At 32.8% G+C, this 72,089-nt stretch overlaps 3 protein-coding genes across 3 annotated transcripts; 1 reads left to right on the top strand and 2 right to left on the bottom strand.

The window, feature by feature from the left end:
* Nucleotides 1-8,797: 8,797 nt before the first annotated feature.
* LOC131862555 (putative germin-like protein 2-3) lies at nucleotides 8,798-9,648 on the bottom strand. The gene is made up of 2 exons (XM_059215031.1): nucleotides 9,438-9,648; nucleotides 8,798-9,330 (listed from the first exon to the last, which is right to left on the bottom strand). Exons 1-2 carry the CDS (start codon nucleotides 9,646-9,648, stop codon nucleotides 8,798-8,800), a joined length of 744 nt encoding a protein of 247 aa, XP_059071014.1.
* Nucleotides 9,649-28,832: 19,184 nt separating this feature from the next.
* LOC131862556 (putative germin-like protein 2-3) lies at nucleotides 28,833-29,890 on the top strand. The gene is made up of 2 exons (XM_059215032.1): nucleotides 28,833-29,043; nucleotides 29,151-29,890. Exons 1-2 carry the CDS (start codon nucleotides 28,833-28,835, stop codon nucleotides 29,681-29,683), a joined length of 744 nt encoding a protein of 247 aa, XP_059071015.1. The 3' UTR covers nucleotides 29,684-29,890.
* Nucleotides 29,891-55,513: 25,623 nt separating this feature from the next.
* Nucleotides 55,514-56,364, bottom strand: LOC131862557 (putative germin-like protein 2-3). Its single transcript, XM_059215033.1, has 2 exons — nucleotides 56,154-56,364; nucleotides 55,514-56,046 (listed from the first exon to the last, which is right to left on the bottom strand). Exons 1-2 carry the CDS (start codon nucleotides 56,362-56,364, stop codon nucleotides 55,514-55,516), a joined length of 744 nt encoding a protein of 247 aa, XP_059071016.1.
* Nucleotides 56,365-72,089: the final 15,725 nt, after the last annotated feature.

Here is a 72,089-nt window from a genome sequence, read left to right on the forward strand (position 1 = left end):
CATGCTTATAGTTTTATTTCATCTCGACTTGGGATACCATTGGGTGATGTTAGAGAGGAGATTCTCAGAGATGGTCAGGCTAGAGTGGCATCGACACATACCCTGAGGCAATCACAACATTCTCATCACTCTACGCATGCTCCAGGCACTGACCCACCTACAGATCACTCTATTGCTGCAAAGGAGGAGCTACGAGCTGATCAGCTCCATATCACATATGAGGGCCAATTGGATTCATTTGAGGAGGAGATACGAGCTGATCAGGTGAATATCACAGATGAGGGTTTGGACTCATTTGAGGATCAGCTGAGAGATTTGAGCCATACTGGATTTATGGACATGCTACTACAGTCAGAAACTTCATCTATGATGCCCACTCATCTAGTTAGCCCCTTGCACTCCTCAGTGATACGTACAACTAGAGAGAGATATGCAGGCACGAGTGATGTTGTTGATATGATCACAGGACAGGATCAGACTATACAGCCTACTCCAGGTGATACACAGGTATGTACATGTACATCTGCATTTAAATTTTTAGAAGATATGTATACATGTTGCAAATTTGTACCTGATAAATCTATATATATAGATCATGTTTAATAAATAATCTAGAGTTCTAAGTTTTAATTTGTAGATCATTTAAATTGATTGTGGACTAATCCTTAAATTGATAGTTAGCTCATGTCACTCCTTCCTTGAGCTCTGAGCATGTGCGTAGGAGAGATTCTTTAGATGATGTTAGTGTACAGGTTAGTTATGGTTTTTGGTACATATATGTACATGTATGTATGTACATGCACGTTACAATTTATATTTAAATTTTTATTTAAATCTACTTGGATTTGATGTACATGCACGTCTAGAGAGATAGATATATTATATTTAATATTTAAATAAATTCTACTTTTGTAGGACTCCCCCTCAGATGGTCGCTCAGTTCGTAGCCGACATGATCCCTGTTGATTTGCTCCAAACTTTATAGCTCATTTACATTTATCTTTTTATATACTTTCATATTATATATATTCATGCACGTACATGGAGTTTAGACTCTAGATTATACTTTATACTTTATACATGGAGTTTAGACTCTAGATTATACTTTATTCTTGGTTTGTGTTTGACTCTAGATTATACTTTATACTTTATACATGGAGTTTAGACTCTAGATTATACTTCATAAGTTTTATACATGTTTGATTATATTAGATTTATACATGTTTGATTATATTCTAGATTTATACATGATGTTTGATTAAATTAGATTTAAATACATGTTTGATTAGATTGTATATTTCATGCATGTACAACGAAGTTTTTCTCTAGATTATACTTTATACCTGGTTTGTGTTTGATCAGATTATACATGTTTGATTATATTAGATTTATACATGTTTGATTAGATTAGATTTAAATACATGTTTGATTAGATTAGATTTAAACACTCTATATGGAATGGGCCTGTATGTTCTCAATGATGACTCCCTAAGATAATTAGGTTGCTCAAAGTGTTTCTTACACCATTCAACAACATCATGTGCATTTTCTATACGTTCTCCTCTGTACTTTATTTGATGCTTTCTTAGAGCACGTTTGATACAAGCTCCTGCACCATCATGTTCACCCTTTCCATGACCACTCTCAAAAAAACTCCAAACATGTGGTATTTTGTCATTTCGATGATATCTACATAGTGCATAAAATGGCCTCGAAGATTTGAATTGTGTCGCACATCCATCAGACCAAACAAAATGTTTAACTATTGTTATTCCTCTATCTTTCAAATATTCAAAAAACTTCTTAAAGCAATGTTGTACAAAAAGTGTGTCATGCTCCTTATCATCACTGATATAGAAGTGGTACTCTTTCTTAATGACATGATTTTCAAATGTACTATCAACACCATCCAAATTCATCTGTGCATGTCGATAACACACATGCACGAAAATAGTGATTTGCTTTGAAAAGTAATACTCTGATTGAATCTCTTTTTGATGTGCAAAAGAGTAATTCTCTACGAAGTCAACTACAGATAGAATGGTTCCAAGTGGGAAAGTGTCTCTTAATCTTTTAAATTGTTCTACTTGCCACTTGGCAAAAAAACCATGGCATATGTATGGTTTTATCAACTTACGAAAATTTTCCATAAATGTTCCAATAGGTATTTCCTCTTCTACATAATCTAGCCTTGTAGATTCCTTTCCAAATTTTGTTTCAAATTTTTTGTACTTGTAACTCTTGCAATTTACCATCTTCCTCATGTTAGTATCTTCATCTCTCAAAGGCAATTTAGCCAAGTCCCCGCATGTTCCACAAATTCCTCTTATGCAATTTATTTGACCGGTTGCATTATCATCTGATTTATCACATAAGATGGATGCTATGAATTGACTTGTTCGTTTAGGAGGAGCAATTTTTTAACCATCATTATCTTCTCTAATCTTTCGAAACACCTGATAGTACAAGTCAAATTCGATGTGATAACGACAACAACAAGTTTCAAAAACTTTGTTTAACTTCACATAATATGGCCTTAACCGTTCAAACATGGTTTGTCCAATCTTTATATGAGGGTTTGTTTTAGTAAACAATACATACAATTCATGTTTTGTTGTGTCTATCCAATGTTTTACGTGGAGATCATAACGATCAGGACCAATCCTTTGCTTGATAACATCTCTACTATTTGATGAAGGGTGAGTATTATCATTCCAAAAACTTGTCACAAAGTTCCTATCAACATCTTCAATTCTATCAGAACGAGGAGCTCTACACATAATTTCCCAATTCCCTTCTAAGGTAGTATCATCCAAAATCTTTCTCCTTTTAACATATTTAGATATTGTCCTTCTACTAAAACCAAACTCAGATGACAGTGAAGAGATTTGTCTTTTTTGAGGCAATCTTTCATTTACTAAAGATGTCAACATCACTCTTCTTTAAATGGTCTTATATAGTTTTCGATATTTTTTACCAATGTTCACCAAACCTTTCTTAACATTATCAACAGTAGATTTTTGTAGCTGAGAAGATTTCCTCTTTTGACTTGTTGTATCTATACCCAACAATTTCATTGGATCTATTAAGTCTTTATGAGTAAGTACAATTGATAACAATTGAGCTTTTTCTAGTGTAGTATCAAGATTGTTGAAATGAGACATTATTTATTTTCCACTTTTATTCATTGACTTCCTTTTAGTATGTCTAGGTTCTTCACTGAGACGTTTCATCTCATCCATATCCATTTCAAGTAAATGATCTAAATTTTTATAAGAAATATTTCTCTTCACCTGTTTAGCTAGATCCACAATATGCTCATCCATATCAGTGGTAGGAGGTAAGGAACCTGACCCCTCTCCTTCAAAGGTCTCCATTGGTTCAACTTGGACAATCTCCTCCCTATGTTCATCAACTATATTGTGTTCTTCAACAGGTTCGTTTGCCCGTTCTGCACATAATTTAAGCTCGTTTGTGTAAGGTTCTTGAATTAATCATAGATTATTCAATTAGGATTAAGAATAGGGGTGAATTTGGCTTAAAGCTTTACATGTTAAAATTAGCCCATTCAATTTGGTTTATTAAATTTAATTACTTTGAGGACCTTATTGTTATAACTCTAATTAAATTACTTGTTTAGGTTTAAAGTTCAATTTGTTCTTAGGTTAGGATTAAAGTTCAATCTCTAATTTTGAGCACTAATTTAACACATAAAATAAAATTTTGATAAATTAGAAATTCCAATTTTGAAAATTAAAAGTACAAATATTTTGATGCATGCATACGATAACTTAGGTGACCTCATATTAAAATCAATATGACCACATTTGAAAAAATATTTCACAATTATTATACTTAACTACCCTTAAGACAGATATATTATGTGATATTAAAGGACCTATCACATGAAATTACTTGTACATGTAGATTAAATATTCAATATATATAATTTAGAACCTAGAAATTATGACATAATAGGTCTTATTAATTTTATGACTTAACAGGTCTTATCTATTATAAATGAACTTAATTATATAGGAGAAAAATGCAATTACACTACAAGCAAGTTGATGGAATTTGAAATTTGGAGACACACATGTATTATCTCCAATTAATTATGCTTTCCAATTAAAAAAAATTATTTAATCCTATTATTTTCAATTAATTTAATTAAGATTTTTTAAATTAATTTTCATTAAAAATATTAGATAAAAAATATTGAGTTCTAATTAATTGATATGTAACACATATTAAATTAAATAGAAATAAAATAAAAAATACATACTTGCATCATGATATCTTTGTCTTCTTTGTTCTCGATATCTTTCTTCCGTTTCGGGAGAATAATTCCTTGAAGTCTTATTTTGCCTTCTCTTCTTGTTCCCCATGCTTTTACAAAAAACCTTCAAATTATTGCCTTCAAAATAATTTTCAAATGTCTTCTCTCATCCAAAAATGCGAATTATTTTAATCATTTGTGTGATAAAAAATGAAAAAAATTATGGACATTTATATGACTCCACAAATGAAAAAAAAAACAAAAAATGCGTAGGCCAGAGTTCGAATGAAAGCCGACATTTAAAAATTCTTGGGTTCCCTCGAACATGGCCGTTACAAAAATGTGCATGCCAAAATCGAGCTCATTGGTTCGAGCGAATGTGGGTTCGCTTGAACTGGTGTTCATTCGAACCTTCAAATTAAAGGTTTCTCCCAAAAAAATTCAGAGTTCTGAAGAATTAATGACTTCAGAGCTCTGGTTGAAAGCACGAATGAAATAATCTTGATAACCCAAAAATAGTAGATGGTAGTACTCGAAGCAAGCTTTCCAACGAGTATAATTTTGTTATATTTTGAATTTATTATGTTCTTGTTTTTTTAATTTTATGGAAAAGTGGTTTTTCACCGAACATGAACTTCTCTGTTCAACGCATTGGGAAAAATAAGAAACTAATTCAAAAAAATTCTGAAAAATATCTGTGCCTCTGGTATTGATGTCTTCTTTCTAACAAAAAAAATAAAATTGAATTTCGATTTATATAGGACAAGTTATGTGTTCAAACATAAACCTATGTTTGAATTATGACTAGTCGGAGTTCAAAACTTTATAAAATGAAAAATATTGAACATATCACTATAAAACCAAATGCAAGCCCTGGATATTGATGTTACAAACCAAAATTTGAAATAATTGAGTTTTTATCATTTATAGAAAAATAGTTATGCGTTTCGGGAGGCACATCACTCTTAAAAAATTTGAAAAAAATGTATATAGAATCTACAAACAAAATGCTAGAAATCACTAATTTACATCATCTTCAAATTTTTAATAGTTTAAAAGTTATAGTTCTTGGAAGTTGAAGATTATTTTAAAAATGTACATCTCAGTGTCAAAAGTGGCAAAAAAGTGGGAACCATTATTGTGAGTTCACCCTGAGGCGGTATTAATATTTATGAAATTCGTAAAAAAATATAATGTACGTGTTTTATTGTTGCTTCTACATTCTTCTTACATTTGCTTAAAGATTTGATGAAGGTTTTCAAGTATACCCCTTGATTTTTCTTCCAGCTGCTTGCTATTATGTCCGAGGTCCTATGATGTTGGAGGAGACATGAAATATTGTTTAGTCAAAGGCAATAAGGTGCTTTAGTGTCGGTAAAAGCATAAGTTTTTATTAGACAAGTGAAAAATATCAGATGATTGTATTTTCCGTTTGTATGTTGAAACCCTAATACTCTACCCTATTTTGTGGCTTGCATTCATTTTGAACAATTCTTATATTACTTTCAAGATATATTAGCAAAGTTTAAGAAATCATGAGTCTAGCCTATCTGTTAATTAAAAAATTAACATTTTTCTTTTGGGTTGCCATTGTCTCTTTGATTGTTAAGAAGAGTCTCATCTATTATGTTTAATGATATCCTTTGTGTTGTCAAAACAACCACAAAATTATTTCATATATAGATTGTCATAAACTTTCTATATGTTGTTCTACATTTGAATATTTCAGAAGTTCTTAATAGACTTTGTTATTATGTTTTTGAAAATTCATCATTTTTTTCTTATTTTTTCCCTGTTTTTCAAGTGATAAAAAGTTCCATGACAAAGAAAGAGAATCCATGTTCTAAGTAATTCTAAAGCTAGAGTTGCATTGTGTTGCAGATGTATCTTGTTAAATTCAATATACCTTTATACACCTACAAAACCTTAGTAATAATGTTTTTTTTTTTTCAGATATTTTGCTGAGTTTTTTTATTCAGTTTACAAATAAATACCCCACCACACCACTTCCTGCTCTCCCACCTTCTTGAATTTCTTTATTTTTCTACAGGTCTATATCCTCGAGTATTGCAAAATAAAAGCTAAACCAATAATGAAATAATACAAAGTGATAAATGTGGATTAAAATGAAAAAATGTTCTTTAGTCTCTTTTCCCAGTTCACTCGAAACCATAATATCCCGATCTAGTTCATTCCCGATCTAGTTTGCAATCCAATCCATTGTGGGTGTGAGCATGGCACATGATTTTGGGGCTAGATTAATGAAATTAAATGCATGTTTAGTATCTAAGCTAAAAACTTGTTGGTGGTGTCAATGAAACCCACAAGAAGCTGGCCTTCCAGTAAAACAAGAACTTCAGTGGCTCTTGGGTGCGTGTGAGGAGGATTTATTCCACCCACTGCGTAATCGATACGGACCAACGATATTCCGAAGGCATTGGATCCTAACATCAACTCAGAGGACGATTGAAGCGTAAAGCTTTCCCAACCTCGGGAAGGGTTTGGGTGTTAGAGATGATATACTCAAATGACTTGGGCTATCCAAGGAACATAAATTATATGTCATGTATGTTTGTAATATAATGCCAATGCAAACAGGAGACCATGGTTGAAAATATTTCCAAACCTTTTAGAAAAAAAAGGCAAGGCCATGACTGTGTGTGTGTTCACAAAGATAATTGGAGAAGCATTTTGGAATGTTGGGCACCTTGATGATGGATTTGTATACAAGCGCTTCTTTACCAATTACATCTAGGTCATGAGGACCATAACTTAGGGCTCCTCATATGGGAATAGATTGATTACAGATCCAAACAGGATAGTGGTACTAGCCATGCCTGATGCTATACCCATAGAGCCTACAAATAGATTTATTGGAGGCATATTTCATGTTGAAGCTCTTAATAGGAAGCAAAGAATATTTTGATCTCTCCAATTTTATAGGAAAGTGAAGTAAAGGGTTTCATTGTTGGCCTGTGGCTAGTTCATTGGAAAATATGGGGATTTTTTTCTCCTTTGCAAATTGAAAGACTATATGAATGTGTAGAGGGTCTGATGTAATGTAGGAATTGTAATTGGGAGCTACCTCTTTGGTAGTATTTCTCTACGAGAGAACTATTAATTAATATCGAAATAGATACTTACAAAATCTTAATGGAATTATAAATTGTATTACGAGCAAAATCTTGGTATTTGATAAAATAAAAAGATTTAAAAGAGAATAATTAACTATTATTTACAAATTTAAAATGAAAATCATCTAATAGGATTAATCATAACATTGTCATAGTTAAGGGACAAGAATACTAAAGTACCTCTAGTCAATTAATTCCAATACATATACAATTCTATACAAGAAAAAGGCCATGGTTGAACCATGTTAAAGGGGCAAAATTGATAAGACTAAGCATGTGGTAAGGATATTATATGTAGCCCAATCATTCTGCTACTGTTTATACTAGAAAATCTAGGTTTTGACATTAGGTGTGATGGAAATCATATTATGTCAGTTGAATATACACTATATTATATGTTTCTCATTTCTAGGAGCATTTTTCGACATTTTTTAAAGACTTCTTTGATAAAAAATTAGGACGAAAAGATTATTATGAGGTTTTCAAGAGACATTAGCATAATTTTTTTGAATATTATTAATTAAATATTTCACATTAAACATAAGCTTTTAAATTGTGTATAACTATTATAGTAAACATTTATTAAATCACGTTATCTAAGATTTTTTTGAATAATTTATAAAATTCATTGTCGATTAGTTGGACCTGTGTATATTTTAGTATACAAAGATTGAAAGTGCATTGAATAATAATGAATTTTAGTATTATATTCTCTTCTGCATTCTAAAAAATCAAAGATAATTACTCTTACGAAAATATTATTACTAAAATGACGTAAAATGTGATATCTAATTTCAAATGAGTGTATGGGGACCATGAGATAACGAGGAGAGCCATTCAAGCAAAAATTCGTTCAGTTTGATTTTTGAATTTTATTCAATAAGATTATTGTAATACACATAATACAAAATCTTATCATTAAAGAATCATAGTGTAGTAATGCAATGCCTTTACCATTCCAAATGTTTACCTAAGGATACTTGTAAAATGTATAAATAATGTACGATGGTGATGAATGGGAGACATAGCTTTGAAAGGTGAGCACGGATAAAAAGATGAATTGTGATGCATACCTTGAATCCCATCTATTTCATTTGATTTATTCTTTAACATGTTATCAATAAATTATTAATTAGAAATATTAGCATAATTATTAAAGTTTGAAATTTACTCTTGAGTTATATATGTTGAAAATCGATGCTATAAATAATACATCAGCAGAGAAATAACGAGATTAAACAGATTTATTTTATTCAGGAAAAGAAAAAAATGACAAAGATGGTCTTCCCACGTTTTATTTAATAGACCACAGCGAATTCAGGTTGAGAATCTTAGAGGAATTTGGCCCGAATGTAATCGACAAGCTCTTGGGTGATGCAAATTCTTATGCAAATTTCTTCTGAATGAAATCGACAAGCTCTTGGGTGATGCGGAAGGCCTTGGCCAATACGGAATCTGGGAGAGGAGGATCCGCTGCAAACAGAGAGTTGGCGATTGTCTGAGCTCCCGGAAGCTGGCTGCTCAATGCAGCTATGGCCACCGCATTTTCATGCCCCACATTCTGCTGGAAATGCACAAGTGCCTTTGGAAACACAAACACATCTCCCTTCTCCAACGTTTTGCTGAAAAACTTGTTGGTGGTGTCAATGAAACCCACAAGAAGCTGGCCTTCCAGTAAAACAAGAACTTCAGTGGCTCTTGGGTGCGTGTGAGGAGGATTTATTCCACCCACCGCGTAATCGATACGGACCAACGATATTCCGAAGGTGTTGAGGCCTGGTATCTGCATAACATTGGCCATCGTTACATTTGAGCCCACTGCATTGTCGGTGTTCCCTGCCTGCCCAAGTCCCCCGAAGAAGAAGTCCTCTGCCGAAACATCCTTGGGATCTTTGCAAACGAACCCGTTCACCTTAACTGTTTTAATCAATTTGTTAGCAACAAATCATATCACGCCACTCTATCTTAATCAATTTGTTAGCAACTCGCCTAATAAGAAAATCATATAAAAGTTATGTACTCACCCATGCTTTCCTTGTCTGCGACGCAGAAATCTTGCAAGGGATCGGAATCCGCTGCCATGACATTATCACTGTAACAACATATCAATAGGAAAAGTCCCAACGTGAAGTAGATCATGCGGTTACCCATTATAAATAGAGCCACAGAAGAATCAGACAGAAAAGCTCGGGATATGAATGTGTAGTCGAATTGTGTATTACAAGCCCATAACATGTCTATTATATAGCGGGAAAATTAACTACTCTGCGAGGACTAATTCTTGTCGATGTGATCAGTTAATTATCGTATATTTGCAGAGTGAGTACGTAAGTCCTACGACATACAGTTACCCAAACTACCGTAGACGTAGTCTCCTTATACTTTTGATATTGTTGATATTGTCGCAAACTCTTTCGGTAGTGTGGAATCGTTATCACTATATCGGAAAGATCAGCAAATTCTAAGAAAATAATATTAGATTATTCTTAACCGCCAGCGAATTCGCAAAAAAGGATATTATCAATGATGTGAGGGTGAGTGTTACATGTGCAAGAAATGAGATGGAGAGAGTCATGCTAGGTAGTTATTGAATTGAAAAATTAGTAAAATATATTCGAGAGGAAAATAATCTATAAACAACTCTTGCATTAGTATTATTGAAGAAAAGGTCTAGTTTGAGCAAGGAAGGTTGATAGTTTCCAAATCATTAGATGTCACTTTAGAATAGTTGCTAGTGTAATTGAGAAGGTGCTAGTTTGGATGTGATTCTAGATTTGCTTAGAAGGGTTCTACCATGGGGAACCCAATATCAAATGAATGACACATGCAAAAGCATATACACCATCCATTATTTTGAAAAACATAATTCTTCCCAAAATCCAAAGGGTTCTAACATGCACATGCTAATGAAAAACTCTAAAAGGCAAAGGATACGAATGAATATGTGGGTCATACGATAATTATATTGCCACAAGAAAGAATTATACACACACCACTAAATAAACGATGGCCTTCTTCAAAGGAAGTAATATATACATTTTTCACAACCATCTCAGAATTGGTAAAAGAGGAAATTTTCTTTCATATTTATTTTCGAGTTGGATGTTGACACAAACACCGTCCATCCATGCTTTATATTGCATCTTTCCCGAAAACCTTTTTACGCTCGGGTAGGATAATCTCAATTTTATTATAAAATTAGGTGTGTTATATTCGTGAGCCTTAAAAACAAAGAATAGTTTTAAATTATCATTAATATTTTTAGCTTGTAATATTAAGGATTCATATTAATTATAGAATTTGGCTACAAGAGTAAAATAAATAAATAAGAGAATGGGTTGTGTAAATGATGAACTTGGTGTACAAGGCAAATTCATCATAGCATGTGCACGTATATGTTACATACTCAATGTTATAGGAATCATGCTAGACGAGGTGAGAAAAGGAATACGATGAGTGGGCGTTATGGAACTCATTTCGCACAATGTAAAACAAGGATGATAACGTGATTGAGATTTGGAATCCTTATGCAACATGTCTCAATGGAGGAACTCCTCAAGGTAACATTCCCTCTAATTCCTAATTGGTAGTGAATTGGTTGGGCCTCTATGGCGTGAGCTAACACCTATAGCTAAGTAAACCATAAGTAAGCTAAATTATATATAAATTTTTATTAATTACTAATGATATATAAAGAGATTAAATGCAGCAGACAAATAAATGATAATTTTCTATGGAATATTTTTAATAAGTAAATATACTATTTTTGAAAATTAAATATTAGGCACAACGAAAGTTTATTCTTCTAAAGAGTCCAAATAAACTCAATTAAAACGAAATAAAGAGTAAATTTTCTCAATTCTAAGCTGATATTTTATTTTCTATTAAAACCAAATTTTTGAAATAAAAGTATACTACACTTTGATTTCAAATTTAATTTAATTAATTACCATTCACTCTCAATTAGATAAATTAAGTTATTTCAGTCGACTAATTAATTTGAGAGGCCACATCACATTTAAATGATTACAAGACATGTTAAATCATAAAACCTAGCACACCATTTAAAAATTATAATTCCACCTAAGGTTTTGCATTTGCTAAAGTCATATTAAATTAAATTCTATTAAAAGAATTAATTACCATGCTAAACCTGCTTAATGGGCCTTAACCATTATGCTAATACTATAAACCCAAACTCAAGTTTGCAATGTGTGTGTGTGTGTGTGTGTGTGTGTGTGTGTGTGTGAGAGAGAGAGAGAGAGAGAGAGAGAGAGAGAGAGAGAGAGAGAGAGAGAGGGGGGGGGGTAAATAGATTTTGTATAAAATATATATGTTTAAATAGGTGAATATACATATCTAATTACAAATAACTATTTTTAATTTTAAATAAAAGTTTCACTAGAGATTTTTTTTTTGTAGGATAACAAAGAGAATAATATTTGCGTGATAAACATCCCCTTCACTTTATTAACTAAAAATATTAAGACAAGTGAATGGAAATTTCATACTCTTAATGATAATTTAACCAATAATTACTAATAAATTTACTTTGTTCATCAAATATCAATAACTTTTAAATGTATGAAATGCAAATTACCACAAGCAATAAGTTATTTCTCAAACAAACTCAATCCTTAAACAATATGTATATTTTTAGAAAACTAAAATCAAATCACTTCTAAACACAACAACATCATCATTTATCAACTTGATATACACAACATTACAAGGGACCCATTTGATAAAAAAATTAACAACTTACTCCAACCCATTTCAAAAGTCTAATAAAAATTCTAACCCAAATGTGAGAATGAATATTTTTATTCCACTATCAAGGTAGCACCCAATTTGACTCAACAAGAAAGGTTACAAAACATAGTTTTTAAACAAGCTAAGGGAGAGCTCACCTTCCAACATTTGGTATTTCTCACAACCAAGCCCCAAGGTAAGAGGCCTATGACAAAATTTATTGCCCAATGCAAATACTCCATGCACATGTAAACTCCATTAAGGGAATCCAACACCATATACTTCACAACCCTTTTAAAATATACCAAACAATTTTTCCACAGATTTTCCAAAAGAATCAAGGATACTCATACCCAAGAAATCTGCTTCTCAATGAGAAAAAACCATTCCCTTAGAGGTTCCACATATCCTTCACCCTACACATGAGTTTCTCTCATCAATATGGGAGAGCCTAAAACCTCTCACACATGTCATTGACATAAGAAAATATATAAAAAGATGAAATTTAAAAATTAAATCAAAAGCCTCCAATAAAATATTTACAACAAAATGAAATATAGCATTCTAAGGAATGAATCATATCAAAATATTTCCTTACTAGATCAGGAGGGTTTGATAGATATTTCTCAAAGACTCTTTTGACTCCTTGCACAAAGCCTCCCAAAAACTCCAAAAAGATAGAGCCAAAAAATAAAATAATAAGACATACAAAGAGTCTAAGAATGGTATATGTAATATGTGTCATATGACCTCCCCTCCTCTGATCACGATGCACCACATGGATCTCATCCACCTCCTCTCTCCCCTTCACACCAAACCCTAAGGGTATGTGGATATCACAAATGCTTCTACATGTGAGAGCATTAGGACGAGAGGAATAATATTGTATACTCTTCCCCAAGAGGATCTTTTTGATCCACTCATATGTGTGAGGCATGCAAAATCCCATTAATAAAATTGTTGGAGTGGATTTGGAAGTGGTAATTTACTTACTATCGCCCACAAGTTAGACTTTTGACACCTTTTTTCTAAGAGACTTGGACATGATCAAATGATGACAGAAGCCCATGGTTTAATTCCCCAAAAAGGTACCGAACTCATAAGTGTTTCATTTTGGGCCTAAATAGACTCAGAAATAGATGAAATAGACACGTTAAAGTTATTCGAAAACCCGCTCAATGTAAAATCTATCTTTCTATAAGGATGCAACTAGGTGCAAATACTAACTTACTCATATATAAAAATAAAATATAAATATATTTAAAACAGAAAATACATCATATTACAACAATTACTAAAATTAGAGACCTTAGTCCCTATCATTAACTAAGGTCAAGGCTTCACCAGGAATTTGAAATGAATAGGATTTTCTTAGGGAACTCCAATTTCTAATAGCTATGAAAATTTCCCACATGCTCAGCTAAAAATAATAATTATTTCCAATATAACTTGAAAAAAAATGCACACATAATCATACAATTGGCAACAATTTAATTCTTAACTACCAACATATTCCAATAGAACATCATACTATGACTTGATTATATTTAAATGTTTTTTAACCACATTTGACATTGATTTGTAATATAAAAAGTGTAGATATTATTATTATTTTTTTTATTAGATAAGGTGGGAAGACGGTCCCGCACCCAAAGTTAGAATATTAAAATAGAGAAGTTCAAAACCAAATAAGTTACTGCACAAACACAACCCCAAAACTATCAAAATAACAAACCACAAAAAAATATGTAGACTCCATATTATGGAGGCTCATAAGAGAATTCAACTCTTTCATGACCAATTTTATTCTTTAATTCTAGTTCTCTCAAGTAGTACCCTTGTTTCTTCTTTTCACCTTCTGTATTTAGTTTGGTTTCTTTTTTCTTTGTGCCTTTTTTGTTCCATCCTAGACTTATGCCTATTGCGATAATTAGTCAAATAGTTTAAGAAGTCATTGAACAAATCCATTAGGTCCTTAATGATAGTAAGAAAATGAAAAAATGAGTCCCCAAATTGAGAAAATCTATTGCCCAATAAATTTATTTTCTCTTTCAGTCTACCTCGTTTTACCTCTATCTCGTAAGTGTTTCATTATGGCCCTAAATACACTCAGAAATAGATGAAACAAACACTTAAAAGTCATTCCAAAACCTACTAAATGTAAAATCTATATTTCTGTAAGGATGCCATTGGGTGCAAATACTAACTTACTCAAATATCAAAATAAAAAAATATATTATTTAAAACACAAAATACATCACATTACAACAATTACTAAAATCAGAGACCTTAGTCCCTATCATTAACTAAGGTCAAGGCTTCACTAGGAATTTGAAATGACTAGGATTTTCTTAGGGAACTCCAATTTCTATTAGCTATGAAAATTTCCTATGCACTCAAAGAATTTTTTATTTATTTCCAATATAAGTTGAAATAAAATACACACATAATCATACATTTGATAGCAATTTAATTCTTCACTACCAACATAGTCCAATAGAACATCATACTATGACTTGATTATACTTTAATGTTTTTTAACCACATCTGACATTGATTTGTAATACAAAAAGTGTAGATATAATTTGTTTTTGGTTAGATAAGGTGGGAAGAGGGTCCCACACCCAAAGTTAGAATACTAAAATAAAGAAGTTCAATAACAAACAAGTTACTGCACCAACATAGCCCCAAAACTACCAAAATAAAAAACCGCAAAAAACTATGTAGACTTCATGTTATGGAGACACATAAGAGGATTTGACTCTTTCATGACTAATTTGACTCTGTAATTCTAGTTCTTTCAAGTAGTACCCTCCTTTCCTCCTTTCACATTCCATATTTGATTTGATTTCTTTTTTCTTTGTTGCACTTTTTTTCCATCCTAGACTTAAGCCTATTGTGATACTCATCCAAATAGGTCGATAAGTCATATAATAAATCCATTACCTGTCCTTAATGATATTAAGAAAATGGAAAAATGTTTCCCCAAATTGAGAATCTCTATTGCCAAATAAATTTATTTTCTCTTTCAGTCTACCTTGTTTTACCTCCATCTCAAAGTCATTGTTATCCTCTCTTCACTATGCTTAGAACTCTTCTTTCTTTGTGAAGTTTAAATAAGTAGGGTGAGATCTAACACTATTGAAGCCAAGTTGGTTTCCAAGGCCTCCTCCTCCACAATGATATGATAGTATGATTTAGAGATGTCTTGAAGGGATAGGTCCAGAGTGATTTGTTAGGTATGTCAAATTCTTTCCCTTTGCTTTCCTCAACAGAGTACAATATCACTTTCAAATTGTTAGTTCTCATATATTTGGTTGTTTAGGTAGGTCAAATTCGTTCCCTTTGCTAAGCCCCCAATTTTTAACTTTACATTTTGGTGAACCCGATTCCTCACACCATTAATTCATATTTTTGTTTTCAAATCTGAGTGTATGGAATTTAAATTTCAAATTTTTATTTACAAGTATGATTTTCTTGCAAATTTTAAACATTTAAAGATTAATTTCATTAAAACCCTAATTTTTATTTTTAAAATTGAGCTTTTGATATTCTTAATTTGGATTAATTATTTTAGATCTGAGAATTCGTTCAAGTTGCAAATTCAAATTTTCATCTACAAGTCAAATTTCACAATTAAATTTTAAAATTTAAGTGGTTAATTTAAAAAAAAACCTAATTTTTAAAACCTTAAAAATTGGACTTGCAGGTTGTTTAAATCTTGAATTTCCCTCTTTAAATGTGTTGTTAATCCTAATTCAAATTCAAAATTTCAATCTTGGATCAAATATCTAATTGAAATTTAAATTTTAAAATTAAGTGGTTACTTAAAAAAACCCTAATTTTTGAATTTAAATTAATTTTATGCATTTTCCAAATTTTCAAAATTCCAATATTAGATCTCTGTTTTAAAATTTTAAGTTTAGTGGTTCTTTCTACAAGACCCTAATTTTAAATTGGTAGGTATTTGAAAGTGATCAAATGATTTTTAATTCGTTGTAAACTGAAGTGGAAATTTTTGCAAAAAATCATTCTATGCCACAAGACCAATATGGAAATCAGATTATGTATCTCAATTCCAGCAACCTATTGAAAGGTCTAGTTAGCTTAGAAGGTATTTTTAACTTGGACAACCACCTAAACAACAAGAATATGAACTTTTCTATAAAGAAACGTGGCTATAAGAGTTTGGTGGTTGCTAAAGGTAGGTCACTGAAATTTGGAAAGGTATGCTCTATAGCTAAACAAGAAATATTTATTTTAACTTTGTCAAAGTACGATGATATATTTACTTGGACCTATGAAGATTTAATGGGGTTTGACCCTACCTTAGCCCAACACACTATAGAATTAAACTAGTTTGACAAATAGAAAGGCCAATAAATCCCAAAATAGAGCTCTTGATGAGAAAACAATTAACCAAACTCATAGAGGATGCTATCATTTTCCCTATCAAACATTCCTCATGGGTGGTCAATCTTGTTTGTATAAGAAAGAAGAACAGAGAAATCAAACTATGTGTAAACTTCAGAGACTTCAATAGACACTATACTAATAGCTAAATAAAGAGAACAAGTTCAAAGAGTGTAGAGCGGATTCAGGACACCTTTTGGTTGTTTTCTAGCTCATCATTTGTATAGACAACAATGAAGCACAAACATCCACGCAGCATGCTAGCATCCTAAGTTCAAGACCTAAAAAAACTGTTAAGAAACTTTATAGTTTGTTAATCTTTTGTTTTTGTATAATCAAATTAATTTGTTGTGTTATGTATACTTTTGTTATTTCTGCATTAGTGTATTTTTTGTGTTATATATATACCATATTAAATTAACCTATGTTTTACTAAGTATAGCTCTCAATTCCCCTGGGTTTGAATTTTTAAAATGTGAAATTTAACTAGAGAACAAACTGATTGATAAATTAGAGATTGACGATACAAAATATAGAATCCTATGAATTATAATGTTGAAATCTATGGTATTTAAAAGATTGTAAGGATTAAGATATTAAAATTTCTAGATCAATAGGCTGAAGATCTAATAGGTCAAACTAGGATATTCGAATCACACTACAACTCTAAGAACATAATTTAAGTGAATTATTAAAATATAGATGGCCCATGTGAGTTTAGATACAAATTAATTCATTTATCCTTTAGAAATTATCTTAGACTAATGATTTATCCTTATAATTATATATGAGTAAATTTCACATTATACATCTATAAATTTTATTATACAGAAATGAACTACGCAATATGTAAGAATTTAAATCACAATAGTAAAAGGATTGATTCTCGTAATTTTCATTAATTGATATAGGCATAGGCTATTTAAAAAAAAAATAACAAGAAACTTACCAAAACGTCTACATATATCTTGACAACATGATGTCCGACTATGCACACTTGTGGACATCACATGTGTGATGTCATAGCCAACACACTACCTATATTCTATACCACTCACTCTATCATTAAATTCTAATGGGTTTTAGCATCTTGATCATACAAACTTCTCATAGGAACGATGGAAAAGGCCATATTTTCTTGGGGTTCCTATATAAGGAGCACACTGTTCATTCTTCATGGTAAGACTCTTAATATAGAATTATCTCAAAAAGTAAAATTCCATGGTCTATGTGCATTTAAAAAAGTAATCACCTATCATTAATTCATGATTGATACTTTAATTAGCACCTAAGAACTAATTGATAGATTCTAGTTGAACTAACTAATTTTTTTCAATAACCACACTCTTTTAGGAGATTATTTCTCTAAATTACTCGAGTTCCTAACTTTAAATAAATATTTATCCAACAAAATTTCTATTTCCCTTGTTACGCATGAAGAAAAAAGGTGGTATTAGGATTCCTCCAATCTAGATTCCAAGCTTAAGTTTCCTAAGGATACATGAAATTTTTTTTATCCCATCTATTTAATTAGTTTTCTACGTGCGAACTTTGAACTTCATTTAGATGCTAATAAAGACTTCACCAATGTAACCCATTTTGAAATATATAAACCATAATGCCAAGTGAAACTCTCATTTTCCTCTTTAATATTTGTTGATTAATTTAATGAATTAATATATTCAAGGAGTAAATTTGTTAAATATTTTAGAAAAGTTTTGTTTGAGCTAGGCCATACTTAAATAATATTAGCTTAAATTTACCGATATGTTGATAATTCAAAGAAGGCTTTCCTTGCACCTTAACTTATACTTCTCATTGTGTTAGTCCTTGAGAAAACCTTGCATGAAATAACAACTTCAATAAAAAATTAATTGGATTATTACTAATGTTTTAGAGAATAACGAATAAATTATATTTATTGGTATTGATACTGAACTAACAATTTTATAGATTGTTATTGTAGAAGTTCATGATCAACCATAGGAGCCAAGAATCGCCTACAAGAAAAACACCTATCACACAAAAGATATCAAGCTAATACTATATTTGAAACACAAAATACATCATATTACAACAATTACTAAAAGTAGAGACCTTAGTCCCTATCATTAACTAAGGTCAAGGCTTCACTGGGAATTTGAAATGAATAGGATTTTGTTAGGGAACTCCAATTTCTATTAGCTATAAAAATTTCCTACAAGCTCAAATAAAAATAATAACTATTTCCAATATAACTTGAAATATAATGCACACATAATCGTACAATTGGCAACAATTTAATTCTTCACTACCAACATATTCGAATAGAACATCATACTATGACTTGATTATATTTTAATATTTTTTAACCACATTTGACATCGATTTGTAATATAAAAAGTGTAGACAATTTTATTTTTTTATTAGATAAGGTGGGAAGATGATCCTGCACCCAAAGTTATAATATTAAAATAGAGAATTTCAAAAACAAATAAGTTACTGCACAAACACAATCCCAAAACTATCAAAATAATAAACCACAAAAAAATATGTACACTTCATACTATGGAGGCTCATAAGAGAATTCAACTCTTTCATGACCAATTTTATTCTTTAATTCTAGTTCTCTCAAGTAGTACCCTTACTACTTCTTTTCACCTTCCGTATTTAGTTTGCTTTCTTTTTTATTTGTGCCTTTTTTGTTCCATCTGAGACTTATGCCTATTGTGATACTTAGTCAAATAGTTTGAGAAGTCATTGAAAAAATCCATTAAGAAAAAATGAGTCCCCAAATTGAGAAAATATATTGCCCAATAAATTTATTTTCTCTTTCAATCTACCTTGTTTTACCTCTATCCCATAAGTGTTTCATTATGGGCCTAAATACACTCAGAAATAGACAAAACCGACACTTAAAAGTCATTCCAAAACCTACTAAATGTAAAATCTATATTTCTATAAGGATGAAATTGGGTGCAAATACTAACTTACTCAAATATAAAAAAAAAAAAAAAAATTTATTTAAAACACAAAATACATCACATTACAACAATTACTAAAATCAGAGACCTTAGTCCCTATCATTAACTAAGGTCAAGGATTCACTAGGAATTTGAGATTACTAAGATTTTCCTAGGGGACTCCAATTTCTATTAGCTATGAAAATTTCCTACGTGGTCAAAGAAAAAAAAAATTTCCAGTATAACTTGAAATAAAATACATACATAATCATACATTTGATAACAATTTAATTCTTCACTACCAACATAGTCCAAAAGAACCTCATACTATGACTTGATTATACTTTAATGTGTTTTAACCACATTTGACATTGATTTGTAATATAAAAAGTGTAGATAAAAATTGTTTTTGGTTAGGTAAGATGGGAAGAGGGTCCCACACCCAAAGTTATAATACTAAAATAGAGAAGTTCAATAATAAACAAGTTACTACATCAACATAGCCCCAAAACTACTAAAATAACAAACCGCAAAAAACTATGTAGACTTCATGTTATGGAGACACATAAGAGGATTTGACTCTTTCATGACTAATTTTACTCTATAATTCTAGTTCTCTCAAGTAGTACCCTCCTTTCCTCTTTTCACATTCCATATTTGAATTGATTTCTTTTTTCTTTGTTGCATTTTTTTCCATCCTAGACTTATGCCTATTGTGATACTCATCCAAACAGGTCGAGAAGTCATAGAATAAATCAATTAGGTCCTTAATGATAGTAAGAAAATGGAAAAATGTGTCCCCAAATTGAGAATCTTTATTGCCAAATAAATTTATTTTCTCTTTCAGTCTACCTTGTTTTACCTCCATCTCATAGTCATTGTTATCCTCTCTTCACCATGCTTAGCACTCTTGTTTCTCTGTGAAGCTTAAATAAGTAGGTTGGGATCTAGCACTATGGAAGCCAAGTTGGTTTCCAAGGCCTCCTCCTCCACAATTATATGATAGTATGATTTTGACATGTCTTTAAGGGATAGGTCCAAAGTGATTTTGTAGGTATGTCAAAATCTTTCCCTTTTCTTTCCTCAACAGTGTACAATATCACTTTCAAAGAGTTAGTTCTCGTATATTTGGTTGTTTAGGTAGGTCGAATTCTTGCCCTTTAATAAGCCCCCAATTTTTAACTTTACATTTTGGTGAACCCGACTCCTTACACCATAAATTCATATTTTTATTTTCAAATCTGAGTGTATGCAATTTAAATTTCAAATTTTCATTTACAAGTTTGATTTTCTTGCAAATTTTAAACATTTAGAGGTTAATTTCATTAAAACCCTAATTTTTATTTTTAAAATTGAGCTTTTGATTTTCTTAATTTGGATTAATTATTTTAGATCTGAGAATTCATTCAATTTCCAAATTCAAATTTTCATCTACAAGTAAAATTTCACAATTAATTTTTAAAATTAAGACCCTAATTTTTAAAACCTTAAAATTGAACTTGCAGGTTGTTTAAATCTTGAATTTACCTCTTTAAATTTGTTGTTAATCCAAATTCAAATTCAAAATTTCAATCTTGGATCAAATATCAAATTCAAATTCAAATTTTAAAATTAAGTGGTTACTTTTAAAAACCCTAATTTCTGAATTTAAATTAATTTTGTGCATTTTCCAAATTTTCAATATTCAAATATTAGATCTATTTTTAAATTTTAAATTTAGTGGTTCTTTCTATAAGACCCTAATTTTAAATTTAATTCTCTTTTGGAAAAATTCAAATTTAAATTTTTTAAAAAAAATTAAGAGGTTACTTAAAAGATCCCTAATTTTTAAAATTAAATTAATTGTTTCAATTATCAAAATTCAACATTTCAAATTTTAAAATTAAGAGGTTATTTAACAAAGCCCTAATTTTAAAATTAAATTTTTCTTGCGTAAATTCAAATCTTCTAGTGAGTAATTTTAAATTTAATTTAAGAGTTTATTTTCAGCACCCTAATTGTAAATTTAAATTTTGTAGGAGGTTGCATAATTGAATAATCATTTTTCCTGAAATTTTGAATTATTCAAATTTCCAAACTTTCAAGTTCCCATTTTCAAATTCTCATTTCATTTTTTTTTTTATATAAAATAAAAAATCAAATTTGAATCCCATTTATTTAAATAAATTGAGTGGTTTTATTTATAAAATCTTAACTTATTTTCAAATAATTTGCTTGAACTTAAATTTCAATATTAATCATGGTAATCAATGGACGTGATCTATTTTCTATTCCGCATATGATTACATTACTTTTTATGTACACATTTATTATAATCATGTGTTGGATAATGGTTTCTTTCACTTCATGTTACTTCTTTTTATTCATGGCACTTGGACATATTGCATTCTTGGGATTTCCAAGTTGATTACTTTTCATAAATTAGATCCCAAAGCTTTCATCTTTCATGTATGTTGTGCTATTGTGATGTTTTTCGGTAAATGAATTTCATACGTAGAGCACCTAAAAGCTTTTGTAGATCTTAATCCTAGAGATGACAATGAAAAACATAATACTTGCACCTCTCCTAGGGTATCTAATATGAATGAAAAAAGAGAAAATACTCCTATCAATGATCTCTATAATGGAGACCAATCATTGAAGAGAAACATGCACCCATCTTCTTCTTATACACATACCCTTGCGCAAGGGAGGCAAGGTCAAAATATTAGTCTTTCTATCTCTCTAGATCCTCCATATTCTCCTAGAGTCTATATTAGAAATCAAAACATTTGTAGAGAAGATGATGTCATTCATTTTAATCGTGATCTCTCTCCCCATATAACATTAAGAAAAAATGAGGCCTTAGATGATAAGGATCTTCCATCCCAATCTACCAAAGAGGATATGCATGATGAAATAAAGGAATATGCTCCTTTACAATATATTCCTTCTTCATCTACTAATCCTTTCATTCTTTCTAAACGTCCTTACACTAAAAACTTCAAATAAATTTATTATAATGTTCCCTGACCTTCTCAATTAAAATATTCTTATAGGAGTGGCTTTAACATAATATAAAAACAAGGTTTTAGAGGACAAGGACTTGGAAAATTTGAACAAGGAATTTGACTCCCTATACACCCTCCTACACAAATAACCATAGAAGGCCTAGGAAATGATAATAAATCTCCTATGGAAGAAAAACTTAGGATTCAATACTTCAAAAATCATCTTGCAAGTCATTAAGCTATTAGTGCTCGTAAAAGAGCTTCTTCTTCAAAACCTCCTTTTTGTTTATTTCATCAAACCCATGATCATCATCTCGGTGATTGTCCCAATTTTCAAAATTAAGTAAAAGAACCGATCGATAGTGGTAAAGTTAAAATAATGGATGACAATCATTCCTCTTCTCATAGCAACTCTTGTCCTCAATCTTAAAATAATAATACTACAACTATTAATGATTAAGAAAAAATAGCAACTAGAATATTTTGGAAATTGAAGTACGATAATAATGTTGTCTTTCCTTTTGTGAAGTTTAGCAATAAACATAATGAAGGAAATGGATATTTCCTTTTTTCATCATGGTGGTTCTCACTCTCTTGGAAAGTGTAAAGAATTTAAGGAATTTGTTCAAGAACAATACGATCGTGCTCGTATAAGTCTTTCTGCAGATCTTTCTCTCTTTCTAGGTGAAAATTTAGTGCCTTAGCACTCCTTTCCCCTCATGTTGCTCCTCACCCTATGAAACAAGTAGTAAACTTAATTGGGGGCTCTTTTTCATTAGCGGCGGTTCTTTTTCGATTCCAAATATCTTGGTGTAGAAACATGATTCTCTCCAATCTCTTATCTTTTCACTATTTATTTTCATGGAGTGCATTATTCATAAATTGATGTCCTTTCTTGCATGGAATTACCCTTCATGTGAATAAATATTTTTTCCTTGGCTTAGACATATTCCTTCCTTGAGGCATTACATCTTTCATGAATAATCTCTCCTTAGAGAGGATTTGTTATCCTTCTTTTATCTAGCTCTTTCTCTTTGAAGATATTAACTCTTATTTTATGCTGCATTATTCAAAATGTGATCCTCTTTCTTGTATAGGATCTTTCTCCATGCTAATGTATGTGCATCCCTTGTGAGGACCTAACCTTTGTTTAAAATGGCATGTTTCTCATGAATAATCTCTCTTTAGAATATGTGTAATTCTTCTCCTCGTCCTCTTGCTTGGGGGGAAAGGATGATTCTTCTCCCTCTCTCTTTCTATCATTATTCCCTTTAGGGGCTGCATTTTTCATGTGTTGATATCCTCTCTTCCAATGGTATGTCTCTTATGAATAATATCTCCTTAGGGGAATATGCGATATTTATTTCTCTCTCTCTCTCTCTCTTTGAATATTACCACTTCTCTTGAGATACATTTTATATAAAATAATGTCTTTTCCTGGATTGGATATTCATTAATATTAGTTTATTGTGCATTTCCTTATGCTTAATCTCTCCTTAGAAGATTGTGTAATTCTTCTCATTGTCCTTGCACTTGGGGGGCAATAAATTCTCATCTTTTCTTCTCTCTAAGGATCTACTTTACCATTGTTGAGTGGTATTTGTTTATGATTGGGTGTCATTCCTTGTGTGAAGCTATTGTTTTCTCAAGGATTCTCTCTTATACAAGAGGTGTAAGTCCTTGGCTGCAACCTCTTCTTCATTTGGCAATGCACATCTATCATAAAATTACCCCTCACATTGGGTCAAAAGTATGTCATCCTTCATTAAGAATCTCTTTTCACCTAGCAATAGGAGGAAGGTATGGATTATTGTTCCCCTTCCCTTATCTTGGTAGAAGATGTTATGTTTGTTCAAGATAACTCTTTTTGGAGGTAGATGTCTTTTGCAAAAAGATATCCTCTCCTCCAAGGAAACCCTTTACACGTTTAGCAAGATATCTCTTTTTCAACTATCTTATCCTTTCCTGAAGAGTATTCCCTCTCTAGCTTGGATTTATGACATTGTTGCCTGAAGGATATCTCCTTGGCTTTGAAGGTAAGGTATCCTTGTATCTAGTTTCCTTAAGACATTAACATAAAACTATGTTGATATCTTAAGGGGGGGCACCTGTATCATTCCCATTGTACCATATTGTCATATGCTCTTGCGAATCATTTTTGCATGTCTTAAATGGGGTGTCCATTCCTAGAACCAGAGTAAAAACTCTTAGAGAGAGATTCTTCACACTCAAAATGAGACACAACATTTGATATATGTCTTAGACGTGACTAACGTATCACTGAAAATAACAAAGTCTTAAATGGGATGGCCTTGAAACTAGACATGTATCTTCGCCATTTGGAATTTACAAATTTGCACACACAGAATCGCCCCATGGAATTTGCATTGACATTACATGTCTTAAATAGGTTGAAGCACACTCAAAGACAAAGACTCTTAAGCGAGGTTCTTTACACTTGAAACGAGATATCTCTTGCACACACACACGAGGATAGGTGGAACTAGCTAAAAACAGCTAGACTATTCTTTCCCTCCTCTCCCCATGGATCACCTAGATAAAAACATCTAGGGGTGAGTTGCCCATTCTTTCTCTCATCATTCTTCTCATGGATCACCCGGATAAACACATCTAGTGTGTATTCATGTTCTCTCTTCTTTCTCTGATGAACTCATAGCTTTGCTATTGATAATTCATGGATGATGATTGCTTTTCTCATTTATGTGATCGTTTATGTGCATGAGATGACATTTGTTGAGAATGATATTAGTTGTTGAGACATTTTGATATGGAGGTCTCTTTGGTTAGTTGACTTGAGTTCTTACTTTTGGTCTTTAGCTTTTGGGCCATGTGTGCTTTTGTGTCTTTTCCTTTGTTTTTATTTTGTCTTTATTTATCTTTTTACCTTTGTCTTGTGTTTTATGCCCTTGCATATGTTTCAGGTGAGTTAAGATCCTAAGATTCGGGCCTTTGTTCCTCGAAATTAGTGATATCTTATACTCCTTGTGCTTTTCATCTGTGCTCTTACTCTTCATCTCTTTCTTCTAATTTACCGTGAGTATTTGTGTAAGCTCATACTCTCGCTAAAGTGGGGGCTAAATGTAGCATCCTAAAATTGCACCCTTTGTAATTTTGATTGTATTCTAGACCCTCACCTTATCGGTCTCTTCCCATGCTTGATCGAGACCTTTTTATGCCTCCCCTATGCAATCAAACCTCATTTTTCACCTTGCACCTTGTATGGCCACCTTGATCCTACCCCAAAATAGGGCAGGACAAGGGCATGGTGCCCTGGGATCCCTTAAAGGGGGCCTATCTTGGCCCCTCTTCCTTGGACCTATCTATAATGTGAGCAGAAAATAAACATCTATGTCGGCCTATGCCAGAAAATTAAATATTTGACGATGGGTGTGTATATAAGGGGGTCTTTCCCTCTGAATTGGCATAAGAGAACATACGATCACATTTTAATATAAATAAATAAAATATTTAATTTGGTATAAATAAAATATCTTCCTCTTTTAGAAAAGTTTCAACTATTTTAATATAAAATTATATTTTGACTCTAATATAAAATGTTGATTGACAGTACAAAAGTATGAACAATATTTGATTCAATATTAGACTTGAAGATAAGCTAGATAAATATATAAACAATAAGAAATTTTGCGCATCCAAAATTTCTATAAAAAAAATATTATAGAGCTTGGCCCTTGCTTCATCTATGTATACAAAAAGAAAAAGAAAATGTCAATGCTCTGTTACTCAATTTACATCTCCAAGATAGGTTAAATACACGAGGTAAAGAAATTTCCTTTTTTTTCCAAATCGTTGGCGGCTCAAAACAATCAATATATTATTTCCTTTGAATTTGGTGATCCTTCCCATATAGTGTAACGATTCCACATTATCGAAAGAATGGCGAGAATAGTTTTCTTGAGTCTATAAGATTCTATATTTTGTATTGTCAATCTCTAATTTATAGATCGTTTTGTTCTTAAGATAAATTTAACATGTTCAAACACAAACCCAATGGGATTGAGATCTATACATAGTAAAATATAGGATTATTTAGTGTGGTCATGTTGATTAATCATTGGTATTAAATTAGTCTATGTAGCCAAATGTATTGTATATAGTAGTATCACAAATTATTCATCCTTGTTCCCAAAGATAAGAACTCATAACCTTCTATCAATTATGAATATAATTTAGATTTTTTGATATGACTACTTATTCAAATAATAATTTTATTTGACATTAGTTGCATCAATATAATAAGCCTATATTTGTGTTGAAAAATTAAGTTCCTTAGATTTTAGTTAAAGTATTTGGGATGTATCATGTATAGCATTCAATCTGCTACTAATAATATAGTTTGAAACATGAACTACTTATTTCATGGTGTTTATGTGAGACCTTGAGTCTCTAGTTCCTTTATCTTATTTATGGATGGAGAATATTATAGTACGAAATTTCAAATCTATATTCAATACTCCTAAAAAAAAATTAGTGTTCCATTCATTAGATTTAAAAAAATTGATCGATGATTTTCTTATTTATTTATTTCACCTCTCTATTGCAACTGGATTAATGTTATTCTACCCTCAAAAATGACCTTTCGAGTAGAGAGATATATTCCATTCATTATTTACTTAGTAGTGTACGTGTATTTATTTCTTGTGGCAGTATAATTATAGTGTAACCCATATATTCATTCATATCCTTCACCTTTTAGAGTATTTTTATTAGAATTTGCATGCTAGAACCCTTTGGATTTTGGGAGGAATTATGTTTTTAAAAACATTGGATGATGTAGATGCTTTTTCATTTCTCATCCATTTGATATTTAGTTCTCCATGGTGGAATCCTTTTAGGAAAATTTAGAGTCACATTCATGCTAGCACGTTCTAGATTATACTAGCAACTATTAATACCAACCTTCCTTGCTATTAGTCAGGCTAAACCTTCTAGTTAATAATATTTATAAAAGAGTTATATATAGGTTATTTTCCTCTTGAATATATATTTTTAATTTTTTAATTCAATAGCTACCTATGATGACTCTCTCCATCTCATTTCTTGCACATGTAACACTCACCTTCTCATCGATAGAATTAAAACTTCACTTTAGGATATCCATTATTAGAAGCAATAGATGGAAATCACACATAAGATGAATAATTGATCATGTTCACTTTACCCACAACAAATTTTTTTGGCCTACTACTTGTGTCATCTCTCACTTATCAATTCAATGCCAATCAAATATCACCTTATAGATGTTGTAACCTTTCCAACATCTATCCATTCTATTTTTCCCAATTGTTTATTCTTTAGAAATTTCTTTGAGTCTTCTAAGAACTTGCCCTTTCGATAAATTATAGGGATTGCAAAATGGACTAAAAAAAACGTCAACAACGTTGTTGTAAGGCAGCTACGCTAGCTAAATACTTACTTTCCACATAGAAAAAACATAAAGTGTCAACGCTCTGTTAGTCAAAACTTCTTGATCTACTATTTAGTCCATCTCTTATCTACTAGTTCAATCTCAATCAAAGCTCATCCTACAGATGCTATAACCTTTCTAACATCTAGATCCATTATCTTTTTCCTAATTCTTTATTCCTTAGAAAGTTCTTTGAATCTTCTATTACAATTACACAAATATTGTCAAATGATTATATAAATAAAATATCTTCCTCTTTTAGATAAATTTCTACCATTTTAATATAAAATTATATTTTGACTCTAATGTAAAATTTTGATTGACAGTACAAAAGTATAAACAATATTTGATACAATATCACACTTGAAGATAAGCCAAATAAATCTATGAACAAAAAGAAATTTTGCTCATCCAAAATTTATATAAAAAGAATATTATATTATAGAGCTTGGCCCTTGCTACATCTATGTAGAGCAAAAGAAAAAAAATAAAATGTCAACGCTATATCAGTCAATTTACATCTAGAGAGATAAGTAAAATACACAGTAGGTAAGAAATTTTCCTTTTTAGCCAATTCGCTGGCGGCTCAGAATAATCAATATATTATTTCCTTTGAATTTGCTGATTCTACGTTACCAAAAGAATGAGGAGAATCCGTCTACGGTAGCTTCGATAACTATATGTCGTAGGGCTTACGTAGTCACCCCAACTTAATATAAAGAGCACCAACTCTGCAAACATATAATATTATAATAATTAACGACTGCGTCAACATGAATTAGTCCCAACACAGAAACTATATTATAATTAATCAATTACGTCAACATGAATTAGTCCTCGCAGAGTAGTTAATTTTCCCGCTATATAATAGACATGTTATGGGATTGTAATACACAATTCGACTACACATTCATATCCCGAGCTTTTCTGTCTGATTCTTCTGTGTCTCTATTTATAATGGGTAACCGCATGATTTACTTCACGTTGGGACTTTTCCTATTGATATGTTGGTACAGTGATAATGTCATGGCAGCGGATTCCGATCCCTTGCAAGATTTCTGCGTCGCAGACAAGGAAAGCATGGGTGAGTACATAAGTTTTATTTGATTTGCTTATCAGGCGAGTTGCTCACAAATTAATTAAAATACAATGGTGTGATATGAGTTGTTGCTAACAAATTGATTAAAACAGTTAAGGTGAACGGGTTCGTTTGCAAAGATCCCAAGGATGTTTCGGCAGAGGACTTCTTCTTCGGGGGACTTGGGCAGGCAGGGAACACCGACAATGCAGTGGGCTCCAATGTAACGATGGCCAATGTTATGCAGATACCGGGCCTCAACACCTTCGGAATATCGTTGGTCCGTATCGATTACGCAGTGGGTGGAATAAATCCTCCTCACACGCACCCAAGAGCCACTGAAGTTCTTGTTTTACTGGAAGGCCAGCTTCTTGTGGGTTTCATTGACACCACCAACAAGTTTTTCAGCAAAACGTTGGAGAAGGGAGATGTGTTTGTGTTTCCAAAGGCACTTGTGCATTTCCAGCAGAATGTGGGGCATGAAAATGCGGTGGCCATAGCTGCATTGAGCAGCCAGCTTCCGGGAGCTCAGACAATCGCCAACTCTCTGTTTGCAGCGGATCCTCCTCTCCCAGATTCCGTATTGGCCAAGGCCTTCCGCATCACCCAAGAGCTTGCCGATTACATTCAGAAGAAATTTGCATAAGAATTTGCTTTTTTCTATTAAATAAAACAAACAAGCGGTCTGGTCTGGACAACGTGGGAAGACCGTCCTTCCCAATTCTTTTTCCTCACAGTTGAATAAAACTCTCTTTTTAGAGTTATTGCCGTCCTCTTGTGCTATTCATAGCATCCGTTTTTAACCCAGGCACTTCCCCTCCGTGAACATTGCTTGCAAATCTGCCATTGTTTCCTAACGATTTCCTTAGACGCTCTCTCATCCTCTCAACTTCCAAATTACAAAGCACTCTTATAATAGATGTCGATTTTATTATATTCTATTTGTTTAAATATTTTGATTTTATTTTATATATCCATGATTTTACTGCATCAATAAGTGAGACAACTTCCATAGCAAAGGGCATGCTCGTTTATGTGTTAATGAAAGATATTGTTTGCTCCTCATTTTCATTTTTTGTACTTAGAACTACATGTTTGAATACCTCATTTGATATATTTAGGTTGATAAACCTTCTATTTCTCTTTGCTAATAGAATTTATACTATCATATGACTCAATTATTGGACTCCAATATTCCTTTCTATTATTTTTTTGGTGAGAAACCTCCTATAAGCTCTTGTAGCTGAATCATCTCGGTTCTTCATTAAAAAATTAATGGTATGATTATGAGCCAATTAAATATTTTTTTGCATACTTTGTAATATATTTAATTAATTCATGTACTGACAGAATGAATTACCAATCAATATTTCCTCGCCATCACTGGAGTATATAGCAATTGTGTGGCTACACTCTACCATTATTTCTCAATGGTGAAAATTCTATATCCCCCTTTTTTTTTTATCTTCATAAACTCTTGATCCCTGCAAACTAAATGGCCATGGAACATTATACCTATATATCATTTAAGTATATATTTTTTGGTAAATTAACTAATTTATTCAAGCAATACATTATTTATATTAATTGTTCAAACTAATGATATAAAATGCAACAATTACTTGAAGATCATCTTTGCCCGTTTTTTATGTGTATGGTGTTCAAAATCTTCTCATAGTCATTGTTAAATTTAGTCTATACAAGTTGTTTCATACTTTAAGAGATGGATGTAAAGAAAAATTATAGAATTCTCACAATGTAAATTTTGATTTATCAATTTGCAATTTTATATTAATAAAACGGGTACATAAGATTGTGCATATTTGTTTAAGTTCTAATATCTTCTCGATGGTTCCATGGATGAATAATTACTTCAAGATTCATTAGTTGATCTACATTAAAATCAAATCAATATCATCCATATTTGGTTCTCCATACATCCATGTGAATCCATACACATGTATTTATGGTGTATGTTGGCACTCATATATATTATAGTTTAATCCAGCTATGGCCACTGCATTTTCATGCCTCACATTCTGTTGGAAAAGAACAAGTGCCTTTGGTAACACAAACACATCTCCAATATAGAAGGCAAGACTATCAAAGGAGAATAGGAAACTAAGAAAATGTTGAGCGTGATTAAGAGAAGACATGATAACAATGAATTATTATCATAGTCAAACATCGATTTGTTAATATGTGAAAGGTTGCGATTAAAGATAGATGAAGGAAATAATTCCAAAGAGAGGAGACTTGTCTCCTTAGACACCCTTTGTCCTCATAGATTAAAGAGGGTCTCTACTGGGGATATTACAGTGGTATCAGAGCATGATCTTTCCAGCCTGTGAAATAAATAACATTCTAAAGATTGACCATGAGACCTAACCGAAGGCCTCAACATCCAAAGAGAAAGATTACCTATCATCAACCTAGAAAAAGGCATCGTAACCTCAAGTCTATATTGAGGAAAAGAAACTACTTGTACATAAATCATATAGAACTATTAGCAAATCAAGAATTCCTACATCGCTTTCGTGATTTTACACATGGCAACAACATCTTCACAACAAGTCAATAGTAGAAAGAAGCCTTCTTGCAGAGAGAATTCTTGTCGTATACACCGATCTAGAAGCATCACACTCTTCCATCAAATGAGAATATTTCTATGAAGATAATATTCAAAATAGTATCATATATTCAATTTTAAAAAGGAAAAACAAAAGTAGCTTGCACATGAAGGAACGATACCTTATATAGGTCAACATTATTCAAATTGAATAGTTGACATCAATATAAGGATGCATAGATCATTAATTGAAGTACATGAGAGTTAATACTGCACATGAGTAAAAGTTAGAATGATCAAGATGATTCAAGAAAAGGGTTCATCATAGAACATTTAGAGCCTTAAAGGGCTTACCTTAAAGAGGTTAGCAATGTGGTTACAACAACCAAGTAAGAGGGAAGCGAGAATGGAGGTTAGGCTAAGGGCCGCCAAGTAAATACTTGGTGTAGCAATGACTCAATAAAAAACCCATGCCTTCCCAAAGAGTATATGGGGAAGTAATAATGTGGATAGCAAACATGAGCTGCCAAGTGGAGCAAGAGGGTTGTAGAGAACAACCACTCTTATGCTTAGTGTAGAAATGGATAAAAATATGCTTCCCATTTCTTCCCAAGAAGGATATGAGAATGGCATAAAGGCTGACCCGAGCCACCAAGTAGAGAAAGTAAGTCTCTTAGGTTTGGTGTAGAAATGGCTCCAAGCCTATAGGAAAGTTCCCATTCCTTCTAAACATAGAGAAATGTAGAGGAATTATGGCACAAAGAAGGCAGTTCCTCTTAGGCATAAAGAAATGTAGAGGAATTATGGCACAAAGAAGTCAGTTCCTCTCAAGATTAGGTACACTAGCTCAAGGAAGCTAGACCCCCTGAAGTGGACATAATGGCTCAAGGAAGCCATTCCCTCTGGATTTGGGAAGTGGCTCAAAGAAAGCTAGCCCCCCCCCCCCAAGTTGGCAAGAGATTGCTCAAGGAAGCCAACCTCCCTCAAGTAGATAGAATGGCTCAAGGAAGCTAGTCCTTCTCAAGTTGGGCCATGGCTCAAAGAAGCAAGTCCCTACCAAGTTGGAAAAAGATGCCTCAAGGGAGCCAGTCTCTCTCAAGTTGGATAAAAATTGCTTAAGGAAGCCAATCCATCTTAAGTTTCGGTAAAGGACTCAAGGAAGCCAATCCCTCCAAGTTGCAATAGATTCACTAGAAACTAAGTAGTAAATTTTGTAACATTTTTCATTACTTTAATTTATATGATTATATGTTTGGTACTACTAATCTATGTGCAGGTTCATCCAAGAAGGAGGACAAGGAGAAATTGCTCGAGGACAAGCAAAATCAAAAGGGGCAGATTGTGATATCCCCGTATTGACCAATTTTGTGAAGTCTCTAAGAGACAAAATCACAGTTTTATTGTTTAAAATTTATCACTGAGGAAGTCCTCAATTAGAGAATATGAATCGATGATGGATAAAGTAAGTAGAAATAAATATACTTTTCATACGTTGAAATGAATAAGTGAAGACTACTGCATACAACTAGAATATGAGATACCGTCCTGTTGATAGTGTTTTGATGCATTATCGAACACAGAATAAAATACCAATGGCACTCTATGCTCTCTTGATAAAAAAGACTCTCAGATGTTGAATATCTGTGAAGGATCACATGAGATGACTCCAAGGTTCTTTTATGTCAAGTCTTGACTTGTCGGATAGCTTCAATGGTATTGATGTAATTTGTTGTACCTACAAGGGGACTTATATGTTGAATACCTGAATGCTCAAATGATGCTGGAACGTAGGATTTCACTTGACTTGATTAAAAAAAAGAAGAAAAAGGATAGGGTTTAGAAAGTTATTCTAACTCTAAGAATGTAGGAGCAATGGGTGATCTTTGATGAAACTCTAACTAAGTCTTGCTTTGACATGCTATGAACATCTCCACAAGGCTAGTGTGATCTTCTCAGGATAGCTTTGTGATTTTTAAATCATCACTACAAGCATAGAAACCATCAAGTTGATGCATATCAATGAAGAAGCGATAATTGAAGTTAGGCTTTAGTTGAATGATTCCAGCTGACTACGTAGTATGGATATACGAATTTCACCATTGATCACACAAAGTCTTTCATTCATTTAATTATCAATATCTAAAATGAAGATCCAACAAGAAACCACACAATTGTAGAAGAAACAACACATTCCACCATAACTTCAATGGAAAGGAAGTTTATTTACAACTTTGGCAACAATTTCCGCTTTCTCTTTCTATTCTACTCTAGTTGCTAACTTCTCTTGAACTACTAGCTATTGACTATTCCCCTTACAAATGAAGAACTGAGGCCTTTTATAGTTATCTCATTACAATTTAGTGGCTTAGATTGATTTGAGATCAATGGCCAAGATTACAAGATAGAAACCCTAATTAGGGTTTGTAGAACCCATTACAAAACATTTAATTCTTGACCTATGATATGTTTACATTTTAAGAGACACATGTCCTAAGAAAATTCAATGAATAGATGATGGCTGTAGGTACATCAAACTTTGTGCCTTTGTAGTAGTTATCTCCTTTTGATGAATGAGGTTAGACGCATTGAATCTAGATGCCTTATCCTGAAATGATATGATTGGATGTAATGATGACTAGGCACCACCTCAGCTTTATTGATTGTAACTCATCACAAGTGTGCAATTGAATGTGACATATCTCTTGGTACTCAACATTTGCGAGTGCTTGATGTGATGATGACTCCACTCATGTTGATCTTCTAACTTTGATTAACTCTTCGGAAATGATCGCATGTCTTGATTGCTTGCATTCGCGAACTTTCATCTAACTACATTGACAAAGATTCTTGGATTTCCAAAAGAAATTCAAGATTGTAAAAATTCTTCATTAGTGTGTGACGCTGACCCTTATCTTCCTTCTTGATGAGAGCCTGCCATTGCTTTGCACGAATTGAGTTCTTGCCTTGCATGAGCTTGCGACTTGACGATTCCAACAATTGCTTTGTAGAGGCTTGAAGCGTGATGTCCTCCTTCATGTGGATTTGTTGCGATCCTGTCTTCACACACCTACGAAATTTGTTCAAGTTAGTGTCATGATATGAGATTTACTTGCAAATAAATAATCATTTACTTAAGATAAATCAAGAACCCTCGTAAAGAAAATCAAACCAGTCATAACATGAGGCCTGATTTCTCACAAAATGGATCAAAGATGTAATTCGCTGAATAAGACAAGTTTGACATGGTTGAGGAGTTCCAATTCGTCACTTCCCAATGAGGTTGTCGTATGTGCAATCTCAATGGCGACTTGCTGCTGTAACTTCAACATAATCGTTTTCTTCCTAGGATAAAACCTAGTTAATCACTTGTAAAATATTATCCTTTTACTGACATCACTCCCTGCAAATGAGCCAAGCAGGTTTTCAAAGTGTCGAACTACAAACCTCTCTATTTTATCTCCCACTGAACACCACATATTATTTTCATCCTTGATCACCTCGTTCATGTTGAGCAACCTCTTTGCCTTAACCGACAAGTGAAAAAACTTTGTATTTAAGTCTTTTTCCGAAATTCACATCTCCCTAGACTTGTCACACCAGAAAATATCCCCCCTAATTAATACCTCTGACAGACATTCCATTAGCTCCTTTCCTTTTTCAAAATCAACATTAGTCATTCCTAGCCAAATCACCTTCTCATTAAGAGACACAATCTCCTTCTCTAGCCTCAAAAAAAATATTCCTAAAGGATTGTACATTCCACTGCTTAATTTTATCCTTAAGGAAATGTAATTGTTTCACAAAACAGAAACTGGGCGTATCTTCAAATATATTACTCTCTTCCCAAAAATTTTTTAGATAAGACAAGAATTGCCCGTCCTACCACCACATGCTTTGAAAATAAAAATTCCCAGAGAATCGAGTCTTTCCAATTTCTAGTTCCAACTGGATAGGGAAGTGATCGGAAATAAAAATCAGCAAAATGCTCAACGCCAAGGAGAAATGGCCTTCCATCCTTCTTGGTCCCACCAAGAACCAATTTAATCTTTTCAAAATATTGGTAAAATTTAGTCTCCTATTCATCCATGTAAATTGGCCATTTTTTGGAATTACATCAACCACCTCATTGTCTGCTTAAAAAACTTTTAAAATATTCCATAATTTTGTTAGAACTTCTTAAATTGTGTTGAAGTCTCCTGCCACCACCAACCAATCCTTGCCAATGATACTGATGCGTTTTGATAGTTCCTTCCAAACTCTCATCTTGTCCTTTGTTTTAAAAGACCCATAAACATTAATCAAAGGGAACTCTGAATCATAAGAAAGGAGTTCACTCTAAATATCATCCAATATTTTGACATTTCTCTAGGGAAAATATTGACCACATGGGGGTTCCATAAGAACCCCAGGCCTCCTGCAGAACCCCTAGCTTCTTGGAAAATACCTTCCCATCTAGAACAATAATGTAGAAAACTAAGCGCCTTATCCAAACTCAGCTTGGTTTCTTGGAATATAATTATTTTATTAGAGACTTTCTCTAATGAATGCCTAACCAAGAGTTTCTTGTCAGGAGCCGAGAGGCCCCTGGCATTCCAGGTAAGGATCCTCATGTTCCTCCTAGGGAGGACTTACCTCCCCTGAATCTTCTAAAAAATTTGACTACATTGATGATGCCTTTCTCCTTTGCCCTATCTTCATACTTTTTCTTGTTGCTCCTCGTCCCTCTACTTCCTTTGGATCTCCCCAATAGAACATTTGCCGATTGGCTAATGCTTCTCAGGTCAATAATATCCAATTCATCTTCATTATCAAACTCCTCTTTTGACCTCATGTCGTAATTGACCTTCGTGTCTGACAAGCCCATCCAAGCATCCTGAGCATTGTTAGAAGCCTTGCTTCGGTGTATGTCCATGATTATGGGAGAGAAACCAACCTTTTTTGAATTGTCTCTTCCACCCTCCCCATCCTTGTATCCAACTGGTTCTTTGATGACCAAAGCCCCTAAAGGGCCTATTGTCTCCTTCCTCGAAGACGTAAATACCTTCTCAATCGACTCCTGTCTCCTGGGCTGCGGAACCATCTCGTAGCGGGCCTAACAAAGATTCTACATTCCTTTGTCATATGATTCCTACCATCACATCGACCACAAAATTGTTTAATGTCTTCAACTTCAATCTAATGCATCCATATACTTCAAACCGATTTCAAACAAATCTTGGAGGAACCTTTTTAACTGCAATGATTCTGATTCTAGCGTACAAATAGGAGTCATTTTTTGCTATCCCCTCATTAGTTTATAGTAAGGTTCCCAAGGTTCTACTAATTCTCTCCAAACTACTCTCCTCGATATTCTATTGTAAGTTTATAAATGCGAATCCAAATAGGATTGTCGTACGGATCCAACAGAACTGGGTCAAAATGGGGAAACCATAGTTACATTTATAAGGGATGGTTATCAACAAACCAGTTGCCATGGAGAGGAATCTTCTCTTTCTCCTCTACCTCTACAAAAATAAAAAATGAAGAATCTGCTTAGATTGAATTTAACAACCACCTTGGCCTTCCAATTCTTCTCAATCCAAGATTTAATTAATCTTCTCTCATATTTCAGCTTGACAATCTTGCAAATAATCGCCACTTCCTCCCAAAGGTTGGTATCTTCTTCTATTTCATCTGATAGGTCAATCCTCACCTGTTCCACTTCCACCTCTTTTTGGGCTTCTGATTTTAACAGATGGAGGTTAAAGTAAGGGCTGCCAAGTAAATACTTGGTGTAGGAATGACTCAATAAAACTCCATGCCTTCCCAAAGAGTATATAGGGAAGTAAGAATGTGGATAGAAAACATGAGCTGCTCAGTAGAGTAAGAGGGTTGTAGAGAACAACTACTCTTAGGCTTAGTGTAGAAATGGCCAAAAATATGCTTCCCATTTCTTCTCAAGAAGGAGATGAGAATGGCATAAATGCTGACCAAAGTTTCGAAGCAGAGAAAGTAAGTCTCTTAGGTTTGGTGTAGAAATGGCTCCAAGCCTCCAGGAACCCATTCCTTCTAAACATAAAGAAATGTAGAGGAATTATGGCACAAAGAAGGCAGTTCGTCTTAGGCATATAGAAATGTATAGGAATTATGGCACAAAGAAGTCAGTTCCTCTCAAGATTAGGTACACTAGCTCAAGGAAGCTAACCCCCCTCAAGTGGACATAATGGCTCAAGGAAGCCAGTCCCTCTCAATTTGGGAAATGGCTCAAAGAAAGCTAGCCCCCCCCAAGTTGGATAGAGATTTCTCAAGGAAGCCAGTCTCCCTCAAGTGGATAGAATGGCTCAAGGAAGCTAGTCCCTCTCAAGTTGGGCCATGGCTCAAAGAAGCTAGTCCCTACCAAGTTGGACAAGGATGGCTGAAGGAAGCCAGTCTCTCTGAAGTTGGACATAAATGGTTCAAGGAAGCCAGTCCATCTCAAGTTTGGGTAAAGGACTCAAGGAAGCCAATCCCTCCAAGTTTCAATAGATTCAATAGAAACTAAGTAGTAACTTTTCTAACATTTGTCATTACTTTAATTTATATGATTATATGTTTGGTACTAATAATCTATGCACAAGTTCATCCAAGAAGGAGGACGAGGAGAAATTTCAAGAGGACAAGCAAAATCAAGAGGGGGAGATTGTGATATCCTTGTATTGACCGATTTTGTGAAGTCTCTAAGAGACAAAATCACAATCTTGTTGTCTAAAATTTATCACCGAGGAAGTCCTCAATTAGAGAATATGAATCAATGATGGATAAAGTAAGTAGAAATAAATATACTTTTCATAAGTTGAAATGAATAAGTGAAGATTTCGACATACAATTGGAATATGAGATACTGTCTTGTTGATGGTGTTTCGATGCACTATTGAACACAAAAGAAAATACCAATGGCACTCTATCCTCTCTTGATAAAAAGACTCTCAAATGTTGAATATCTGCGAAGGATCACATGAGATGACTCCAAGGTTCTTTTATGTCAAGTCTTGACTTGTAGGATAGCTTCAGTGGTATTGATGTAATTTTTTGTACCTACGAGGGGACTTATGTTGAATACCTGAATGCTCAAATGATGCTGGAACGTGGGATTTTACTTGACTTGGTTAGAAAAAAAGGGAAAAAGGATAGGGTTTAGAAGGTTATTCTAATTCTAAGAATGTAGAAGCAATGGATGATCTTTGATGAAACTCTAACTAAGTCTTGCTTTGACATGCTATAAATATGTCCACAAGGCTAGTGTGATCTTCTAAGGATGGCTTTGTGATTTTCAAATAATCACTACAAGCATAGACACCATCAAGTTGATGCATATCAATGAAGAAGCGATAATTGAAGTTAAGCTTTAGTTGAATGATTCCAGTTGACTATACAAGACACTTTACCATCAGGAAAGTGTTAGTAGTATGGATATAGGAATTTCACCTTTGATCAATGAAGTCACCATACAAGAGGATGAATTCCCTATCCTTAAATGAGATCCCTATGCGCGTTGAATTTGGATTGAGTAAAAAAGAATTTGTTGATGAAAATCAGAATCGCTGCCTATGAACTTATCAAAGTGACTGTTCAAATGCAATTCATCAAACTCAGGCTTGAGGGTTTGCCGATATTACTTTGCCAATGCCGCTGATGTCTAAGTTGCTGTGTTCAAGGGTAAATTCACCAATGTCAAAATTAGAGTCGCAATGCCATGATTCTATTAATGGATGCAAATCACAAATCAGAGATTTGGAATCGCTTCTCAAGATGCAATCGCTATGGATGAGTACATTTATCGCAGTCAATTTAATCACAATGTTCGCTGGTATTGAAGGTAGCTTGTAGTCGTAGTATGACAAACACTCGTTGATGATTCAACTTGCAGATTTGGGTGATATGTGGCTCGAAACTTTGCATTATAGTATACCCATATTAGTATAATGCAAATTAGTTCATTGGCCACCCATATTACAATAACTTAATATCCATTATTAGTCCCTGCCTTATAAGGCAGAGACTAATGTTTTCATTGCAAGCATTTGATATTAAATTGCTGCTTGAAAATTTCGTCAACCCATTTAAGCTATAGTTCTATGTTATTATTTTATTAAAGCTATTTTTTTTATTAATTTTTTCTATTTTCTGATTGGCAGCTGATAGTTTCCTGGGGTTTAAATTATTTTTTATGGAAAATAGAATCGTCCACCAATGAAAAAGAAAAATTAAGAGAGTTTTTTAAAATATTATTTTTCTACAGGTACGAGGGCATTTACAAGTTCCTTGAAGTAACAGCTAGCATTCGTAAAACACATTAAATGCAGTTGTTTTGCTCTCTGGCTTTGATTAATGGCGGGTATGCTGTAGGAGACTAAAATATTGTTCAATCGAAGGCAATAAGGCTTGAACTCTGTGTGCTAAATTTTAATAGCTCAGTGGTTTCAAGTTCAAGTTTCTAGAGTTTGACGGGCACAGAGTGGATCTGTTCTCATTCAATTTATTAATTCCAGGTTAGCTTAGTTCCCATTACTTTTTGTCTATAATTCTTGGTTCTGGTGAGGCTTAAAATGGTATCTGAGAGAATATGTAACCACTTGCCTCCTTTTCATGGCTAAGTGAGTTGATTTTTTAGATGCTTTCTGTTTGTATAATATCTTAGAATTTTTATGCGAATAGTTAAAGGGACTATTTCAATCATACCTTCTAGATGCTTTGCATATTAGTCAAACTTGTTCAAAATATCTATAAAAGATTATGTGCTACGAGCTGCCTCAAACAGGTGTGAATGTATCACAAAATCACTAGACCACAACCTTCAGATAACTTTGGCAAAGATATGAACTCTAAACATAAAAATTGTATATATGCTAAATGCATTTTGTGTGTCATTATTTAGACTCTCCTAACTTCATTGCGAGCCTGATGCATTTTGTGTATTATAAGCATGGAAGATTCAAATACATGGAAGCAAATATGTTTTTGGCTTTGAATTTTTTGTGATTTTTGTTTGATTCATAGTAATCATTTTTCAAGTTTTCAAGAGGTTAAAAAAAATTAAAATACTGTTGAGAAAATCATTTATTTATATTTAGCTTGTTTTCTTACGCCTAATTTGTACAAAGTAAGTTTTTATTGGCACAATTTTTTGTCAGGTGTAATTTCGCCCTCAAAATGCTCGTTTAACTTGGGCTTAGTCTAAGTTAAATGGTGTTTTGTTGGCAGGTATAGATTCTGCCCTAAATTTATTTGGAGACAAAAAAAAGCCTAAGTTTTATTGCAAGATTTTTAGTTTTCACAAGTCAACACATGTTTTTTTTTAATAACTATTTGGTAAGGCAGAACGAAATATTGTGGAGTTTTTTTCTCATTTTTTCATAATGGGAGAAATAATAGTTTAATTGCTCCATATGCATAATTAACATAAGAGGCTACTCTGTAAAATTCTCTTTTTAGTCACAAATTCAGGAGTTGCAAAGGATTCATTAGCCTCGGGAACCATGTTCCAATGAAATACAGTGTAAATTTGGTGATGTTATGGCTCAACAGTCATCTTGTCTTCAACATCTTCTCACACTTGTTATAATATCCTTTTAATTCATAGTTCTATCTTTTTAATTATTTAAAAGAAAGGCTGAAAACTATATGTTATGTTAGTTGCTTCATCTTTGCCTAAAGATTGGTATGCAATTTAGCATTTTACAAAATTTTGTATTGTGTTTTTGTTAGGGAATCAGTGATTAAGAAGGTCGACTTTCAAATGATTAAGAAGATTGACTTTCAAATGTATTGTTGGTTGCTTACATTGGCCAGTGATATGTAGATTTTTTTTTGTTGGTGAAATATTTGCTATGTGAGATTATCAAACTAAAACTTTAACTTGAAGAATAGTTGGTACCACATAGAAAGTATAGGTATAGGTTTCTTAATGACTACAACTGACATTCATAAAACACTGAGGGGTGAATTCACAAAGCTGGTTCCCACTTTTGCCAACGAAGGAATTTGGCAAAAGTGGGAACTTCGATTTTCTCGGTGTTCAAGAGAAATGGTAATGTTCACTCGGACTACCCCTGGGAGTCTGAGCGAACCCAACTGCGGGTCTGGGTTCGCTCGAACCATGGGTAAGTTTTTGGTTTGAGCGAACCCACTTAAATATTAATATTTTAATTGGTTCGAGCGAATCCCCCATTCACTCGAACCATTTTCGGTTAGGGTTTTTTAAAAATTTATAAATAGCGAAAATGACAGTTAAAAGGTCATTATCAAATTTGACTTTTTCTGTCTGGTGGGGGTTGGATCAAACTAGTCGTCAGCATCACGTCACCGAGCTTTGTCTGCAGCAGTTAGCATCTTTCCTATTTCAGTTTTCGACCAGGTGCACAAAATAACCCTTTGTTTGGTTTAATAATGTCTTTTTTTATTAAATTTGTAAATAATTTGTTTGTTAATTTATTTTTTTAATTAAATAATTGTATATAGTTATTGTTTTTCAACATTTTAGAAAAATGTTTGATAATTTATTGTTTTTCATTATTTTAGAAAAATGTTTGATAATTTAATGTTTTGACTGAAATGTGTCAATTTGTTTTTAAAATTACATAATTGTATAGATGTATATTTTTTTCAACATTTTAAAAAATTGTTATGAAAAACATAGAAAACTTAGAACCTGTAGTAAATCAGAACTTAGAAAAACATTAGCAAAAAAAAAGAAAAACCTTAGAAAAATTAATAAATTTTAATTTAAATAAACATTCAAAAATTTAGATAACAAATTTAAACAAATTAGACAAAATAAATTTCCTCTACAATGTGACCCATTTTCACATCCTATTACACGCACAACATGACCCCTTAAGACCACATATGCCTTGATGACACTATACGTTCCCTTAGGAGGTCATAGAGGATCACATATAACATACTAGTGTACATGTATGACATTCCCTTTAGGATCACATCTAGTGTCCTAAGGGGTCATACGTGGTCCTAAGGGGTCACACATGTGTTATAACACATGCGTGACCCCTTAGAACCGCATATGACCCCTTATAAAATTGTAGTGTGAACGACATACCCCTTAGTCCATCAAATAGTGTCTTAACACATGCGTGACCCATTACAACTGCATATATGACCCTTTATAAAATCCTAGTGTGAACGACATACCCCTTAGTCCATCACATAGCGTCTTAAGGGGTTGTATGTGGAACTAAGGGGTCACGCATGCATTAACACATGCATGACCCCTTAGTAGGTCACATAGGACCCCTTATAACATCCTACTATACATATGACATTCCCCTTAGGATCACATAGTGTTATAAGGGGTCATATGTGGTCCTGAGGGGTCATGCATGTGTTATAACATATGCATGACCCCTTAGAACCGCATATGACCCCTTATAAAATCCTACTATGAACGACATACCCCTTAGTCCATCACTTGGTGTCTTAGGGGGTCGTATGTTGTCCTAAGGGGTCACGCATGCATTAACAAATGCCTGACCCCTTAGTAGGTCACATATGACCCCTTCTAACATCCTACTATACATATGACATTCCCCTTAGGATCATATAGTGTCCTAAGGGGTCATATGTGGTTAGAACCAAATATGACCCCTTATAAAATCCTAGTGTGAATGACATACCCCGTAGTTCATCACATAGTGTCTTAAGGGGTCGTATGTCTAGTCCTAAGGGGTCATGCATGCATTGACACATGTGTGACCCCTTAGTAGGTCACATATGACCCCTTATAACATCTTGCTGTACATATGACATTTCCTATGTGTCCTAAGGGGTCATATGTGGTCCTAAGGGCTCACGAATGCATTAACACATGCGCGACCCCTTAGTAGGTCACATATGACCCCTTATAACATCCTAATGTACATATGACATTCCCCTTAGGATCAAATAGTGTCATAAGGGGTCATGCATGTGTTATAACATATGCATGACCCCTTAGAACTACATATGACCCCTTATATGCATGACCCCTTAGAACCGCATATGACCCCTTATAAAATCCTACTGTGAACGACATACCCCTTAGTCCATCACATAGTGTCTTAAGGGGTTGTATGTCCAATCCTAAGGGGTCACACATGCATTGACACATGTGTGACCCCTTAGTAGGTCACATATGACCCCGTATAACATCCTATTGTACATATGACATTTCCTATGTGTCCTAAGGGGTCATATGTGGTCCTAACGGCGCACACATGCATTAACACATGTGTGACCCCTTAGTAGGTGACATATGACCCCTTATAACATCCTAATGTACATATGACATTCCCCTTAGGATCACATAGTGTCATAAGGGGTCATGCATGTGTTATAACATATGCATGACCCCTTAGAACCATAGATGACCCCTTATAAAATCCTACTATGAATGACATACCCCTTAGTCCATCACATAGTGTCTTAAGGGGTCGTATGTCCAATCCTAAGGGGTCACACATGCATTGACACATGTGTGACCCCTTAGTAGGTCACATATGACCCCTTATAACATCCTACTGTACATATGACATTTCCTATGTGTCCTAAGGGGTCATATGTGGTCCTAAGGGCTCACACATGCATTAACACATGCGTGACCCCTTAGTAGGTCACATATGACCCCTTATAACATCCTACTATACATATGACATTCCCCTTAGGATCACATAGTGTCATAAGGGGTCATGCATGTGTAATAACATATGCATGACCCCTTAGAACCACATATGACCCCTTATAAAATCCTACTATGAACGACATACCCCTTAGTCCATCACATAGTGTCTTAAGGGGTCGTATGTTGTCCTAAGGGGTCATGCATGAATTAACACATGCGTGACCCCTTAGTAGTTCACATATGAACCCTTATAACATCCTACTGTACGTATGATATTCCCCTTAGGATCATATAGTGTCCTAAGGGGTCATATGTGGTTAGAACCACATATGACCCGTTATAAAATCCTAGTGTGAATGACATACCCCTTAGTTCATCACATAGTGTCTTAAGGGGTCGTATGTGGTCCTAAGGGGTCACGCATGCATTGACACATGTGTGACCCCTTAGTAGATCACATATGACCCCTTATAACATCCTAATATACATATGACATTTCCTATGTGTCCTAAGGGCTCACGCATGCATTAACACATGCGTGACCCCTTAGTAGGTCACATATGACCCCTTATAACATCCTACTGTACATATGACATTCCCCTTAGGATCACATAGTGTCATAAGGGGTCGTATGTGGTCCTGAGGGGTCATGCATGTGTTATAACATATGCATGACCCCTTAGAACTGCATATGACCCCTTATAAAATCCTACTGTGAACGACATACCCCTTAGTCCATCACATAGTGTCTTAAGGGGTCGTATGTTGTCCTAAGGGGTCACGCATGTATTAACACATTCGTGACCCCTTAGTAGGTCACATATGACCCCTTATAACATCCTACTGTACATATGACATTCCCCTTAGGATCATATAGTGTCCTAAGGGGTCATATGTGGTCCTGAGAGGTCATGCATGTGTTATAACATATGCATGACCCCTTAGAACCGCATATGACCCCTTATAAAATCCTAGTGTGAACGACATACCCCTTAGTCCATCACATAGTGTCTTAAGGGGTCGTATGTTGTCCTAAGGGGTCACATATGACCCCTTATAACATCCTACTGTACATATGACATTCCCCTTAGGATAATATAGTGTCCTAACATATGACGTGTTAGATCTCTCTATTCTTGAATTTTTTATGTATGTCAAAGATTTAGATATGTACACGTGTTAGATCTCTCTATCTCTCTAAAATATATGTTATCTCTAGATCTGAAATATATGTTCTCTCTCTCTCTCACTAAAATATTTGAAATTTTTACATGTATTTTTTGAAAATGAAAATGATCTCTCTCTCTCTCATGAAGATTTATATGTATATAATCTCTCTCTCTCTCTCTCTCTCATGAAAATGACCTCTCTATCTCTCTGCTTACATATTTATTTTAACTTTATGACATGTACCTAGATAGATGGCATCCCAGGATATACCTTCTCAGGCTCCTGATCAAGATCCACCTTCACAGGCTCCTGATCAGGATCCACCTGCACAGGCTCCACATCAGGATCCACCTGCGTAGGCTCCACATCAGGAGCCACCACAACAGGATCCTCCACAGTAGGATCCCCCCTTGCCCGACATTGCTACTATTTTTCATTATAGTGATCGGGAGTTGCATAGGTTGAGGGCCATACTAGATGACCCTCGTACTGATGGTGTGTACAAGAGTACGTGCATGTCCATGTTTGATTGTTTGCGGACATTGAGGGACCACTTAGTATCTCATACCTCATTCTCACCTGAGGTTATAGAGGATATATATATAGACAGTTGAGGAGTCAGGTGAGGGGTCCTCATTCTTTTATTGATGTGGTGGGGGTGGTCTCGAAGGAGATCATCAAGGAGAGATGCTTCCCACAATATCAGGAGAAGAGTAAGGTGAGGGGATATCAGGTTACCAGATGTATCGACCCATAGGTTGCATCACTAATTTACCCACAATTCTTAGCAGCCCATGGTCGTTATCCTAATAACGACCAGATTCCATTATACTTTGTACAACAGGTATTTGCTGAGGTTCATTGTCAGATGAAACCAAACTACCTTGATATTCCAGGATATTATGGATACGGGAGTGGTAGGATTGCTGATAGAGATGCATATCGTAGGCATGATAGAGCTCCGGCTAGACACAGGGACCTTGTTGGCAAGAGATTTCCTGCAGTAGTCCCAGCCATGGCACCCATAGCGGATCACGTTGTGATTGCTTCTCAGAGAGAAGCAATTGATAGGATTGGACAAATTGCATCAGCAACAGCCACCATATCTTCTGACAGGGTGGGCAGATATATGATGAGTCGACCACGTTCGCGATCATCCATAGATCATGCATCTTCTAGTCATGGGGGGGCTTCAGATTCAGATGATCGGTATATTTCTACTAGCATCCCCTCCCCAGATGAGGTAGAAGCTATAGTCAGAGCTATTAGACATGTACAGATGTCGCAGTGTTTAGCCGAGGACCTACTACATGCTTATAGTTTTATTTCATCTCGACTTGGGATACCATTGGGTGATGTTAGAGAGGAGATTCTCAGAGATGGTCAGGCTAGAGTGGCATCGACACATACCCTGAGGCAATCACAACATTCTCATCACTCTACGCATGCTCCAGGCACTGACCCACCTACAGATCACTCTATTGCTGCAAAGGAGGAGCTACGAGCTGATCAGCTCCATATCACATATGAGGGCCAATTGGATTCATTTGAGGAGGAGATACGAGCTGATCAGGTGAATATCACAGATGAGGGTTTGGACTCATTTGAGGATCAGCTGAGAGATTTGAGCCATACTGGATTTATGGACATGCTACTACAGTCAGAAACTTCATCTATGATGCCCACTCATCTAGTTAGCCCCTTGCACTCCTCAGTGATACGTACAACTAGAGAGAGATATGCAGGCACGAGTGATGTTGTTGATATGATCACGGGACAGGATCAGACTATACAGCCTACTCCAGGTGATACACAGGTATGTACATGTACATCTGCATTTAAATTTTTAGAAGATATGTATACATGTTGCAAATTTGTACCTGATAAATCTATATATATAGATCATGTTTAATAAATAATCTAGAGTTCTAAGTTTTAATTTGTAGATCATTTAAATTGATTGTGGACTAATCCTTAAATTGACAGTTAGCTCATGTCACTCCTTCCTTGAGCTCTGAGCATGTGCGTAGGAGAGATTCTTTAGATGATGTTAGTGTACAGGTTAGTTATGGTTTTTGGTACATATATGTACATGTATGTATGTACATGCACGTTACAATTTATATTTAAATTTTTATTTAAATCTACTTGGATTTGATGTACATGCACGTCTAGAGAGATAGATATATTATATTTAATATTTAAATAAATTCTACTTTTGTAGGACTCCCCCTCAGATGGTCGCTCAGTTCGTAGCCGACATGATCCCTGTTGATTTGCTCCAAACTTTATAGCTCATTTACATTTATCTTTTTATATACTTTCATATTATATATATTCATGCACGTACATGGAGTTTAGACTCTAGATTATACTTTATACTTTATACATGGAGTTTAGACTCTAGATTATACTTTATTCTTGGTTTGTGTTTGACTCTAGATTATACTTTATACTTTATACATGGAGTTTAGACTCTAGATTATACTTCATAAGTTTTATACATGTTTGATTATATTAGATTTATACATGTTTGATTATATTCTAGATTTATACATGATGTTTGATTAAATTAGATTTAAATACATGTTTGATTAGATTGTATATTTCATGCATGTACAACGAAGTTTTTCTCTAGATTATACTTTATACCTGGTTTGTGTTTGATCAGATTATACATGTTTGATTATATTAGATTTATACATGTTTGATTAGATTAGATTTAAATACATGTTTGATTAGATTAGATTTAAACACTCTATATGGAATGGGCCTGTATGTTCTCAATGATGACTCCCTAAGATAATTAGGTTGCTCAAAGTGTTTCTTACACCATTCAACAACATCATGTGCATTTTCTATACGTTCTCCTCTGTACTTTATTTGATGCTTTCTTAGAGCACGTTTGATACAAGCTCCTGCACCATCATGTTCACCCTTTCCATGACCACTCTCAAAAAAACTCCAAACATGTGGTATTTTGTCATTTCGATGATATCTACATAGTGCATAAAATGGCCTCGAAGATTTGAATTGTGTCGCACATCCATCAGACCAAACAAAATGTTTAACTATTGTTATTCCTCTATCTTTCAAATATTCAAAAAACTTCTTAAAGCAATGTTGTACAAAAAGTGTGTCATGCTCCTTATCATCACTGATATAGAAGTGGTACTCTTTCTTAATGACATGATTTTCAAATGTACTATCAACACCATCCAAATTCATCTGTGCATGTCGATAACACACATGCACGAAAATAGTGATTTGCTTTGAAAAGTAATACTCTGATTGAATCTCTTTTTGATGTGCAAAAGAGTAATTCTCTACGAAGTCAACTACAGATAGAATGGTTCCAAGTGGGAAAGTGTCTCTTAATCTTTTAAATTGTTCTACTTGCCACTTGGCAAAAAAACCATGGCATATGTATGGTTTTATCAACTTACGAAAATTTTCCATAAATGTTCCAATAGGTATTTCCTCTTCTACATAATCTAGCCTTGTAGATTCCTTTCCAAATTTTGTTTCAAATTTTTTGTACTTGTAACTCTTGCAATTTACCATCTTCCTCATGTTAGTATCTTCATCTCTCAAAGGCAATTTAGCCAAGTCCCCGCATGTTCCACAAATTCCTCTTATGCAATTTATTTGACCGGTTGCATTATCATCTGATTTATCACATAAGATGGATGCTATGAATTGACTTGTTCGTTTAGGAGGAGCAATTTTTTAACCATCATTATCTTCTCTAATCTTTCGAAACACCTGATAGTACAAGTCAAATTCGATGTGATAACGACAACAACAAGTTTCAAAAACTTTGTTTAACTTCACATAATATGGCCTTAACCGTTCAAACATGGTTTGTCCAATCTTTATATGAGGGTTTGTTTTAGTAAACAATACATACAATTCATGTTTTGTTGTGTCTATCCAATGTTTTACGTGGAGATCATAACGATCAGGACCAATCCTTTGCTTGATAACATCTCTACTATTTGATGAAGGGTGAGTATTATCATTCCAAAAACTTGTCACAAAGTTCCTATCAACATCTTCAATTCTATCAGAACGAGGAGCTCTACACATAATTTCCCAATTCCCTTCTAAGGTAGTATCATCCAAAATCTTTCTCCTTTTAACATATTTAGATATTGTCCTTCTACTAAAACCAAACTCAGATGACAGTGAAGAGATTTGTCTTTTTTGAGGCAATCTTTCATTTACTAAAGATGTCAACATCACTCTTCTTTAAATGGTCTTATATAGTTTTCGATATTTTTTACCAATGTTCACCAAACCTTTCTTAACATTATCAACAGTAGATTTTTGTAGCTGAGAAGATTTCCTCTTTTGACTTGTTGTATCTATACCCAACAATTTCATTGGATCTATTAAGTCTTTATGAGTAAGTACAATTGATAACAATTGAGCTTTTTCTAGTGTAGTATCAAGATTGTTGAAATGAGACATTATTTCTTTTCCACTTTTATTCATTGACTTCCTTTTAGTATGTCTAGGTTCTTCACTGAGACGTTTCATCTCATCCATATCCATTTCAAGTAAATGATCTAAATTTTTATAAGAAATATTTCTCTTCACCTGTTTAGCTAGATCCACAATATGCTCATCCATATCAGTGGTAGGAGGTAAGGAACCTGACCCCTCTCCTTCAAAGGTCTCCATTGGTTCAACTTGGACAATCTCCTCCCTATGTTCATCAACTATATTGTGTTCTTCAACAGGTTCGTTTGCCCGTTCTGCACATAATTTAAGCTCGTTTGTGTAAGGTTCTTGAATTAATCATAGATTATTCAATTAGGATTAAGAATAGGGGTGAATTTGGCTTAAAGCTTTACATGTTAAAATTAGCCCATTCAATTTGGTTTATTAAATTTAATTACTTTGAGGACCTTATTGTTATAACTCTAATTAAATTACTTGTTTAGGTTTAAAGTTCAATTTGTTCTTAGGTTAGGATTAAAGTTCAATCTCTAATTTTGAGCACTAATTTAACACATAAAATAAAATTTTGATAAATTAGAAATTCCAATTTTGAAAATTAAAAGTACAAATATTTTGATGCATGCATACGATAACTTAGGTGACCTCATATTAAAATCAATATGACCACATTTGAAAAAATATTTCACAATTATTATACTTAACTACCCTTAAGACAGATATATTATGTGATATTAAAGGACCTATCACATGAAATTACTTGTACATGTAGATTAAATATTCAATATATATAATTTAGAACCTAGAAATTATGACATAATAGGTCTTATTAATTTTATGACTTAACAGGTCTTATCTATTATAAATGAACTTAATTATATAGGAGAAAAATGCAATTACACTACAAGCAAGTTGATGGAATTTGAAATTTGGAGACACACATGTATTATCTCCAATTAATTATGCTTTCCAATTAAAAAAAATTATTTAATCCTATTATTTTCAATTAATTTAATTAAGATTTTTTAAATTAATTTTCATTAAAAATATTAGATAAAAAATATTGAGTTCTAATTAATTGATATGTAACACATATTAAATTAAATAGAAATAAAATAAAAAATACATACTTGCATCATGATATCTTTGTCTTCTTTGTTCTCGATATCTTTCTTCCGTTTCGGGAGAATAATTCCTTGAAGTCTTATTTTGCCTTCTCTTCTTGTTCCCCATGCTTTTACAAAAAACCTTCAAATTATTGCCTTCAAAATAATTTTCAAATGTCTTCTCTCATCCAAAAATGCGAATTATTTTAATCATTTGTGTGATAAAAAATGAAAAAAATTATGGACATTTATATGACTCCACAAATGAAAAAAAAAACAAAAAATGCGTAGGCCAGAGTTCGAATGAAAGCCGACATTTAAAAATTCTTGGGTTCCCTCGAACATGGCCGTTACAAAAATGTGCATGCCAAAATCGAGCTCATTGGTTCGAGCGAATGTGGGTTCGCTTGAACTGGTGTTCATTCGAACCTTCAAATTAAAGGTTTCTCCCAAAAAAATTCAGAGTTCTGAAGAATTAATGACTTCAGAGCTCTGGTTGAAAGCACGAATGAAATAATCTTGATAACCCAAAAATAGTAGATGGTAGTACTCGAAGCAAGCTTTCCAACGAGTATAATTTTGTTATATTTTGAATTTATTATGTTCTTGTTTTTTTAATTTTATGGAAAAGTGGTTTTTCACCGAACATGAACTTCTCTGTTCAACGCATTGGGAAAAATAAGAAACTAATTCAAAAAAATTCTGAAAAATATCTGTGCCTCTGGTATTGATGTCTTCTTTCTAACAAAAAAAATAAAATTGAATTTCGATTTATATAGGACAAGTTATGTGTTCAAACATAAACCTATGTTTGAATTATGACTAGTCGGAGTTCAAAACTTTATAAAATGAAAAATATTGAACATATCACTATAAAACCAAATGCAAGCCCTGGATATTGATGTTACAAACCAAAATTTGAAATAATTGAGTTTTTATCATTTATAGAAAAATAGTTATGCGTTTCGGGAGGCACATCACTCTTAAAAAATTTGAAAAAAATGTATATAGAATCTACAAACAAAATGCTAGAAATCACTAATTTACATCATCTTCAAATTTTTAATAGTTTAAAAGTTATAGTTCTTGGAAGTTGAAGATTATTTTAAAAATGTACATCTCAGTGTCAAAAGTGGCAAAAAAGTGGGAACCATTATTGTGAGTTCACCCTGAGGCGGTATTAATATTTATGAAATTCGTAAAAAAATATAATGTACGTGTTTTATTGTTGCTTCTACATTCTTCTTACATTTGCTTAAAGATTTGATGAAGGTTTTCAAGTATACCCCTTGATTTTTCTTCCAGCTGCTTGCTATTATGTCCGAGGTCCTATGATGTTGGAGGAGACATGAAATATTGTTTAGTCAAAGGCAATAAGGTGCTTTAGTGTCGGTAAAAGCATAAGTTTTTATTAGACAAGTGAAAAATATCAGATGATTGTATTTTCCGTTTGTATGTTGAAACCCTAATACTCTACCCTATTTTGTGGCTTGCATTCATTTTGAACAATTCTTATATTACTTTCAAGATATATTAGCAAAGTTTAAGAAATCATGAGTCTAGCCTATCTGTTAATTAAAAAATTAACATTTTTCTTTTGGGTTGCCATTGTCTCTTTGATTGTTAAGAAGAGTCTCATCTATTATGTTTAATGATATCCTTTGTGTTGTCAAAACAACCACAAAATTATTTCATATATAGATTGTCATAAACTTTCTATATGTTGTTCTACATTTGAATATTTCAGAAGTTCTTAATAGACTTTGTTATTATGTTTTTGAAAATTCATCATTTTTTTCTTATTTTTTCCCTGTTTTTCAAGTGATAAAAAGTTCCATGACAAAGAAAGAGAATCCATGTTCTAAGTAATTCTAAAGCTAGAGTTGCATTGTGTTGCAGATGTATCTTGTTAAATTCAATATACCTTTATACACCTACAAAACCTTAGTAATAATGTTTTTTTTTTTTCAGATATTTTGCTGAGTTTTTTTATTCAGTTTACAAATAAATACCCCACCACACCACTTCCTGCTCTCCCACCTTCTTGAATTTCTTTATTTTTCTACAGGTCTATATCCTCGAGTATTGCAAAATAAAAGCTAAACCAATAATGAAATAATACAAAGTGATAAATGTGGATTAAAATGAAAAAATGTTCTTTAGTCTCTTTTCCCAGTTCACTCGAAACCATAATATCCCGATCTAGTTCATTCCCGATCTAGTTTGCAATCCAATCCATTGTGGGTGTGAGCATGGCACATGATTTTGGGGCTAGATTAATGAAATTAAATGCATGTTTAGTATCTAAGCTAAAAACTTGTTGGTGGTGTCAATGAAACCCACAAGAAGCTGGCCTTCCAGTAAAACAAGAACTTCAGTGGCTCTTGGGTGCGTGTGAGGAGGATTTATTCCACCCACTGCGTAATCGATACGGACCAACGATATTCCGAAGGCATTGGATCCTAACATCAACTCAGAGGACGATTGAAGCGTAAAGCTTTCCCAACCTCGGGAAGGGTTTGGGTGTTAGAGATGATATACTCAAATGACTTGGGCTATCCAAGGAACATAAATTATATGTCATGTATGTTTGTAATATAATGCCAATGCAAACAGGAGACCATGGTTGAAAATATTTCCAAACCTTTTAGAAAAAAAAGGCAAGGCCATGACTGTGTGTGTGTTCACAAAGATAATTGGAGAAGCATTTTGGAATGTTGGGCACCTTGATGATGGATTTGTATACAAGCGCTTCTTTACCAATTACATCTAGGTCATGAGGACCATAACTTAGGGCTCCTCATATGGGAATAGATTGATTACAGATCCAAACAGGATAGTGGTACTAGCCATGCCTGATGCTATACCCATAGAGCCTACAAATAGATTTATTGGAGGCATATTTCATGTTGAAGCTCTTAATAGGAAGCAAAGAATATTTTGATCTCTCCAATTTTATAGGAAAGTGAAGTAAAGGGTTTCATTGTTGGCCTGTGGCTAGTTCATTGGAAAATATGGGGATTTTTTTCTCCTTTGCAAATTGAAAGACTATATGAATGTGTAGAGGGTCTGATGTAATGTAGGAATTGTAATTGGGAGCTACCTCTTTGGTAGTATTTCTCTACGAGAGAACTATTAATTAATATCGAAATAGATACTTACAAAATCTTAATGGAATTATAAATTGTATTACGAGCAAAATCTTGGTATTTGATAAAATAAAAAGATTTAAAAGAGAATAATTAACTATTATTTACAAATTTAAAATGAAAATCATCTAATAGGATTAATCATAACATTGTCATAGTTAAGGGACAAGAATACTAAAGTACCTCTAGTCAATTAATTCCAATACATATACAATTCTATACAAGAAAAAGGCCATGGTTGAACCATGTTAAAGGGGCAAAATTGATAAGACTAAGCATGTGGTAAGGATATTATATGTAGCCCAATCATTCTGCTACTGTTTATACTAGAAAATCTAGGTTTTGACATTAGGTGTGATGGAAATCATATTATGTCAGTTGAATATACACTATATTATATGTTTCTCATTTCTAGGAGCATTTTTCGACATTTTTTAAAGACTTCTTTGATAAAAAATTAGGACGAAAAGATTATTATGAGGTTTTCAAGAGACATTAGCATAATTTTTTTGAATATTATTAATTAAATATTTCACATTAAACATAAGCTTTTAAATTGTGTATAACTATTATAGTAAACATTTATTAAATCACGTTATCTAAGATTTTTTTGAATAATTTATAAAATTCATTGTCGATTAGTTGGACCTGTGTATATTTTAGTATACAAAGATTGAAAGTGCATTGAATAATAATGAATTTTAGTATTATATTCTCTTCTGCATTCTAAAAAATCAAAGATAATTACTCTTACGAAAATATTATTACTAAAATGACGTAAAATGTGATATCTAATTTCAAATGAGTGTATGGGGACCATGAGATAACGAGGAGAGCCATTCAAGCAAAAATTCGTTCAGTTTGATTTTTGAATTTTATTCAATAAGATTATTGTAATACACATAATACAAAATCTTATCATTAAAGAATCATAGTGTAGTAATGCAATGCCTTTACCATTCCAAATGTTTACCTAAGGATACTTGTAAAATGTATAAATAATGTACGATGGTGATGAATGGGAGACATAGCTTTGAAAGGTGAGCACGGATAAAAAGATGAATTGTGATGCATACCTTGAATCCCATCTATTTCATTTGATTTATTCTTTAACATGTTATCAATAAATTATTAATTAGAAATATTAGCATAATTATTAAAGTTTGAAATTTACTCTTGAGTTATATATGTTGAAAATCGATGCTATAAATAATACATCAGCAGAGAAATAACGAGATTAAACAGATTTATTTTATTCAGGAAAAGAAAAAAATGACAAAGATGGTCTTCCCACGTTTTATTTAATAGACCACAGCGAATTCAGGTTGAGAATCTTAGAGGAATTTGGCCCGAATGTAATCGACAAGCTCTTGGGTGATGCAAATTCTTATGCAAATTTCTTCTGAATGAAATCGACAAGCTCTTGGGTGATGCGGAAGGCCTTGGCCAATACGGAATCTGGGAGAGGAGGATCCGCTGCAAACAGAGAGTTGGCGATTGTCTGAGCTCCCGGAAGCTGGCTGCTCAATGCAGCTATGGCCACCGCATTTTCATGCCCCACATTCTGCTGGAAATGCACAAGTGCCTTTGGAAACACAAACACATCTCCCTTCTCCAACGTTTTGCTGAAAAACTTGTTGGTGGTGTCAATGAAACCCACAAGAAGCTGGCCTTCCAGTAAAACAAGAACTTCAGTGGCTCTTGGGTGCGTGTGAGGAGGATTTATTCCACCCACCGCGTAATCGATACGGACCAACGATATTCCGAAGGTGTTGAGGCCTGGTATCTGCATAACATTGGCCATCGTTACATTTGAGCCCACTGCATTGTCGGTGTTCCCTGCCTGCCCAAGTCCCCCGAAGAAGAAGTCCTCTGCCGAAACATCCTTGGGATCTTTGCAAACGAACCCGTTCACCTTAACTGTTTTAATCAATTTGTTAGCAACAAATCATATCACGCCACTCTATCTTAATCAATTTGTTAGCAACTCGCCTAATAAGAAAATCATATAAAAGTTATGTACTCACCCATGCTTTCCTTGTCTGCGACGCAGAAATCTTGCAAGGGATCGGAATCCGCTGCCATGACATTATCACTGTAACAACATATCAATAGGAAAAGTCCCAACGTGAAGTAGATCATGCGGTTACCCATTATAAATAGAGCCACAGAAGAATCAGACAGAAAAGCTCGGGATATGAATGTGTAGTCGAATTGTGTATTACAAGCCCATAACATGTCTATTATATAGCGGGAAAATTAACTACTCTGCGAGGACTAATTCTTGTCGATGTGATCAGTTAATTATCGTATATTTGCAGAGTGAGTACGTAAGTCCTACGACATACAGTTACCCAAACTACCGTAGACGTAGTCTCCTTATACTTTTGATATTGTTGATATTGTCGCAAACTCTTTCGGTAGTGTGGAATCGTTATCACTATATCGGAAAGATCAGCAAATTCTAAGAAAATAATATTAGATTATTCTTAACCGCCAGCGAATTCGCCAAAAAGGAAATTATCAATGATGTGAGGGTGAGTGTTACATGTGCAAGAAATGAGATGGAGAGAGTCATGCTAGGTAGTTATTGAATTGAAAAATTAGTAAAATATATTCGAGAGGAAAATAATCTATAAACAACTCTTGCATTAGTATTATTGAAGAAAAGGTCTAGTTTGAGCAAGGAAGGTTGATAGTTTCCAAATCATTAGATGTCACTTTAGAATAGTTGCTAGTGTAATTGAGAAGGTGCTAGTTTGGATGTGATTCTAGATTTACTTAGAAGGGTTCTACCATGGGGAACCCAATATCAAATGAATGACACATGCAAAAGCATATACACCATCCATTATTTTGAAAAACATAATTCTTCCCAAAATCCAAAGGGTTCTAACATGCACATGCTAATGAAAAACTCTAAAAGGCAAAGGATACGAATGAATATGTGGGTCATACGATAATTATATTGCCACAAGAAAGAATTATACACACACCACTAAATAAACGATGGCCTTCTTCAAAGGAAGTAATATATACATTTTTCACAACCGTCTCAGAATTGGTAAAAGAGGAAATTTTCTTTCATATTTATTTTCGAGTTGGATGTTGACACAAACACCGTCCATCCATGCTTTATATTGCATCTTTCCCGAAAACCTTTTTACGCTCGGGTAGGATAATCTCAATTTTATTATAAAATTAGGTGTGTTATATTCGTGAGCCTTAAAAACAAAGAATAGTTTTAAATTATCATTAATATTTTTAGCTTGTAATATTAAGGATTCATATTAATTATAGAATTTGGCTACAAGAGTAAAATAAATAAATAAGAGAATGGGTTGTGTAAATGATGAACTTGGTGTACAAGGCAAATTCATCATAGCATGTGCACGTATATGTTACATACTCAATGTTATAGGAATCATGCTAGACGAGGTGAGAAAAGGAATACGATGAGTGGGCGTTATGGAACTCATTTCGCAAAATGTAAAACAAGGATGATAACGTGATTGAGATTTGGAATCCTTATGCAACATGTCTCAATGGAGGAACTCCTCAAGGTAACATTCCCTCTAATTCCTAATTGGTAGTGAATTGGTTGGGCCTCTATGGCGTGAGCTAACACCTATAGCTAAGTAAACCATAAGTAAGCTAAATTATATATAAATTTTTATTAATTACTAATGATATATAAAGAGATTAAATGCAGCAGACAAATAAATGATAATTTTCTATGGAATATTTTTAATAAGTAAATATACTATTTTTGAAAATTAAATATTAGGCACAACGAAAGTTTATTCTTCTAAAGAGTCCAAATAAACTAAATTAAAACAAAATAAAGAGTAAATTTTCTCAATTCTAAGCTGATATTTTATTTTCTATTAAAACCAAATTTTTGAAATAAAAGTATACTACACTTTGATTTCAATTTAATTTAATTAATTACCATTCACTCTCAATTAGATAAATTAAGTTATTTCAGTCGACTAATTAATTTGAGAGGCCACATCACATTTAAATGATTACAAGACATGTTAAATCATAAAACCTAGCACACCATTTAAAAATTATAATTCCACCTAAGGTTTTGCATTTGCTAAAGTCATATTAAATTAAATTCTATTAAAAAGAATTAATTACCATGCTAAACCTGCTTAATGGGCCTTAACCATTATGCTAATACTATAAACCCAAACTCAAGTTTGCAAGTGTGTGTGGTGTGTGTGTGTGTGTGTGTGTGAGAGAGAGAGTAGAGAGAGGAGAGAGAGAGAGAGAGAGAGAGAGAGAGAGAGAGAGAGGGAGAGGGAGAGGGAGAGAGAGAGAGAGAGAGAGAGAGAGAGAGAGAGAGAGGAGAGAGAGAGAGGATAGAGAGAGAAGAGAGAGAGAGAGAGAGAGAGAGAGAGAGAGAGAGAGGAGAGAGAGAGAGAGAGAGAGAGAGAGAGAGAGAGAGAGGGGGAGAGGGAGAGAGAGAGAGAGAGAGAGAGAGAGAGAGAGAGAGAGAGGAGAGAGAGAGAGGAGAGAGAGGAGAGAGGAGAGAGAGAGAGAGAGAGAGAGCGGGGGGGGGGGTAAATTAGATTTTGTATAAAATATATATGTTTAAATAGGTGAATATACATATCTAATTACAAATAACTATTTTAATTTTAAATAAAAGTTTCACTAGAGATTTTTTTTTTGTAGGATAACAAAGAGAATAATATTTGCGTGATAAAACATCCCCCTTCACTTTATTAACTAAAAATATTAAGACAAGTGAATGGAAATTTCATACTCTTAATGATAATTTAACCAATAATTACTAATAAATTTACTTTGTTCATCAAATATCAATAACTTTTAAATGTATGAAATGCAAATTACCACAAGCAATAAGTTATTTCTCAAACAAACTCAATCCTTAAACAATATGTATATTTTTAGAAAACTAAAATCAAAATCACTTCTAAACACAACAACATCATCATTTATCAACTTGATATACACAACATTACAAGGGACCCCATTTGATAAAAAAATTAACAACTTACTCCAACCCATTTCAAAAGTCCAATAAAAATTCTAAACCCAAATGTGAAAATGAATATTTTTTATTCCACTATCAAGGTAGCACCCAAATTTGACTCAACAAGAAAGGTTACAAAACATAGTTTTTTTTAAAACAAGCTAAGGGAGAGCTCACCTTCCAACATTTGGTATTTCTCACAACCAAGCCCCAAGGTAAGAGGCCTATGACAAAATATTATTGCCCAATGCAAATACTCCCATGCACATGTAAACTCCATTAAGGGAATCCAAACACCATATACTTCACAACCCTTTTAAAATATACCAAACAATTTTTCCACAGATTTTCCAAAAGAATCAAGGATACTCATAACCCAAGAAATCTGCTTCTCAATGAGAAAAAAACCATTCCCTTAGAGGTTCCACATATCCTTCACCCTACACATGAGTTTCTCTCATCAATATGGGAGAGCCTAAAACCTCTCACACATGTCATTGACATAAGAAAATATATAAAAAGATGAAATTTAAAAATTAAATCAAAAGCCTCCAATAAAATATTTACAACAAAATGAAATATAGCATTCTAAGGAATGAATCATATCAAAATATTTCCTTACTAGATCAGGAGGGTTTGATAGATATTTCTCAAAGACTCTTTTGACTCCTTGCACAAAGCCTCCCAAAAACTCCAAAAAGATAGAGCCAAAAAATAAAATAATAAGACATACAAAGAGTCTAAGAATGGTATATGTAATATGTGTCATATGACCTCCCCTCCTCTGATCACGATGCACCACATGGATCTCATCCACCTCCTCTCTCCCCCTTCACACCAAACCCTAAGGGTATGTGGATATCACAAATGCTTCTACATGTGAGAGCATTAGGACGAGAGGAATAATATTGTATACTCTTCCCCAAGAGGATCTTTTTGATCCACTCATATGTGTGAGGCATGCAAAATCCCATTAATAAAATTGTTGGAGTGGATTTGGAAGTGGTAATTTACTTACTATCGCCCACAAGTTAGACTTTTGACACCTTTTTTTCTAAGAGACTTGGACATGATCAAATGATGACAGAAGCCCATGGTTTAATTCCCCAAAAAGGTACCGAACTCATAAGTGTTTCATTTTGGGCCTAAATAGACTCAGAAATAGATGAAATAGACACGTTAAAGTTATTCGAAAACCCGCTCAATGTAAAATCTATCTTTCTATAAGGATGCAACTAGGTGCAAATACTAACTTACTCATATATAAAAATAAAATATAAATATATTTAAAACAGAAAATACATCATATTACAACAATTACTAAAATTAGAGACCTTAGTCCCTATCATTAACTAAGGTCAAGGCTTCACCAGGAATTTGAAATGAATAGGATTTTCTTAGGGAACTCCAATTTCTAATAGCTATGAAAATTTCCCACATGCTCAGCTAAAAATAATAATTTATTCCAATATAACTTGAAAAAAAATGCACACATAATCATACAATTGGCAACAATTTAATTCTTAACTACCAACATATTCCAATAGAACATCATACTATGACTTGATTATATTTAAATGTTTTTTAACCACATTTGACATTGATTTGTAATATAAAAAGTGTAGATATTATTATTATTTTTTTTATTAGATAAGGTGGGAAGACGGTCCCCGCACCCAAAGTTAGAATATTAAAATAGAGAAGTTCAAAACCAAATAAGTTACTGCACAAACACAACCCCAAAACTATCAAAATAACAAACCACAAAAAAATATGTAGACTCCATATTATGGAGGCTCATAAGAGAATTCAACTCTTTCATGACCAATTTTATTCTTTAATTCTAGTTCTCTCAAGTAGTACCCTTGTTTCTTCTTTTCACCTTCTGTATTTAGTTTGGTTTCTTTTTTCTTTGTTCCTTTTTTGTTCCATCCTAGACTTATGCCTATTGCGATAATTAGTCAAATAGTTTAAGAAGTCATTGAACAAATCCATTAGGTCCTTAATGATAGTAAGAAAATGAAAAAATGAGTCCCCAAATTGAGAAAATCTATTGCCCAATAAATTTATTTTCTCTTTCAGTCTACCTCGTTTTACCTCTATCTCGTAAGTGTTTCATTATGGCCCTAAATACACTCAGAAATAGATGAAACAAACACTTAAAAGTCATTCCAAAACCTACTAAATGTAAAATCTATATTTCTGTAAGGATGCCATTGGGTGCAAATACTAACTTACTCAAATATCAAAATAAAAAAATATATTATTTAAAACACAAAATACATCACATTACAACAATTACTAAAATCAGAGACCTTAGTCCCTATCATTAACTAAGGTCAAGGCTTCACTAGGAATTTGAAATGACTAGGATTTTCTTAGGGAACTCCAATTTCTATTAGCTATGAAAATTTCCTATGCACTCAAAGAATTTTTTATTTATTTCCAATATAAGTTGAAATAAAATACACACATAATCATACATTTGATAGCAATTTAATTCTTCACTACCAACATAGTCCAATAGAACATCATACTATGACTTGATTATACTTTAATGTTTTTTAACCACATCTGACATTGATTTGTAATACAAAAAGTGTAGATATAATTTGTTTTTGGTTAGATAAGGTGGGAAGAGGGTCCCACACCCAAAGTTAGAATACTAAAATAAAGAAGTTCAATAACAAACAAGTTACTGCACCAACATAGCCCCAAAACTACCAAAATAAAAAACCGCAAAAAACTATGTAGACTTCATGTTATGGAGACACATAAGAGGATTTGACTCTTTCATGACTAATTTGACTCTGTAATTCTAGTTCTTTCAAGTAGTACCCTCCTTTCCTCCTTTCACATTCCATATTTGATTTGATTTCTTTTTTCTTTGTTGCACTTTTTTTCCATCCTAGACTTAAGCCTATTGTGATACTCATCCAAATAGGTCGATAAGTCATATAATAAATCCATTACCTGTCCTTAATGATATTAAGAAAATGGAAAAATGTTTCCCCAAATTGAGAATCTCTATTGCCAAATAAATTTATTTTCTCTTTCAGTCTACCTTGTTTTACCTCCATCTCAAAGTCATTGTTATCCTCTCTTCACTATGCTTAGAACTCTTCTTTCTTTGTGAAGTTTAAATAAGTAGGGTGAGATCTAACACTATTGAAGCCAAGTTGGTTTCCAAGGCCTCCTCCTCCACAATGATATGATAGTATGATTTAGAGATGTCTTGAAGGGATAGGTCCAGAGTGATTTGTTAGGTATGTCAAATTCTTTCCCTTTGCTTTCCTCAACAGAGTACAATATCACTTTCAAATTGTTAGTTCTCATATATTTGGTTGTTTAGGTAGGTCAAATTCGTTCCCTTTGCTAAGCCCCCAATTTTTAACTTTACATTTTGGTGAACCCGATTCCTCACACCATTAATTCATATTTTTGTTTTCAAATCTGAGTGTATGGAATTTAAATTTCAAATTTTTATTTACAAGTATGATTTTCTTGCAAATTTTAAACATTTAAAGATTAATTTCATTAAAACCCTAATTTTTATTTTTAAAATTGAGCTTTTGATATTCTTAATTTGGATTAATTATTTTAGATCTGAGAATTCGTTCAAGTTGCAAATTCAAATTTTCATCTACAAGTCAAATTTCACAATTAAATTTTAAAATTTAAGTGGTTAATTTAAAAAAAAACCTAATTTTTAAAACCTTAAAAATTGGACTTGCAGGTTGTTTAAATCTTGAATTTCCCTCTTTAAATGTGTTGTTAATCCTAATTCAAATTCAAAATTTCAATCTTGGATCAAATATCTAATTGAAATTTAAATTTTAAAATTAAGTGGTTACTTAAAAAAACCCTAATTTTTGAATTTAAATTAATTTTATGCATTTTCCAAATTTTCAAAATTCCAATATTAGATCTCTGTTTTAAAATTTTAAGTTTAGTGGTTCTTTCTACAAGACCCTAATTTTAAATTGGTAGGTATTTGAAAGTGATCAAATGATTTTTAATTCGTTGTAAACTGAAGTGGAAATTTTTGCAAAAAATCATTCTATGCCACAAGACCAATATGGAAATCAGATTATGTATCTCAATTCCAGCAACCTATTGAAAGGTCTAGTTAGCTTAGAAGGTATTTTTAACTTGGACAACCACCTAAACAACAAGAATATGAACTTTTCTATAAAGAAACGTGGCTATAAGAGTTTGGTGGTTGCTAAAGGTAGGTCACTGAAATTTGGAAAGGTATGCTCTATAGCTAAACAAGAAATATTTATTTTAACTTTGTCAAAGTACGATGATATATTTACTTGGACCTATGAAGATTTAATGGGGTTTGACCCTACCTTAGCCCAACACACTATAGAATTAAACTAGTTTGACAAATAGAAAGGCCAATAAATCCCAAAATAGAGCTCTTGATGAGAAAACAATTAACCAAACTCATAGAGGATGCTATCATTTTCCCTATCAAACATTCCTCATGGGTGGTCAATCTTGTTTGTATAAGAAAGAAGAACAGAGAAATCAAACTATGTGTAAACTTCAGAGACTTCAATAGACACTATACTAATAGCTAAATAAAGAGAACAAGTTCAAAGAGTGTAGAGCGGATTCAGGACACCTTTTGGTTGTTTTCTAGCTCATCATTTGTATAGACAACAATGAAGCACAAACATCCACGCAGCATGCTAGCATCCTAAGTTCAAGACCTAAAAAAACTGTTAAGAAACTTTATAGTTTGTTAATCTTTTGTTTTTGTATAATCAAATTAATTTGTTGTGTTATGTATACTTTTGTTATTTCTGCATTAGTGTATTTTTTGTGTTATATATATACCATATTAAATTAACCTATGTTTTACTAAGTATAGCTCTCAATTCCCCTGGGTTTGAATTTTTAAAATGTGAAATTTAACTAGAGAACAAACTGATTGATAAATTAGAGATTGACGATACAAAATATAGAATCCTATGAATTATAATGTTGAAATCTATGGTATTTAAAAGATTGTAAGGATTAAGATATTAAAATTTCTAGATCAATAGGCTGAAGATCTAATAGGTCAAACTAGGATATTCGAATCACACTACAACTCTAAGAACATAATTTAAGTGAATTATTAAAATATAGATGGCCCATGTGAGTTTAGATACAAATTAATTCATTTATCCTTTAGAAATTATCTTAGACTAATGATTTATCCTTATAATTATATATGAGTAAATTTCACATTATACATCTATAAATTTTATTATACAGAAATGAACTACGCAATATGTAAGAATTTAAATCACAATAGTAAAAGGATTGATTCTCGTAATTTTCATTAATTGATATAGGCATAGGCTATTTAAAAAAAAAATAACAAGAAACTTACCAAAACGTCTACATATATCTTGACAACATGATGTCCGACTATGCACACTTGTGGACATCACATGTGTGATGTCATAGCCAACACACTACCTATATTCTATACCACTCACTCTATCATTAAATTCTAATGGGTTTTAGCATCTTGATCATACAAACTTCTCATAGGAACGATGGAAAAGGCCATATTTTCTTGGGGTTCCTATATAAGGAGCACACTGTTCATTCTTCATGGTAAGACTCTTAATATAGAATTATCTCAAAAAGTAAAATTCCATGGTCTATGTGCATTTAAAAAAGTAATCACCTATCATTAATTCATGATTGATACTTTAATTAGCACCTAAGAACTAATTGATAGATTCTAGTTGAACTAACTAATTTTTTTCAATAACCACACTCTTTTAGGAGATTATTTCTCTAAATTACTCGAGTTCCTAACTTTAAATAAATATTTATCCAACAAAATTTCTATTTCCCTTGTTACGCATGAAGAAAAAAGGTGGTATTAGGATTCCTCCAATCTAGATTCCAAGCTTAAGTTTCCTAAGGATACATGAAATTTTTTTTATCCCATCTATTTAATTAGTTTTCTACGTGCGAACTTTGAACTTCATTTAGATGCTAATAAAGACTTCACCAATGTAACCCATTTTGAAATATATAAACCATAATGCCAAGTGAAACTCTCATTTTCCTCTTTAATATTTGTTGATTAATTTAATGAATTAATATATTCAAGGAGTAAATTTGTTAAATATTTTAGAAAAGTTTTGTTTGAGCTAGGCCATACTTAAATAATATTAGCTTAAATTTACCGATATGTTGATAATTCAAAGAAGGCTTTCCTTGCACCTTAACTTATACTTCTCATTGTGTTAGTCCTTGAGAAAACCTTGCATGAAATAACAACTTCAATAAAAAATTAATTGGATTATTACTAATGTTTTAGAGAATAACGAATAAATTATATTTATTGGTATTGATACTAAACTAACAATTTTATAGATTGTTATTGTAGAAGTTCATGATCAACCATAGGAGCCAAGAATCGCCTACAAGAAAAACACCTATCACACAAAAGATATCAAGCTAATACTATATTTGAAACACAAAATACATCATATTACAACAATTACTAAAAGTAGAGACCTTAGTCCCTATCATTAACTAAGGTCAAGGCTTCACTGGGAATTTGAAATGAATAGGATTTTGTTAGGGAACTCCAATTTCTATTAGCTATAAAAATTTCCTACAAGCTCAAATAAAAATAATAACTATTTCCAATATAACTTGAAATATAATGCACACATAATCGTACAATTGGCAACAATTTAATTCTTCACTACCAACATATTCGAATAGAACATCATACTATGACTTGATTATATTTTAATATTTTTTAACCACATTTGACATCGATTTGTAATATAAAAAGTGTAGACAATTTTATTTTTTTATTAGATAAGGTGGGAAGATGATCCTGCACCCAAAGTTATAATATTAAAATAGAGAATTTCAAAAACAAATAAGTTACTGCACAAACACAATCCCAAAACTATCAAAATAATAAACCACAAAAAAATATGTACACTTCATACTATGGAGGCTCATAAGAGAATTCAACTCTTTCATGACCAATTTTATTCTTTAATTCTAGTTCTCTCAAGTAGTACCCTTACTACTTCTTTTCACCTTCCGTATTTAGTTTGCTTTCTTTTTTATTTGTGCCTTTTTTGTTCCATCCGAGACTTATGCCTATTGTGATACTTAGTCAAATAGTTTGAGAAGTCATTGAAAAAATCCATTAAGAAAAAATGAGTCCCCAAATTGAGAAAATATATTGCCCAATAAATTTATTTTCTCTTTCAATCTACCTTGTTTTACCTCTATCCCATAAGTGTTTCATTATGGGCCTAAATACACTCAGAAATAGACAAAACCGACACTTAAAAGTCATTCCAAAACCTACTAAATGTAAAATCTATATTTCTATAAGGATGAAATTGGGTGCAAATACTAACTTACTCAAATATAAAAAAAAAAAAAAAAATTTATTTAAAACACAAAATACATCACATTACAACAATTACTAAAATCAGAGACCTTAGTCCCTATCATTAACTAAGGTCAAGGATTCACTAGGAATTTGAGATTACTAAGATTTTCCTAGGGGACTCCAATTTCTATTAGCTATGAAAATTTCCTACGTGGTCAAAGAAAAAAAAAATTTCCAGTATAACTTGAAATAAAATACATACATAATCATACATTTGATAACAATTTAATTCTTCACTACCAACATAGTCCAAAAGAACCTCATACTATGACTTGATTATACTTTAATGTGTTTTAACCACATTTGACATTGATTTGTAATATAAAAAGTGTAGATAAAAATTGTTTTTGGTTAGGTAAGATGGGAAGAGGGTCCCACACCCAAAGTTATAATACTAAAATAGAGAAGTTCAATAATAAACAAGTTACTACATCAACATAGCCCCAAAACTACTAAAATAACAAACCGCAAAAAACTATGTAGACTTCATGTTATGGAGACACATAAGAGGATTTGACTCTTTCATGACTAATTTTACTCTATAATTCTAGTTCTCTCAAGTAGTACCCTCCTTTCCTCTTTTCACATTCCATATTTGAATTGATTTCTTTTTTCTTTGTTGCATTTTTTTCCATCCTAGACTTATGCCTATTGTGATACTCATCCAAACAGGTCGAGAAGTCATAGAATAAATCAATTAGGTCCTTAATGATAGTAAGAAAATGGAAAAATGTGTCCCCAAATTGAGAATCTTTATTGCCAAATAAATTTATTTTCTCTTTCAGTCTACCTTGTTTTACCTCCATCTCATAGTCATTGTTATCCTCTCTTCACCATGCTTAGCACTCTTGTTTCTCTGTGAAGCTTAAATAAGTAGGTTGGGATCTAGCACTATGGAAGCCAAGTTGGTTTCCAAGGCCTCCTCCTCCACAATTATATGATAGTATGATTTTGACATGTCTTTAAGGGATAGGTCCAAAGTGATTTTGTAGGTATGTCAAAATCTTTCCCTTTTCTTTCCTCAACAGTGTACAATATCACTTTCAAAGAGTTAGTTCTCGTATATTTGGTTGTTTAGGTAGGTCGAATTCTTGCCCTTTAATAAGCCCCCAATTTTTAACTTTACATTTTGGTGAACCCGACTCCTTACACCATAAATTCATATTTTTATTTTCAAATCTGAGTGTATGCAATTTAAATTTCAAATTTTCATTTACAAGTTTGATTTTCTTGCAAATTTTAAACATTTAGAGGTTAATTTCATTAAAACCCTAATTTTTATTTTTAAAATTGAGCTTTTGATTTTCTTAATTTGGATTAATTATTTTAGATCTGAGAATTCGTTCAATTTCCAAATTCAAATTTTCATCTACAAGTAAAATTTCACAATTAATTTTTAAAATTAAGACCCTAATTTTTAAAACCTTAAAATTGAACTTGCAGGTTGTTTAAATCTTGAATTTACCTCTTTAAATTTGTTGTTAATCCAAATTCAAATTCAAAATTTCAATCTTGGATCAAATATCAAATTCAAATTCAAATTTTAAAATTAAGTGGTTACTTTTAAAAACCCTAATTTCTGAATTTAAATTAATTTTGTGCATTTTCCAAATTTTCAATATTCAAATATTAGATCTATTTTTAAATTTTAAATTTAGTGGTTCTTTCTATAAGACCCTAATTTTAAATTTAATTCTCTTTTGGAAAAATTCAAATTTAAATTTTTTAAAAAAAATTAAGAGGTTACTTAAAAGATCCCTAATTTTTAAAATTAAATTAATTGTTTCAATTATCAAAATTCAACATTTCAAATTTTAAAATTAAGAGGTTATTTAACAAAGCCCTAATTTTAAAATTAAATTTTTCTTGCGTAAATTCAAATCTTCTAGTGAGTAATTTTAAATTTAATTTAAGAGTTTATTTTCAGCACCCTAATTGTAAATTTAAATTTTGTAGGAGGTTGCATAATTGAATAATCATTTTTCCTGAAATTTTGAATTATTCAAATTTCCAAACTTTCAAGTTCCCATTTTCAAATTCTCATTTCATTTTTTTTTTTATATAAAATAAAAAATCAAATTTGAATCCCATTTATTTAAATAAATTGAGTGGTTTTATTTATAAAATCTTAACTTATTTTCAAATAATTTGCTTGAACTTAAATTTCAATATTAATCATGGTAATCAATGGACGTGATCTATTTTCTATTCCGCATATGATTACATTACTTTTTATGTACACATTTATTATAATCATGTGTTGGATAATGGTTTCTTTCACTTCATGTTACTTCTTTTTATTCATGGCACTTGGACATATTGCATTCTTGGGATTTCCAAGTTGATTACTTTTCATAAATTAGATCCCAAAGCTTTCATCTTTCATGTATGTTGTGCTATTGTGATGTTTTTCGGTAAATGAATTTCATACGTAGAGCACCTAAAAGCTTTTGTAGATCTTAATCCTAGAGATGACAATGAAAAACATAATACTTGCACCTCTCCTAGGGTATCTAATATGAATGAAAAAAGAGAAAATACTCCTATCAATGATCTCTATAATGGAGACCAATCATTGAAGAGAAACATGCACCCATCTTCTTCTTATACACATACCCTTGCGCAAGGGAGGCAAGGTCAAAATATTAGTCTTTCTATCTCTCTAGATCCTCCATATTCTCCTAGAGTCTATATTAGAAATCAAAACATTTGTAGAGAAGATGATGTCATTCATTTTAATCGTGATCTCTCTCCCCATATAACATTAAGAAAAAATGAGGCCTTAGATGATAAGGATCTTCCATCCCAATCTACCAAAGAGGATATGCATGATGAAATAAAGGAATATGCTCCTTTACAATATATTCCTTCTTCATCTACTAATCCTTTCATTCTTTCTAAACGTCCTTACACTAAAAACTTCAAATAAATTTATTATAATGTTCCCTGACCTTCTCAATTAAAATATTCTTATAGGAGTGGCTTTAACATAATATAAAAACAAGGTTTTAGAGGACAAGGACTTGGAAAATTTGAACAAGGAATTTGACTCCCTATACACCCTCCTACACAAATAACCATAGAAGGCCTAGGAAATGATAATAAATCTCCTATGGAAGAAAAACTTAGGATTCAATACTTCAAAAATCATCTTGCAAGTCATTAAGCTATTAGTGCTCGTAAAAGAGCTTCTTCTTCAAAACCTCCTTTTTGTTTATTTCATCAAACCCATGATCATCATCTCGGTGATTGTCCCAATTTTCAAAATTAAGTAAAAGAACCGATCGATAGTGGTAAAGTTAAAATAATGGATGACAATCATTCCTCTTCTCATAGCAACTCTTGTCCTCAATCTTAAAATAATAATACTACAACTATTAATGATTAAGAAAAAATAGCAACTAGAATATTTTGGAAATTGAAGTACGATAATAATGTTGTCTTTCCTTTTGTGAAGTTTAGCAATAAACATAATGAAGGAAATGGATATTTCCTTTTTTCATCATGGTGGTTCTCACTCTCTTGGAAAGTGTAAAGAATTTAAGGAATTTGTTCAAGAACAATACGATCGTGCTCGTATAAGTCTTTCTGCAGATCTTTCTCTCTTTCTAGGTGAAAATTTAGTGCCTTAGCACTCCTTTCCCCTCATGTTGCTCCTCACCCTATGAAACAAGTAGTAAACTTAATTGGGGGCTCTTTTTCATTAGCGGCAGTTCTTTTTCGATTCCAAATATCTTGGTGTAGAAACATGATTCTCTCCAATCTCTTATCTTTTCACTATTTATTTTCATGGAGTGCATTATTCATAAATTGATGTCCTTTCTTGCATGGAATTACCCTTCATGTGAATAAATATTTTTTCCTTGGCTTAGACATATTCCTTCCTTGAGGCATTACATCTTTCATGAATAATCTCTCCTTAGAGAGGATTTGTTATCCTTCTTTTATCTAGCTCTTTCTCTTTGAAGATATTAACTCTTATTTTATGCTGCATTATTCAAAATGTGATCCTCTTTCTTGTATAGGATCTTTCTCCATGCTAATGTATGTGCATCCCTTGTGAGGACCTAACCTTTGTTTAAAATGGCATGTTTCTCATGAATAATCTCTCTTTAGAATATGTGTAATTCTTCTCCTCGTCCTCTTGCTTGGGGGGAAAGGATGATTCTTCTCCCTCTCTCTTTCTATCATTATTCCCTTTAGGGGCTGCATTTTTCATGTGTTGATATCCTCTCTTCCAATGGTATGTCTCTTATGAATAATATCTCCTTAGGGGAATATGCGATATTTATTTCTCTCTCTCTCTCTCTCTTTGAATATTACCACTTCTCTTGAGATACATTTTATATAAAATAATGTCTTTTCCTGGATTGGATATTCATTAATATTAGTTTATTGTGCATTTCCTTATGCTTAATCTCTCCTTAGAAGATTGTGTAATTCTTCTCATTGTCCTTGCACTTGGGGGGCAATAAATTCTCATCTTTTCTTCTCTCTAAGGATCTACTTTACCATTGTTGAGTGGTATTTGTTTATGATTGGGTGTCATTCCTTGTGTGAAGCTATTGTTTTCTCAAGGATTCTCTCTTATACAAGAGGTGTAAGTCCTTGGCTGCAACCTCTTCTTCATTTGGCAATGCACATCTATCATAAAATTACCCCTCACATTGGGTCAAAAGTATGTCATCCTTCATTAAGAATCTCTTTTCACCTAGCAATAGGAGGAAGGTATGGATTATTGTTCCCCTTCCCTTATCTTGGTAGAAGATGTTATGTTTGTTCAAGATAACTCTTTTTGGAGGTAGATGTCTTTTGCAAAAAGATATCCTCTCCTCCAAGGAAACCCTTTACACGTTTAGCAAGATATCTCTTTTTCAACTATCTTATCCTTTCCTGAAGAGTATTCCCTCTCTAGCTTGGATTTATGACATTGTTGCCTGAAGGATATCTCCTTGGCTTTGAAGGTAAGGTATCCTTGTATCTAGTTTCCTTAAGACATTAACATAAAACTATGTTGATATCTTAAGGGGGGGCACCTGTATCATTCCCATTGTACCATATTGTCATATGCTCTTGCGAATCATTTTTGCATGTCTTAAATGGGGTGTCCATTCCTAGAACCAGAGTAAAAACTCTTAGAGAGAGATTCTTCACACTCAAAATGAGACACAACATTTGATATATGTCTTAGACGTGACTAACGTATCACTGAAAATAACAAAGTCTTAAATGGGATGGCCTTGAAACTAGACATGTATCTTCGCCATTTGGAATTTACAAATTTGCACACACAGAATCGCCCCATGGAATTTGCATTGACATTACATGTCTTAAATAGGTTGAAGCACACTCAAAGACAAAGACTCTTAAGCGAGGTTCTTTACACTTGAAACGAGATATCTCTTGCACACACACACGAGGATAGGTGGAACTAGCTAAAAACAGCTAGACTATTCTTTCCCTCCTCTCCCCATGGATCACCTAGATAAAAACATCTAGGGGTGAGTTGCC

The sequence above is a fragment of the Cryptomeria japonica genome, unplaced genomic scaffold (genome assembly GCF_030272615.1).
Source record: "Cryptomeria japonica unplaced genomic scaffold, Sugi_1.0 HiC_scaffold_46, whole genome shotgun sequence".
Classification (NCBI taxonomy): Eukaryota; Viridiplantae; Streptophyta; class Pinopsida; order Cupressales; family Cupressaceae; genus Cryptomeria; species Cryptomeria japonica.

Bases quoted from the DNA above. Each gene is read 5' to 3' on its own strand.
- LOC131862555 (XM_059215031.1), bottom strand. From the start codon at position 9,648: ATGTTATGGGCTTGTAATACACAATTCGACTACACATTCATATCCCGA. The intron at 9,331-9,437 runs GTGAGTACATAA...TGATTAAAACAG, and splicing joins CGCAGACAAGGAAAGCATGG to TTAAGGTGAACGGGTTCGTT.
- LOC131862556 (XM_059215032.1), top strand. From the start codon at position 28,833: ATGTTATGGGATTGTAATACACAATTCGACTACACATTCATATCCCGA. The intron at 29,044-29,150 runs GTGAGTACATAA...TGATTAAAACAG, and splicing joins CGCAGACAAGGAAAGCATGG to TTAAGGTGAACGGGTTCGTT.
- LOC131862557 (XM_059215033.1), bottom strand. From the start codon at position 56,364: ATGTTATGGGCTTGTAATACACAATTCGACTACACATTCATATCCCGA. The intron at 56,047-56,153 runs GTGAGTACATAA...TGATTAAAACAG, and splicing joins CGCAGACAAGGAAAGCATGG to TTAAGGTGAACGGGTTCGTT.